The sequence below is a fragment of the Telopea speciosissima genome, chromosome 11, assembly GCF_018873765.1.
Source record: "Telopea speciosissima isolate NSW1024214 ecotype Mountain lineage chromosome 11, Tspe_v1, whole genome shotgun sequence".
Lineage (NCBI taxonomy): Eukaryota > Viridiplantae > Streptophyta > Magnoliopsida > Proteales > Proteaceae > Telopea > Telopea speciosissima.
In genome coordinates, this window is record NC_057926.1 from 38,194,413 (window position 1) to 38,258,127 (window position 63,715).

General features: G+C 39.2%; 2 protein-coding genes and 1 long non-coding RNA gene across 4 annotated transcripts; 2 read left to right on the forward strand and 1 right to left on the reverse strand.

The window, feature by feature from the left end:
* The first annotated feature begins 29,925 nt into the window (after positions 1-29,925).
* Positions 29,926-55,975, forward strand: LOC122645841 (syntaxin-61-like). Of its 2 annotated transcripts, none has more exons than XM_043839231.1 (8): positions 29,926-30,195; positions 35,043-35,117; positions 36,775-36,888; positions 47,416-47,529; positions 47,783-47,982; positions 55,100-55,190; positions 55,519-55,584; positions 55,724-55,975. In XM_043839231.1, the coding sequence occupies exons 2-8, from the start codon at positions 35,064-35,066 to the stop codon at positions 55,832-55,834; spliced, it is 750 nt and encodes a 249-aa protein (XP_043695166.1). In that variant the 5' UTR covers positions 29,926-30,195; positions 35,043-35,063; the 3' UTR covers positions 55,835-55,975. The 2 variants fall into 2 exon arrangements, with proteins under 2 accessions (XP_043695166.1, XP_043695168.1); XM_043839233.1 differs by having other exon boundaries at positions 29,926-30,062.
* On the reverse strand, positions 35,788-54,917 carry LOC122645842. Its single transcript, XR_006330523.1, has 3 exons — positions 54,906-54,917; positions 51,387-51,390; positions 35,788-35,923 (listed from the first exon to the last, which is right to left on the reverse strand). It is a non-coding gene; the product is annotated as an uncharacterized LOC122645842 (long non-coding RNA).
* Positions 55,976-61,573: 5,598 nt separating the features above from the next.
* Positions 61,574-62,017, forward strand: LOC122645063 (polyneuridine-aldehyde esterase-like). The gene has a single exon (XM_043838409.1). It carries the CDS (start codon positions 61,613-61,615, stop codon positions 62,015-62,017), a length of 405 nt encoding a protein of 134 aa, XP_043694344.1. The 5' UTR covers positions 61,574-61,612.
* The last annotated feature ends 1,698 nt before the right edge of the window (positions 62,018-63,715 follow it).

Here is a 63,715-nt window from a genome sequence, read left to right on the forward strand (position 1 = left end):
ATAGGTGTGGTCATAACAAAATCTCGATTAGGAAATTGCAGGGTGTAGACTCTTAAATTTTGCCATCACCCTTGGCGATGATGACAACGGGACACGGATGGAAGGTATTGCACCTATGACCCTTGAAAACCCCAAAAAAACCCTTAAAAACCCATGAAAAGCCAAAACTGAAGTGTCGAGGAAATGACTTAAGCACGGCATCGCAGAAAGGCTTACATAGCACCACATAAAATAAACATGGCGCTATGTACACGGCGTCACAGAAAGGCTCTACGGTACCGCGTACACGGCGCCACGTAAAATAAACATGGCGCCATGTACACGATGCCGCGTAAAATAAACGTGGCGCCTTAGAAAGGCTTCCACGATGTCTTCCACGGTGCCATGTTTGACCTACATGGCGCAGTGCTTTATGGGTGCCCCCCATAAATAGGAGGGTCCCCCTCCCCCAAATAGAAGGAAAAGGAGAGTGAGGGAGAAAGTCCCAGCCTGTTTTTTGGTCTTTTTGCCTCCATTCAAGCCCCTTTTTAGTAATTTTTTGTGAAGGTTCTCTCAAGTCGTGGGTAGATCCTTCGATTACCTTATTTGAAGAGAGAGTGCTCCCATCTCAAGTTAAGTCGTTACTCCGTCTGCATACGAGTAACAAAAATCTTCCTTTTATACCCGTTACTCCGTCCATATATGGGTAACAAAAACCTCCTTTACAGCCATTATTCTGTTCATGTACGTGTAGTAAAAGGTCCTTCCTACAAGCCGTCATTCTGTCCAAAGAGCCAGTGACGATCCATCCATCCGTCTCTACTTGAGCCTGGGGACTACCGACAATCAAGAAATCTTCATATAGAGGTATAATCATTGTATTTTATATCGACACCATGTAGTCTTTTTTGATTTTTCGTGTTAGTGTAAATAGTATGCATATTGATAGAATGCATGTCATGTTGTCATCTTGTGAATACATCATAAGGAGAGAATAGTCGACATCTAGCATCTATGATAGAAAGAGCGGTTTAACTAGGTAAGGTGGGGTGCTAATATCTTTTCACACTTGTAACCTGACCCCTTACCCATTCTCTGACCAAACCATATGGACTCACGTAGCCCATTTTCGCTCATAGCGGATAGGGCTACACCCATTGGGTCTTAGGCCCTAATCCTAGGTGGCGACTCCATTTTTTTTTTTATAAAGTATGATCCCAATCCCCATGATGATGTATCAAAATGATATGCCGTTATTCATCAAAGACAATTCTGTCGCCATAAGGCCGAGAAACCCCCCATCCAAGGATCGCGGTACATACACAAGGATATGCTTATTACAAATCAGACACAATAATTGACAATAAAACATCGATCAAGAAATTATAGAAACACCAGCATACTCATCATAGTATCTAAATCAGGCATAAGAACTTAAATTAATAAATAAATAAAAAAAACATTGGATCATCATTTATAGAAAAAAAGAAAGGAGGTGGAAGATCTTACCTGAATGTGACCGGAATTGCAGAGTCAGAATCGATTCCAGATGGTCTCTCTTCTTGACCTCCAATGCAGTAGTGTGAGACTAGTTCAGACGAGTGGGGGGTTGGGGATTTATATTACACACCAAAATTTTAAGATCAAATTACAAACAGATAAAACTAAAGAAGACAGTAGTGCCAGATCTGAGGGAGAAATGACGATCTTCTAGAGTTTTAATTGCGCAACAGCATTCTTAGGTCCAGAGGCTCCAATCGTCGATGGCCTTTGAGCATGGTAGATGATCATCCAAATAAAAAACCAATCCTTGAAGGAATCAACAAGAATACCTGAATCTTCGAGGATCAGAACTAAAAAACCTATAACCTTCTCATTCTTTTTCCTTGAAATTGTTTTAAACCCTAACTCTCCAAGAACGAAACCCTGATTTCCCTCCTTTCCTTTTCTTTTTTGTCTCTTCGTTTTTTTTTTTTTTTTTTCTTTCCTAAAACGATCTATCTTTTCCCTCAGAAAAAATGGAGTCTCCTTTTTTAATTCCTCGTAAAGGGTCTTATATACTCCTTAGAGAAAAAGACTTAAAAGTCTTTATCCCTTTTTCTCCTTTCTTCGTTTCTTTCCCCTTTAAAAGATTATTTATAATGAAATCTTAAAAAATAGAAAGATTAGACTACCCTCCCTTTCTTTTCTAAAAGATATGATTAAATTGAATTCACGATTGGTTTGGTGGACCGACTGGTTCAAAAATAATTGATGGGTTTGATTCGGTCTAGGGTAAGGGTTGGTTTAAGTGACCAAATTGGTTTGGTCTGGGATTTGATTAGGGGTGTCTGACTAGGTTCAAAAGATGATCTGATGAATGATCAAAATGCCCCTGGTATTCTATGATTTTTTGGAAATCTCTGTGAGAAAAATTGGGGTGTCTATAGATAATATACGGTGCTACACATTTCAACCCATTTGATTTTATTCCTGAGATCCATTTTAAGACCGAAAACAAATCATTTCATGTGAAGGTTGACTGTAACTTATATGGACATTTCATGACCTAAGCACAACCGATGTGAGATTAAATTTTGTGGCACAACATCCATGCTTCCACTGTGTAATCATACCAATAACATTCCTCCACACCCTAGCTCTGATACTAATGAAGTGTCACAATCCTCGATGAGCCCCATATATTATGATACTGTCTACTTTGGCTAAGATTCATCGTATGATTTTAAAACGTTTCTTGCGTGTATCAGAGTACGCAACCACGATATTGTCTAATGCAGTCACATTTCAGCCTACTCGATTTTATTCCTGAGGACCATTTCTAGATCGAGAACGCGTTATTTCATGTACAAGTTGGCCGCCACTTATATGGACATTCCATGGCCTAAGCACAACCAATGTGAGACTAAATTGTGTGGCGCAACATCCACATTTCCATTATAAAATCATACCAACAACATTCCCCCCCCACTGGCTCTGATACCAATGAAGTGCCACAGTCCATGTTGGGCCCCACATGTCACGATATTGTCGTCTTTGGCTAAGGTTTGTCATATGACTTTAAAACGCATCATAAGTGTATCAAAGTATACTATTACATTTCAGCCTATCCGATTTTATTCCTGAGGCTCATTTCTAGATCCAAAATGCGTCATTTCATGTGAAGGTTGTCCGCCACTATGGACATTCTATGGCCTAAGCACAATCTGTTATACCCGCACCCTGGATCATAATTAATTATTATTTCTTCCCCGTGACGTGTGGTTATCATCGCCACGCTTGGTGAGTCGTTCTCACCGGTGGTCAAACCCAGTTACAAATTATTGACCATGATACGGGCTTACCATTGACACACCATGGCAATGAAGAAGTAAGTTTTAGCCCTTGGCTTATTTATTTATCTTTTTCTCGATGCCCTCAAGTGCAGTGTCAAGATTTAGACCGCAGGGCTATTTTAGTTGAGTTGGGAATATTCTATTTGTGGGTCCCCCTTATTTAAGGGAGCGTGTGATGGGCTTATAATCCCATGGTGGATGGACCCATCCCCAAGTGGGTTCTTTTCTATTTGAAACCTCGTGGGGCCCATTTAGTTAAGAGGCCCATTCAACTTGAGGGCCCATTTGACTCTATTTGACCCAAAGATGGGTTAACCCATTCCTGTACCTAAATAAGACCATGGGTCAACCCATTAAGCCCTCTTGACCCATTTAACTTAAACTACCCATTTGGCCTAATGACCCATTTATCTTGGATCCACCCATTTAACTATTTGACCCATTTAACTTAAAGGACCCAAGCCCATTTTCTATAAATAAGACAAAGGGGGGGGGAGAAGCATTCATTTTCATTTCTTCTCCCATCTAACCTAAATCGTGGAGGAGAGAAAGAGGAGAGAAAGGAGAAAGAAGAAAGAAGAAAGAAGAAAGAAGGAAAGAAGAAAGAAGGAAGGAGAAAAGGAGAAGGAGGAATGGAAAAGCTTGGTTGAAGGCTTGGAATCTCACCTTGTGGAGCCCTCTACGTGGAGCTTTTCTACATTGGGGAAGGTAAGCCATTGAAACCCACATCTCTTCATCTATTTTGAGTTTTGAGGTTTGGGAAATGGGAGAGATTCGACCTAGGGTTCTCTTGGAACCCAAGGAATCGATGGAACCTCTAAACCTAGACTATGGTGGAGTTATTTCACTCCATTACAAGCCCTAAGCCTAAGTAATCTCTTTCCATTTAAGAAATTTAAGGTTTCTACCCTATTATGTCTTAATTTAGGTTCTCTTTGTTTTCCCTCTTAAATCCATGGGATTACATGGACCTAATGAGGTCTTAGAACCCTAATGTACCTAGGAGGAAGCTTTCTTGAAGCCTCCCTACCTTTAAACCCCTTGGAAAATGAATCCCTAGCAAGAAACCCTTCAATTTTCGATTCTGCAGGTATGTGGTTTTTACATGTGGTTTCGCACCGAGAAACCACACCGCAACCACCCCTGGCAGAGACCTTCCTAAGCCCCTGGTTAGCTAGGACTTACATGTGGTTTTAGACCCTGTAAGAAACCACCCCTGAAATTACCTTCCCGAGAAGGCCCCTGTGAAGCTTCGGATTTACACTCGGTTTTTTCCAAACCACATCTGCAACCGACCTTGACTAAAACCGTCCCGAACCCCGATTTCCTAGGATTTACACTTGGTTTCAGAAACCACATCCGCAACCGACCTTGACTAACTCGTCCCGAACCCCGGTTTCCTAGGATTTACACTCGGTTTCAGTTTGAAACCACATCTCGCAACCGACCTTGACTAAAACTCACGAACCCCTGGTTTCCTAGGATTTATATGTGGTTGCAGAATTTGGGCATGAAACCACTCCTACAACCACTTTGTTTCTGAAATCTTATACTTAAGTGATTATGGGAGACCTTTTGGGGATCGTTTCCCTTCGCTCGCTTAACCTTATTTCGCTCTTTGTTTAGGTTAATATATTCATCTTGTGGCTTATTGCTTGATCGAGGCGACAAGCGATAATCTTGGTGCTTGGCGATACGTTGTGAGTGGGTTTGGTTGGTTGGGCTTGTTATTATTATTGCATTATATATTATGTAATCATTATAATTAATAAGCATGTTTGCGCATATTGCATACTTTTATATATAATTGTTATAATGTTGATTGGTAATGTTGTACTGACGGGTCTCGTTTGCGGTGGGTACGGTGTTTGGAACTCCTAACACTATATACATTTATGAAGAAATTATGTTGAATGTCATGTTGAATCAGTATGCGCCGTTTGTCCGGTAACCGGCACTAAACCGGATGAAAAGTTGATGCGTCCGGATTACCTCTCGGGACGATAGGACTTGCATGTAGCCGAGGCTAGGATTTTACACCCTTATCCTACGACCCTTACCAACAGGGGTTTAGGTGTTGGGTAATCGACATCGGATTCTATGGAGTTGGGAGAGGTCATGGTAGTATTGGTTATCGGGGTCCGCCCGAGTGGTCTTGGAGGCTTCGACGGCGTAGGTCCCACGTGACAATTGAGGTTTTATTGTGGCGATAAGTTAAGTGACCCACAGTGTCCCGAGTTGTCACAGAGCATACACCTCCGACTTAGTTGTGATGTTAGGTGGAAAATTTACTTAACATATGCATGCATCATTGGACTATGTGAATTGTGTGTTTGTGCATCCCCATCCCCTCACCGGCTCGGTGGAGAGCTAACCCCTCGTGTACACAATTTTTAGATTATGATGCGGATACGGAGGAGCCTAAGCGTGTTAGAGGAACATGGCAACGGGTGTCCTTGTGACGATTCGCCCTACGGGCCGTGAGAATTCTTGGGACTTGTTTCCTTTTTTTTATTTTAGGCGTAGGCCCATGTAAAAACATTTTGTTATACCCTTCTTAATCATTATTAGATGGTAATGAAAAATGGATTAACTACGATATTTATCATATAGGCTTTGATCATCTTGTAACTATTGATTTTATACGCTCGCAAAACTATCGATCATTTGGAATGTAATATTTTCCTTTCCGCACTCGATATTATATTGTTTTAATATTAGTTATGACGATGCGTTGGGACACCGTGTCGCTGATCCTGGCACTTAGAAGGATGACAAGCGTTGTCCTAGTCACCCTTATAATGTATTTTATCCTTGTTGGGATGGGGGCGTGCAGTGGTATCGAGCAATGATGCTCTACACCGACCACGCCTCGCGGACTCTTGATTTACTCTCCACAATTAGGTTCTAAACTAAAAATCTTCAAGAACATAAATGATTGTGTGCGGACATAGGAGAAAGCTGATTGTGGTGAAACAAGAACTTAGAAGATAATAGGTAACATGGAACTTAGGACTTGAACCATAGGCTGTTAAGCTACAACTATATAATTGCTTGGTTGAGCCTTAAGTAGGTCATAAATGAGTAACTATATGTTAAAATTCATAAACAATAATGAACCAATTATAACCAAGCATGATTATCAACAATGATTTAAACAAGAGAGAATTAAGCAAATACATAGAGATACATATAAGATTAATTACAAATATTCAATCGTTCCAAATCTTCTTGGGAGGCGATCATATCCTTCCCATTTCAACATTCATGATTTCATCTATTCCAACAAAGACATATGATTCTATCCTGCTCAATCAAAAGATACTAATCTAAACACCATGATTGTTCCAGATTCTCTACTTCGGCATAACTGTGCCTTTCCCAACTCAAAATGCAAGATCTCATCTGTTCCAACTCAAAACATTTGATTCTGTTCATCTCAAATTAAATATACAAGTCTACCATTTCAAAAAGTTCTCAGTTGTGCACCCTAAGACAAAAACTAGAAGAACTGATCCGAGATAACTTCAATTTGTTGAGAGAAAGCTGGGCTAGTCATTTGCACCACCGCCACCATCGCGACCAAGAAAGCTGTCGATGTCATCTACCCCTCTCTCGATACCCTCTAGGCGCCAAGTCTGATTGGAGAGTTGCTTCGTGACCTCATCGAAGCCATCCACCACTCACAGTTCGGCCGCTTGATGGCCGTCAGAATGTCAATACCTCCCACTTGATTAAGGTATAAGGATTCCTTCTAAGTGAACAATAGGTCCTTGCTCCTCCAATGGACACGTTGATAACGCCGCCAATGTGCTGCAATGAAGGCTATAGGAACCCCTTGACACATGAAACAACCCGATAGTTTTGTGTGCCAGGTTCTCGGTATCGATTTGCATAGAAATGGCGAATGAGTTTTGGTAGTATGGTTCGGAAGGTTGAGAATGTTGGTCCACCCCAATGCCTCGAATCTCTGCCTCACCATGTAAGCTTTGAGATCATCCAACACTACATCCCGCCCTTCCACTATATTTTTGAAGCGGCAGTAGTCTTGGTAAAGCTCTTGGTCCTCTATCTTTTGAAACCATAATGGATCTAGGACAGTTGGTGCAACTTGTTTAACGCATGCACGCTGTGTTCTTGGAGCCATTGATTATTTTAACCTGCAGCTAAAAGCCAAGATTGATAGCAAATTTGTACCTTGAATGCTAAGGCCTAAGTAGATGATCAATGTAAGGTTGTGAAGTTCAAAACCTAGCCCTTGATTTTCCTTTTCAAAGCGAATTAAATTATAGCAGGATTCTTAGGCTAGAAAATTCTGATTTTATCCAATTGTGATCTAAGAAGTTGGGAAAAAGGGAAGGCATGGCCATTATATGAATGACATGATAAATAATGAAGATTCATAGTCATATTATGCCTAGGACATGATATTTTATACAAAGTAGTAAGTTCAAACAAGAAGTAGACTTGTTCGATCATGGAGCATGCCTTGGGCTTCAAAAAAAAAAAAAAAAAAAAAAATTTCAGATTTTGTGATTGGAAGTTTGAATCTTGAGAAACAAGTAAAGTTGGCTTGTGACCACTCAAAGGATGTAAACTAAGCCCTATCTAGTAAGACCGATTCATACATGGCAAAAGAGAAGAGGAAAATTCGAGTAGGTTTTGGTTTTTCCAAAATCCAACCTAAATCCTTGAGTTAGATGCCAAGATTGTATGCAAGCCCTTGTATAGGTTGCTTATGGTGAGAAAATGGTTAAGATTAGGCTGTGAGTAGCCTACCGAGCAAAAAGGAAATAAAAACCCCAAGTTTTATAAACCTGAAATCGAGTTTGGGGTTTCTCCTTGAGAGAAATCGATGGGAGAGAGAGAGATCTTACCTGAATGCGATTGGATGTAGTTAAGGAGTAAATTGGAGCACTAAAATCCACCGAGGAGGGAAGAGAGAACAAGAACGATCACGGCTTTTGGTTCTTCAAATGTATTAGAGTTGTGTTTTGAAGGAGGGAAATAAACCCCTAAGTTGCGGGTTTTAAAATTTTAATTTTTGGGCCATGCGGTTTCACCCGTGGATTCAATTTTGTGAAATCGACCGAGAATCCATGAATTTCGAGAACAAAATTTGATTCTCGAAAAGCTCGGATTTACCCGTGGTTGCAACTTCGAAACCACACCTAAAACCGCCAAGCCGAGAAAGGATTTTCTTGTCTGTCTTGATGAACCAACCTATGTTAGGCTTTTATTACCTCTATTTGATGTTTCCCTCGCCCCTCTTGTGGCATATCTTACCCCGGTAACTTAAGCTTTATGCTTGACAAATAAAAGTATAGAAGTGAAATGTATACAAGATGTGGAAATGGTATTGTGACAAGAGCATATAAGGAAAATAAGACATGATAACCATAGGAAGATGTTTGGAGTGAAGAGAAATGAATAAGATCAATGCACATGTAAAATCCATGTGAGATTCCTAATGCGTGGATGTGAATAATGAGATCAATGTGAACAACATATACTTTTGGCGACTTTACATCCCAACCAATATCAAACAAGCAAGTTATTGGATGAAAATACCCCAACAAGAGACAAGAATTATTTATTTGAGGAAAAGAGGAAAGATTCTAAGGATTTTTATCAACAATCATGTATACAAGAGAATATGCTTGAAGATCAGACAATGTGATAATTTTCTATGAGATTTTACGGCATGTAAAAGAATTAGATTTGAACTTGGAGAGTTTTCCCAAAATATTGTGAATTGAGGACCTTACCACAACCAAAACCTGGGCATAATCCAAGTAAAATTCAACTAGACATGACAGCATAGTGATAATCTCTAAAATGCTTGCAAAGACTTGAAAGTTTATAAAAGATGCAATAATCAAACAAGGATCCAACAACTTAGTGCCATCGATCAAATAGGACTTGATTACACCCAAAAACCCTAGTTTCGGCCAATCAATTTTGGTATGGATTTGGTGTACATGGCTATGGGATTACAAGCAAAATCAAGACATGATCACAACTTGAGATGATTCATCCCAAATCTAAGAAAAGAGAAAGTAGAAATGGGAAGAAAACCATATCTTGAACATGTGAGAGTTAAACTTTGAGGCTTAAGATTACAAGAAAACCACCCAAGGGAAGCTTGAACGGAAGTCCCTGTAGAGCTTTTTCTCCCTGCGGTTATGTTCCTTTCTTTGGAGCCAAAAGTGAGTTTTAGAACTCACGGTTCTGTTATGTTAAATTTTTTGCAAATGAACGAACGAGCGAATCCACTTATCGTGAATCCGCTCTGCATAAAACTTGAAATTATCATTATAAATCTGTGCGGATCAACGAACGGATCCACACTCATGCATCCGTCCGTAAATCCGTTTGACTTAAACCCTCTCGGCCATTGAGACTTTTGAAATCGGACAAACGAACGGATTCGCATTCCACATCCGCCCATTAGTCTGCTCTACCTATTTTTCAGAGGAGCCACGAACAGACCCGGAGTGCTGACGTCGCTCATGAGTCCACCCGATTTCTTTAAGGATTTTTAGCTTGTTTTGGAGACCTTTGACTACACTTATATGTGATGATTATGTGCCTATACCCTAGATCGGACACCCTGTTGTGTGACCAATTTGTGGGAACCACCTAAGTCTAGTCAATACCTTGAATTGAAAGAGGTTAGGACTTGTATCCGATTGGCCACTAATAAAAAGTAGCAGGCATTGGTAAACGCTGTGACTCCTCTCTTACATAAAGGAAGAAGAGTTACCTTTGAGGATAAAGACCTTCGATCCTATGAATTTAAAGACCCGAACCTTATGGATAGAGAAACCTAAACCTATACGGTAGAGACCCTCAATGGGGTGCGTAGGAAAGGAAAGTAATGGACTGGTTTATTTGAGTAAGCCATGAAGGTCACGTGTATTTGGAAGTCATTCATAACACCTCAAGCTAGTGATGACTCTATTTGAACTTTACTTGGTCCATCCAAACCTTGTTTAGACTCATAGAGAAAGTCCTACACCGTGATTTGACTTTCCAAAAAAAAAAGACTTAGTGAACCGTACCTGAGAACTTCTTGTTCTTGTGGATTGACCTAGATGACGATATGTCCATAGGGATTTGAATGTAATTATTGAATCTATGCCTACATATTGGTGTGATAAATATATATAGATATCCCTTAGAACCATGGACTTGTGTGACTAGAGTGATTCTCTGGTACTACAAGTATGACTTACCTCGACCTTCTTTGTGAAACTAGTGGAGCCCCGACCTTGGTTGACCAAACCTTAGGGTAATGAAGAATGAATTTAATGACCGGATAGGTTAAATTATGGAGCTGCTTGAAGAGTTGACTTGGACAAAAGCTAGTAAAGGTTGTTGGTTCTCGAAAGAGGACCGATGTGGACTCTTCCCTGTGGGATAAGCGTGTTATAGGTTTAAAGGTTGTGAAAGTGAGATTGAAGGATGTAACAAGACCTTCTCCAACGACGAGATATGAATGGGGTAATGGATCACCAAATGCGTTCCCTCCGTCTTGGGAGTGAACAATAGGAGATTCCATCAATATTCCAAATCATTCTAAAGTTGGGTTAGGTAATGAGACAACCAGATGTGAAAGCCTTGAATGTGAACCCTATGTTGGGACATGGACAAGTTAAATCCTGCAACCCAAGAATGACCGAGTAGTGAATGCTAGAATGGTATCACCCGATCTGGAAGATTTAGGGAACTCGTTCCTTGAGACTTAACTTAGTAGTTGGAACCCTGTTTTCTAGGGTTATTGTGAACCACACCCCTGTGGTAATGCGACCTGTAAGGAAAAGAGAATTGTGGAACCTCACTTGTTGTGCCACGTAGGCACCGCCTCATCTTGACCCAACCTTTGACTTAGTTCAAGATGTGGGTGACTTGGGATGTTGTTATCCAACAACCCTTCTCACTTGAGACCCTAGTGCCTCAAATTTCGGGGACGAAATTTCTTGTAAGGTGGGGAGGATGTTATACCCGCACCGGATCATAATTAATTATTATTTCTTCCCGTGACGTGTGGTTATCACGCCACGTCTTTGGTGAGCTGTTCTCACCGGTGGTCAAACCGATTACAAATTATTGACCATGATACGGGCTTACCATTGACACACCATGGCAATGGAGAAGTAAGTTTTAGCCCTTGGCTTATTTATTTATTTTTTCCTCGATGCCCTCGAAGTGCGGGTCAAGATTTAGACCGGGCTATTTTAGTTGAGTTGGGAATATTCTATTTGTGGGTCCCCCTTATTTAAGGGAGCGTGTGATGGGCTTATAATCCCATGGTGGATGGACCCATCCCCAAGTGGGTTCTTTTCTATTTGAAACTGTGGGCGGCCCATTTAGTTAAGAGGCCCATTCAACTTGAGGGCCCATTTGACTCTATTTGACCCAAAGATGGGTTAACCCATTCCTGTACCCTAAATAAGACCATGGGTCAACCCATTAAGCCCTCTTGACCCATTTAACTTAAACTACCCATTTGGCCTAATGACCCATTTATCTTGGATCCACCCATTTAACTATTTGACCCATTTAACTTAAAGGACCCAAGCCCATTTTCTATAAATAAGACAAAGGGGGGGGGGAGAAGCATTCATTTTCATTTCTTCTCCCATCTAACCTAAATCGTGGAGGAGAGAAAGAGGAGAGAAAGGAGAAAGAAGAAAGAAGAAAGAAGGAAAGAAGAAAGAAGGAAGGAGAAAAGGAGAAGGAGGAATGGAAAAGCTTGGTTGAAGGCTTGGAATCTCACCTTGTGGAGCCCTCTACGTGGAGCTTTTCTACATTGGGGAAGGTAAGCCATTGAAACCCACATCTCTTCATCTATTTTGAGTTTTGAGGTTTGGGAAATGGGAGAGATTCGACCTAGGGTTCTCTTGGAACCCAAGGAATCGATGGAACCTCTAAACCTAGACTATGGTGGAGTTATTTCACTCCATTACAAGCCCTAAGCCTAAGTAATCTCTTTCCATTTACGAAATTTAAGGTTTCTACCCTATTATGTCTTAATTTAGGTTCTCTTTGTTTTTCCTCTTAAATCCATGGGATTACATAGACCTAATGAGGTCTTAGAACCCTAATGTACCTAGGAGGAAGCTTTCTTGAAGCCTCCCTACCTTTAAACCCCTTGGAAAATGAATCCCTAGCAAGAAACCCTTCAATTTTCGATTCGCGGTATGTGGTTTTACAAGTGGTTTGCACTGAGAAACCACACCGCAACCACCCTTGGCAGAGACCTTCCTAAGCCCCTGGTTAGCTAGGACTTACATGTGGTTTTAGACCGCAAGAAACCACCCCAAATTACCTTCCCGAGAAGGCCCCTGTGAAGCTTCGGATTTACACTCGGTTTCAGGCCAAACCACATCCGCAACCGACCTTGACTAAAACCGTCCCGAACCCCTGGTTTCCTAGGATTTACACTCGGTTTCAGTTTTGAAACCACATCCGCAACCGACCTTGACTAAAACTGTCCCGAACCCCTGGTTTCCTAGGATTTACACTCGGTTTCGGTTTTCGAAACCACATCCGCAACCGACCTTGACTAAAACTCGTCCCGACCCCCTGGTTTCCTAGGATTTATATGTGGTTGCAGAATTTGGGCATGAAACCACTCCTGCAACCACTTTGTTTCTGAAACCTTATACTTAAGGGATTATGGGAGACCTTTTGGGGATCCTTTCCCTTCGCTCGTTTAACCTTATTTCGCTCTTTGTTTAGGTTAATATATTCATCTTGTGGCTTATTGCTTGATCGAGGCGACAACTGATAATCTTGGTGCTTGGCGTATACGTTGTGAGTGGGTTTGGTTGGTTGGGCTTGTTATTATTATTGCAATATATATTATGTAATCATTATAATTAATAAGCATGTTTGCGCATATTGCATACTTTTATATATAATTGTTATAATGTTGATTGGTAATGTTGTACCTCGATGGGTCTCGGTTGCGGTGGTACTGGTGAACCCGAACACTATATACATTTATGAAGAAATTATGTTGAATGTCATGTTGAATGATGAGCCGTGCCGTCAACCGGTAGCACCAAACCGGATGAAAAGTTGATGCGTCCGGATTACCTCTCGGGACGATAGGACTTGCATGTAGCGAGGCTAGGATTTTACACCCTTATGCTACCCTTACCAACAGGGGTTTAGGTGTTGGGTAATCGTACATCGGATTCGTGGAGGTGGGAGAGGCCGTCATGGTAGTATTGGTTATCGGGTCCGCCACCGAGTGGTCTTGGAGGCTTCGATCGGCGTAGGTCCCACGTGACAATTGAGGTTTCATTGTGGCGATAAGTTAAGTGACCCACAGTGTCTCCCGAGTTGTCACGATAGCATACACCTCGACTTAGTTGTGATGTTAGGTGGAAAATTTACTTAACATATGCATGCATCATTGGACTATGTGAATTGTGTGTTTGTGCATCCCCATCCCCTCACGCTCGGTGGAGAGCTAACCCCTCGTGTACACAATTTTTAGATTATGATGCAGATACTGAGGAGCCGGAAGCGTGTTAGAGGAACATGGCAACGGTGTCCTTGTGACGATTGCGCCTACGGCCGTGAGAATTCTTGGGACTTGTTTCCCTTTTTTTTATTTTAGGCGTAGGCCCATGTAAAAACATTTTGTTATACCCTTCTTAATCATTATTAGATGGTAATGAAAAATGGATTAACTACAGTATTTATCATATAGGCTTTGATCATCTTGTAACTATTGATTTTATACGCTTCCGCAAAACTACTGATCATTTGGAATGTAATATTTCCCTTTCCGCACTCTGATATTATATTGTTTTAATATTAGTTATGACTGTGCGTTGGGACACTGTGTCAGTGATCCTGGCAGCTTAGTAGGATGACAAGCATTGTCCTAGTCACCCCTTATAATGTATTTTATCCCTTGTTGGGATGGGGGCGTGACACAATCGATATGGGACTAAATTCAATGACATAACAGACTCGAATAACATATCATATGTTTATAAATCCATTTGTCCTGATTACCACAAATTAAGAAAAATTGATCTAACTAAATCTATCAATTTGGTCACAAATGTCTTACACTTAGCATTTGCAAGTTAAGAGCCCGTTTGGTAACACTTCTGTTTCTTTTTTTGGTGTTTTTCTGTGCTACTGACACAGAAAAATAGACTCTATCGTTTGGATGCACCGGTCTATTTTTCTATGCTAGTGAAACAAATCAGCCAAAAAAAACATAAAAAACAGGAAATGTCGGAACATGTAAAACCTTGTTTCTTCACTTCTGAAACACTTCAAATGAAACAAATTTAGGAAAAGTGGTAGACTTGTGCCCGATCTTTTTGAAGACAAGAGAGCTCCATCGTCTTCTCTTCTCAAGCCCTCTCAAGCTCTCTGAACTCTCAAGCTCGTCAATAGTTGACTCCCTCCTCCATCTCCTCAGGTAGAGGCGGTCGGTGAGGTCCCTCACAGGTAAGTATACCCCCTACTTCACCCACTACCTTCACCCCACAGATCCTCTTGGCTCTCTCACTTATCTCTCCTACCCCAAACCTATCATTGGATCTCCTTGTCTGAATCGAGTACTTCCCAAACTCATCGTCGGATTCTTCATGTACGCCTACCAATTCTCTCTCTCTCTCTGTAAGGCCTCTTCGTCGAACTCAACCCAGTGATTTCTTTTACCCATCGATTTCTTTTACCCTTCGATTGTCTCTCTTACCCCACCGCATGAACTCAAACTCAGCATCAAACACCAATACGAATCCCTGATCTCTCCTCCCCAAATCCACCAATTTTAATTCATTTTATTTTATTTTTTCTATTGTCTCCCTTTCTGATTTATCTGCACCCAACTCCTCCAGATTTTTTCTCTGCTACCCTAGCTTTCCCTCACCATCGATTCTCTCTCTCTTTTTCCTCTGATCCCACTTAGATCGAACCGCCTGCACTTATTGTCGGCTTCCTACTCCTCTAACCTGATTGATTTGTTTTAACATTAGCTCATGCTTTGACATGGATCCCTTTCTCTTTTCTCTATCTTATCTAATAGGTTTTTGGATTTTGTCCTGTTTCTTCATGTTTCTATCAACTATTTCTGATGTGCTTTGAAGATTCTATTGTTATTAATGCCCACATTAGGCCCTAAAGTTAATATAAATCTCAGCTCACATGGAGATTTATCACATATAAATGCCCTAAGTCCTTCATTTATGTGTACATGGTTGTATTAGGACAGAATGGCCAACTATCTGGTTCTAATGGTAGTTCTAATATATTAGTACAGTTATTAGTCCTCCATTTATGTGTGTACATGGTTGTATTAGGACAGAATGGTCTCTGATTATCAATTTTTTTATTCATAACCCTTCTTCTCAGCTCAGTGATACATGACTTTTAAATAGTTGGAGACTTGGTCATCTGTATTGTATATTGTGTATTGCGGTGGTGGATTTTTAAATTCTCAATCATTTGACATTTAGTGGAAGAAAGTTTCTTTTGACACCAGATGCTCTCTGCAATTAATAATGATAGAGAAACAAGTGAATCTAAGAAATGTAGTTGTTATTTTTTGAAGTATTTTGACCCATTTAAGTGCTGCTACATGACAAAATTTATGCATTTTTTAGGTCTTTATATTTGCCTAGTTCATAGTTCACTTGTGTATTAGGATAGAATGGTCTCCAGTTATCAAATTTCTGAAGTGTTTTGACCCTCTCTCTATGGTGGCAGCTTCTGTTTCGGAGGGACCTGGGGCTTCAATGATCCTGTTCTTAATGCAATAAAATTATTGTTAGTCGCATAGAAATGCCCTGCACCACAAGTGTCATTTTTTTTAATGAGTAGTGTGTGTGATTGGAGGATTAGAAGAAGAAGAAGAAGAAGAAAGGTGAAGTCCAGAACAGTCCAAGATCATTACTACAGTATCTTTATATTGATATTATGATGCATCACAGTTCAATTTGAACCACTACATTTCTGGTGGAGACCACTTGCTTGTTCTTGCTTATATTCATATGTAGCTGTCCAGCCAAAGTGCTTATTTGAATTCATTATTGCAATTGCTTCTTTATGTCATTTACTGTACTTATCAAGTTTATTTTTTATTTTCAAAAGCAGCCTTATGTCCTAATTTGCATATTTCTTTTATTACATCACCAGCCTTAGCATTCACTTCAGTATTCTTTTTTTGGTATCTTTGATGAAAGCACCAATGTTACTTCCCTGCCTGGTATACCTCATTTTGTCACAATTGAGAAGCACATTGGTACCCCTTGCTGCCCATACACACACTCACACACCCGAGCACTCACCCCTACCCCTTGTTGCCCATACACACACTCACACACCCGAGCACAACATGCAGAGATGTTCATTTATGATCTTAAAGAAAGTCATGGTCTCCTTAAGATGAGTTGTAGAAGTAAATTGAATGCAATGAATAACAAGAATTGGATTACTTGTAAACTTCAAATTCTATTTGTTGGGTCTTTAGCTCAAATTGATAGAGCACTTGGAACATGAGTATGTCTCAAACATGTTCTAAGGTGATGGTGGTTCGAATCCACCAAGATCATTTTTGGTTAGTCATACATGATCATGGTGGATGTATTCATCTTAATTTTAAGTAAGTTTAATTAAGTAATGACATTTCTGTAATAATTCATTAATATGGTATAAGGTGTTTCAAAACATGTTTTACCAAACGGAATTGTGTTTTTTTTTTCCCTAAAAATGTTTATGGAACAAGTTTACCAAACACCATTTTAGAGCCCAGAAACATGTTTTCAACACAGAAACAAAAAAAAAAATGATAAAGATAAAAAAACACTTATTCTGGAACAGAAGCGTTACTGTAGAGGCAATATTTTGTCACCCCCAGCGATGATGACAACAGGACACAGACAGACATCGGTATCTCTCTCAAGAAGGACTGTTGTCCCTACATCTGAACTAAATCACCCTAACATCCCTAAAATGACTTATCAAATCCTTTTACTAAACGCTGAAGGAGGTACTGCTCACCCTCCCACACCACAGCGGTCCCGCTAGTCGGTTAGTGGGCTGTGGGGGTCTAGGGGGGCAGAAAATTTTTTGAAGAGTCAGAAGGGAGACAAAAACCCAAAAAGACCAAACCCATGGACCCAGACAGAACCCCATTAGAGCCCATTTCAGGCCCAAAAACAAAGGGAAAAAGACACTGCGCTCCCATGGCGCCATGGGGCTCCTTCCCACCGCATCGTGGAGACATGTACCTGATTTCCACGACGCCATGAGGGGATGTGACATCAGCTTGCTGACGTCACCCACGGCGCCGTGGAGGATTTATCTGGCCAAGAGAGAGAAGGGGACCCTCCCTCATTTCCCAAGAGTTTTTCGGGCAAGGAGACCCTCTAGGGCTTGTTTTGCCCCCTTTTCACCCTCTTTTCCCCCATCTTTCCCTCATGAGTTTGTGAGTGAGTGGAGTTCTTCGACGTGGGTAGATCCTTCGGTTATCCATCAAAGCATAGAGCGATTCTGCTCTTAGGTATTGTTATCCCATCAGTGTACGAATAACGAAAAACCCCCTTCACAGCTGTTATTCTGTCTATATACAGATAACGAGATTCTCTTATATAGTTGTTACTCTATCCGAAGTCTGAGTAACAAAATCCATCTCATATAATCCTTACTCTGTCCGATAAGAGAGAGACAAGCTAATCATTCGTCTCCACCTGAGCCGTGGGACATCACATATTTTGCACTTGGTGTACTTTCATTTATTTCGTGTATTTCTTGACAGGTAGCTGTCTCTTTCCTTCTTATTATTTTTGGCATAATGTAGACAATCAAAGTAACTCGTTTTAGTGTGCATAGTAAATGATCTTTCCTTCTTTGTCATGATTAGTACATCATAACTTAGCCTTATAAGTTAATATATGATATATTATTAAGGAAGAATATTCAAAAACCAAGATCTAGTAGAAAGACAGATTTATCCGGGCGAGGTGGGTGTCTAACACCTTCCCACCCCCGTAACTTGACTACTTACCCTGAATCTCTGACCAGACCATATGGAATCACGTAGCCATTTTTGATAACCCCGGATGGGGCTACACCCATTGGGTCCTAGGCCTTAATCCTAGGTGGCGACTCTATTTCTTTATAAAGCATGATCCCAACCCCCATGATGATATATCGGAATGATACGCCGTTATTCATCAAAGCCAATCCTTGTCGCGAAGAGACTGAGGAACCCTCGTCCTGAGGACCACGGTACTTACAGTTACCAAACGGGCTCTAAGTATACTTACTGTGATGTCTTGATCTCATTACTATTATTTATTTGTATTTACGTGGTATTGGTAAATATTTTGTGTTTCTGGGGAAGGTTAAGTTGATCTGGTGTATTTTTATATACTTGAGATATTGTGTAATTGATGGTTTTTATAGCATGTTATTTATGTTTATTATTATTTTATTAGATATAAATTTGTTTTAAGAATATTGTGTATTTTAAGTATTTTATACATATTATAAGGTTTTTGTTATTTATGGATTAAGTGATTTATTTTGTTTAAGTCATGTAAGTCATTGAGTTCTTGTAGAAAAGAAGGTTTAACCAAGGGTTGGTTCATCTTGGGTTGTTTTGGTTCATTTCCAGTGGCACAGTTAGTTTTACAATTAGAGGATTTGACCAAGGGTAAGATTGAAAACGTAAAAGCTTAGCAGCCATGTAAATAATTTTATTGATCAAAATGGAATAATGGGAAGATCATTGATGAGTTAAGATATTTACAAAATTGTCATTATGGCATATAAGAGCATTAGGTTGTAGAGAAAAGATTCTTTACGCCAGTAGGAGAAGAGAAAGGCTTGGAGAAGAAAGAGAGCTTGAAGAACATTCTACTTGCAAAAATTCTTAATCTTTGAGAGGGGTTTAATGATTCTTAGTTTAAGAAGTTCATAAGAACTTAAGAGGAAGAGGCAAATCTAGTTCACTTAAGGATGAGCTTGGGTTTGAGGTATAATATTTGAATTCGTTTGGTTTTGGCTTGGTTTTGTATAATGATGTTAGAATAGTTTGTTAAGACTTGGAATGTATTAACCATGATAGATTTTAAGTGATTTAAGAAAAGGGGATCCTTAGATTTCAAGAGATTGGAAGAGAATCATTATTTTTTGGAAAAATAAGGTAAAAGAGATGAAAATGAATTAATTTTGAATCTAAGCTTTTATTTGTGTCTTGGATGGTTTATTCATGTTAATTATGATGTATCCTCCTAGGTCTTAACTTGAATTGAAGAGTTAAAACGATTTGATTGAGAAATCAAAGAGAAATTCTAGTTCTTGAAGAACAAAGAGAGCATTCAAGGTAATTTCCTTTTTGATTTTGTGGATTCTTAATGTCTGTTTAATTTAAACATGCTAGTGTATTTAGGATACTTATTTTGATGAGATTATATATTTAATTTTGTGCATAGAGGTTTAGGTGTTGAAACCCCCCTTGATTACCCCATTTCTTGTTAAATTTTAATTCTGGGCAGATTGACCTCTGTGTACTCAGGGTGGCATAACTCATTCATTTGAAATGCAAACAAGGTATTTAAGGAGGAATTGAAAATTAGACTCAAAGGGTTTCATTATCGATGTTTTTAGTTTACCCAAAATATGGATATAAGTGGGTCAAAAAAACACCCTGGAAGTTCGAGGTAGAGCATGAAAATTTTGTTGTATTTTGCCCAATTATCCTATAATACTCATTTCTTTTAAGTGCTTTCTTTAGGATTTGTTCAAGGACTAGAAAGAGACTTTTTGGTGATTGAAATACTCTTGAATGAGTATTTTCTACTATAGGACATCCACCTTAGACAATGGATTGAGGATTCTAAAGATTGATTGAAGTTTTGTATCGAAACAATTAAGTATTGAACTATTGTGAGTAGCCTAACTCAACTGATAGTTATATGAACTGTAAAGTATAAATCATTTGTGTTATGGATTAGTAAAAGATTATAATATAGTATGACTGATTTTATGAAAAAATACTGCTTTTGTTTCTGATGAGTGTTCTGGATTATTATTGATCATAGTACAAAGTGAGTAATCTAACTCAACTAATGGTTAAAAATGAAATGTAATGTGTGAATAATCTGTGCTACGAATTAGTAAATGATTATATTACAATATAACTTATTTTATGAAAAAAGTAATGCTTATGTTCATGATGAGTGTTATGAATTATTATTGGTCATAGTACAAAGTAAGTAATCTAACTCAATTGATGGTTAATTATTACTTGTAACACATGAATGATGTGTGTTATGGAAAAATAGTAATCCTAGTACAATGTAAATGATTCTCCAATAAGTAATATGTGTATGCCAATGTTTATTTTGAAGGATTATACTATATGAAATGATTTGCTTATTGTTTAATCGATTATTAAAAAGAATGTAAAGATTTTTATTAAGAGTATGGTCATAAAAATATGAATTATTGTATAAATGTAATGTGAAGAGGACATAAGAGGACCGATAAAAAGGAATGATAAAGAGAAAGCGTAAATGATAAAAGGAGAAATGCCCATCATGTGACCATGTGGAGTATATAAAGAGAAGTCTAGGCCATAGGCTTGAGCCTGAGACGGATCTGGTATAAGAGAAGTCCAAACTCATGAGATTTTTTACTAAGGAATGTTTTTGGTATAGAGAAGTCCAGACTCTTAAGGTGTTCACTAAGGATGGTTTCTGACAAGGGTGTTTACATCCATAGAGAAGGTATTCCTACCACGGAGATGTGTACACATCCAAATTGGGAATTAAGGTCAACCAAAGAGAAAAGAATGTATAAATGCTTATAGAGAAGATAATGAATAAAAAGAAATAATATTTATAGAGAAGAGAATGTATAAAGAGAGAGAATGCATCAGAGAACTGAAGAAATGAATGAATGAGATTATTGATAGAACCTTAAAGATAAATGAAAGCCATATATCGTTATGAGATTGATTTCATATTGATATATGGTATCTTATTTAATTGATTGATGATTGTAAGATGATTGTGTTACATTGCTCATTGGGCTCTTTGAAGCTCGTCCCTTTATGTTTACCATGTACAAATGATGGAAGATTAAGAAAAATAAAGGGTATTGCCATAACTAACTAGGCGTAAAGGATGTGTGATCCTTTACTTGGATGTTGTATTTTATTCAACATTGTAAATATGTTTTGTATATGCTGGGTCTTGTTACCCTATGAAGTTTTAAGAGATGTCAGGTTTCAGGTTTTGAGACAATGATGTATATTTTGGTGTGCTATCAGTGGATAGCCATGTTGACAATGATGTAATATTTTAGAGTAGAATGACCATCATAAATTGTTTCTTATTTTAGTTATTCTTATTTCACTTTAATACTTGTTTCTGTTGTTTTCTTTTATGATTGGTAAAATAGAGTTTTTCCTTGTGTGCTCCCAGCTAGATTTAGATGACTCGGGCCTCACCTGGTCATTTGTTTTGGGGTCGCTACACTTACACATGTGAAATTTGGATTAGTAGACAAGGAATGAATCGATGCCTTGGTTAATAAAACTTATCTCCATTGAATGAATCGATGTATTGGTTGATAAAACTTATCTCTATTGAATGAATCGATAGCTTGCAAATGTTTAATTTTGATACGGTTGATAACATGTTATTCTAACTCTCCAACCAACTGAATTGACTATCCAGTAGGTTAAATATTTTGAATTGCTACATATAGTTGTTGTATAAAGGATCATGGCCTTGATCATCATAGGAAGCTCAAAAAAATATCAAAATCTTTGTTTCGAAAAATTGTTTGGCTAGTAATTCTCCACTCGATTTCATGAATATCTCATTGTCTATGATCTGTAAAGATAGTTAATTTTAGAATACCTTGAATAAGATTTATATCCTTGGTTTTCACTATCAGCATTTGTTTGATCATGTTTTGATGATTTTTTATCTTCTTTTGAATTTTTACAAAGATCTTTTTTGGAAATAATGTCTTTGCTTTCTCAAATGCACAAATTCTCTTTATTCTCAAATCTGAAGTATTCAAAATTGTTTGCTAAGAAGTCAGATAATTACATGATTAATGAGGATTTTTCATTAGATGAGTTTTCGTCTCAATTCGTATGTCTAATGAGATTGAAATTGTGATTTTTCAAAAACTAATGGGTTTGAGTTTCTGAAAACAACCTCTCCGCGAAGCAAGGGTAAAGTTGTGTGCATTATGATTTTCCTCATACCCCCGCAGTGGCGGGAGCCTCGTGCACTGGATACACTCTTTTTTTTTTAAAGTTTGCTCCTGATAGAAGTGTTCTTTTTTCTCCACATGATCATTTGCATATTGAGGCTTTTATCAATGTGGATTGGGTCGGTTCTCCTAATGATAGGAATTCTACCTCTTGATATTATACTATTGTTGACGACAATCTTGTCACTTGGCAAAACAAGAAATAGGTTGTGGTTACTAGGTCAAGCACATAGGCTGAATTTAGGGCCATGACCCATGGTATTTGTGGACTCCTTTGGCTCTAAGGTCTTCTTCAGGATCTTGGTGTTCTGATTCTCCTTCCAATGCAACTATACTGTGATAACAAATCAGTAGTCACCATTGCTCACAATTTGGTCCAATATGATTGAACAAAGCATGTGGAGATCGATTGTCACTTCATCAAAAAGAAACTGAAACAAGGAATCATTTGTATTCCATTTGTTAAATTTGGGGAGCAATTAGTTGATGTATTTACTAAGTGTCTTAGTAGTAAGCTTATTCATCCTATTGTTAGCAAGTTTGGTATGTTTGACATCTATGCACCAACTTGTGGGGGAGTGTTGTAATATGGGTATTAGGGTATTCTTGTACTTGTACATATTCTAGAACATTTTCTGAGTTATTATAAATAGAGAGACTGATGTCATATTGACATAAGCCTTATTCCCCAAATTCAATCACTTTCTTTTTAGGAGCTAAAGCTATAACACTTAGAGTAGATACTTTCTCCAAATTATGAAACCAGGCCAACATTTCCTCTCTCCACCACTTAACAAACGGCCACATGTGCAAGTTTCCTATAATATATATGTATACATATAAAATAATAATAGAACAAAAAACAAATTTTATAATTTTTTGGTAAATTTACACATACCACCCCTGAGGTTTGACAAAAGGATATTTTCACCCTCCAGTTTTGAAAAATTCTGCGTACCCCTGAGGTTTGCAAACGGTAACAAATAAGTCCATTCTGTCAGTTCATGACTAACACTGTTAAAAATTAGACTTAAACTGACGAAATTGCCCTTCTAAGCTTCTAAGAAGAAACCAAAAAAAAAAAAAAAAACCAAAACCTGCAACTCATCTTCCCCAAATCGATTGGGGAAGATGAGTTGCAAGTCTCAAACCTCTTTTAGCTCATGCCTTTTAATTTGACCACAGGGGGAAATTTTACTTAAATATCTATGGTGCCTAGATATGTCATACTTGTAAATCTTAATAGAGAAGTATTACAATAGACATGAGAAGGGATGTAGATATGAGGTTTGAGTTGGGTGGCGGTGGGCATGTTCTAGATCTGGAAACCGGAGTCAAAGATGGGGTTTTGGGTGGTGGAGGTGCGGTTTGTGGATGTGGTGGTGGTGAGAAATTGGATCTGAAGAAGATGATTCAAGAGCTGGATTTGTCCGATGTCCCTCGGGTCTTCATCTGCCCCATTCTCTTGAACCCAAAGTTGAAACCCATTTTCTGATAACACCCTACAACAGAGGCATTTGAAGAAACGAAGAAGATCCTCTCCATCTCCCATTTCTCTTATTTTTTTAATTGTACACCTCCGCCCCTGTCTCTCTTTCTCTAATTTTTTAAGATATGGATGTCGGCGGCTTGTGGTGATGCTTGGTATGCCAGTGCATGGATGGTGGCGTGATTGTGTATGCGGTTGCAACAACAGTGGCCATCTGTTGGGTGCGAGATGTGGCGGAGAAGACTGGAGAGGATGGTGGCAGGGCTATAGGGGAGCGAAAGAAGGAGGATTTGAGGTGGTGGTGGCGGTGGCAGCGGCAGCGGCGGCGAGGGAAAAATAGCAGAAGGAGAGGAAAAAGTAGGAGGAAAGAAAAAGGAATGGGTTGCTCTACACTTGGTGCTTCAATCTTGAAAATCTGTAAAACCACTTGGTGCTTCGTTTGGGGAAGATGAGGGGAAATCGAATTGCAGCCTCTGGAACCGTCTCAAACAGCTTGAAATCTACAGATTTGGTGTCGCCTAGGTCTGCTGGAACGATCCAAAACACCACAACTCTAGAAATCAAGTGGTCTTTGGACTATAGATATCTGAAATTGAAATCAGCGGTAATCACTTTAGGTCTGCCCCAAGTGCAAATGGGTTCAATCGAAGGGGTTTGTCCTTATGGTTTTGAAACCTGCAACTCATCTTCCCCAATTCGATTGGGGAAGATGAGTTGCAGGTTTTTTTTTCATTTTTTCCTTTGTAAGGGTAATTTTGTCCATTCACCTCTTTTTTTTTTTGGGTTCTTCTTAGAGAAGAGCAATTCCGTCAATTCAAATCTAATTTTTAACAGTGTTAGTCATGAACTGACGGAATAGGCTTATTTGTTACCGTTTGCAAACCTCAGGGGGGTACGCAGAATTTTTCAAAACTGGGGGGGTGAAAATATCCTTTCGTCAAACCTTAGGGGTGGTATGTGTAAATTTCCCTAATTTTTTTTAGGGTTGTTATTCATGTAACAAGGGTAGGTTACGTTTGGAAAAATAACAAAATGGTGAAAAGACCAAATATGCAATAACCAATGGGACATTGAACGATTAATTATTGGGGTAATTTTGGCATTTCATTTTCTTTTATTAAAATCAAAGATTGTATTTAAAATTAGTATAAAAAATGGCGTTTCTGTCATTTCATCGTACTCCTGTCTGGATTTTCATCCAACGGTCCATTTTAAAGTTCCCCTAAAGCGCAATCATTCACTTCTCTCTTTAAGTTTCCCGCATTTACCCCTCCTCTCTCCACTCCTCCTCCTCTGAGAAAGAAAGAACCACTTTGTCGGAGATGGGCGGTTGGAGATCTGCAACCAGAGCCGGATCCATCGATCTGCTGTTGTTCCCATCTGTGAAAAAAACCGAGATGTCACGTGAACTCCTCTCTCTCTATCTCTCTGCTGTTCCCATCATTTTCTAATGATGGGGAGAGAATTATAGGAAAATCAGGGTAATAAAGTCAGCAAAAATTCTCTGGTCATATCTCTCCCGCAATGTGCCAACGAAACTTTAATTTTTCTGGGGCCTGAGGTTGATCAGATTATTCATTTGAGAGAAACTGAGAGTTTTTTTAAGCCATTACAGTTCTAAGAGTGAATGCACAAATAAGCACTTGGGTATTGGCAATAGTGATCAAGATGTGGTAGAACATGGTGCTGGCTTGTTAGGTTGGAATAAAAAATCCTTCGCTACCACAATCACCTCATTCAAAGCTCTAAATCCACGATTCTAAATTAAAAATCCTAACTCATGATTTCAGAATCTAATCATAAAATAGAGAGCGAAGGTCGGAGGAAGAGATGGCGAGTTAGCCATGGAGCATACCTGGAGTGATTGAAGTTGCAGGAAGGTCCATTAGTAGAATGATTGAGTTGTAGAAGGAGATTCCTTTCTCTACCGTCTGGTTTGGTCGTCATGAGAGAGGAAGAGATTTGTTCGGTTTAGGGCTTTTAGGGTAGAAGCCACCAATGGAAGCAGCGGCTTTGACGGATTCCTTTCTCTACTGTCGCGTGAGGGTGTGCCGGCATGAGGGTGTCTCACCATCGTCGGAGAGAAGCTTGGAGAGGAGACAACAGATTTTGGATTAGTCGTCGATTGTCGCGTCGTGAGAGAGGAGAGACGAAGGAGGAGCAACTCTAATAGGTGGGGTGATTTTTTGGGCAATCAAAATTAACTGTTGGATTGTAGTGCATAATTACGTTTTAACCCTTTTAAAAAAATTAAGTTAAATTTTGTGGGTTTTCCCTATTTTCAAGCAATGAATGTGATTTTACTCAATTATCCTTATAAAATTATTTCCAACTGTGTCCTAAACTGTAGTTTGAATAGGGTAATAGGTGTCTTGTTATGTTTGGATAAATAACAGACCCTTGTTACATTAATAATTCCCCTTTTTTTTATTAGTTGAATTGGTCTTAATAGTCAATTTTGGTTTTTGTGTCAATTTCCAAAACCCAAATTTGAACCAACTGGTAAGTGTTTGTTTTAGATTTGGATCGATTTTTGGGGTCAGTTTCAGTCAGTCCAATCGTATTGGGTTGGATTTGGACAACCCTAACCACAATGCCAGGGTGTGGGGATTATATATAAAATATGGGAGATGATTCCCATGGCACCAATGTAGGGGTGAATCTGCACACCCCACCAATGGTGGTATTGATAACAGTATCAACCATATGGGACCCACATGATCAAAGCATGAGAGAAAATAATAAAAACACTACATGAGTGGAGAATAATACTTTGGTGTCGTGGGAAATTTTCTCTCATCCTATAATATGAGAAAGAAGGGCATGACAGTGGAGTGCAGATTCCAACGTATGCCCTCTCATGTAATGAGGTGTGCAACCCACACTGACAGACTATCTCCTATTCTTATCCATGTGGGTCCCCTGTGGATGATACCATTCTTTCGATTGTTGTTGGTGGGGCGTGTAGATTCCTTGCTACAATGGAATCCTGAGGAGCCCTATCCTCTATAATATATATTCTTCTTGAGAGAGGTTTCCCTACAATTCCAGTGTGGGGAGAAATCTGCATGCCACGCCACTGGTTGTTTTAAAAAAAAATATCATCCACATAGGACCCACATATTCAGAAAGAGAAAATAATAACAAACTTATGAGAGAGGGAAATTGCTTTATGGCATCATGGGAAAGTTTTTCCTAAGGATGCTAGTTTGGCCCCACCAACTTGGTAGGACATGGTCTAGGCATTTTTAGCCTACAAGCTGGACAGGGAGGGCTTGGGCTGAAATATCTCAGCCCGACCTCAGGCCAAGTTGGGCTTATGGTGAGCCTTGAGGACATTGGTTGGGGATGGGTTTTGAAAAACCTGAAGCCATTGCACCCTTAGTTTTTTCCTGATGTGGTATGACTTCTATTTAGTTTTGGATTGATTTTCTTGAGGATTGATTTTCATGAAATAGTCAACAAAAGATTTTTGGTGAAGAAATTGAACTTGTTTAGTTCCATCAATCTAAAATATTTCAAGAAGAAAAAAATCCATTTGTAGTTCAATTTCTAAGAATATATTCTCTATATTTCTTTGGAAGAGGTTGGTGGTAGTGGTGATGATTGACCATCAGGAGAAGAAGAAGGGCAATGTCAATATGAAATTATTACTTTGCCCATCAAATTATCTGTGCACATTTGTTTCTTTTGACTCATATGTATCCGATAACTTTTTTTAATCAATATATATTTTTTGGAGAATTATTAACGTAACAAGGGATTGTTATTTATCCAAACATAACAAGACACCTACTACCCTCTTAAAACTACAATTAAAGACACAGTTGAAAATAAATTTATAAGGATAATTGGGTGAAATCAAATTCATTGCTAAAAAGTCAAAAAAGCCCTAGAATTTTAACTAAGTTTTGTTAACAAGGGTTAAAATGTAATTGTGCACCACACATCTTTCCCAAAATCATCTGCACAACATCTATCGTCTCCTCCGACCATGAACCAACCCAACCTCTTTCTCTCTTGTTTCCGGCGGAAAAAAACCAAAAACTCAAACAAGATTTAGTAACCTTTCCCCAAAATAATCTACCAGCATCTCTCGTATCTGCCGGTTGTAGAAACTACTGAAGGTAACGACGCCAAATTTCTGATTTACCAGATCGATGTCATATCTCTCGAAACCAAATATTTGATATGGTGACTATCTCATTGAAGGAATAAAGAGTGCACAAGGAATTAATGGTGGAGAAGGTGGTCCAAAATTGAATTCGTTTCTAAGAAGATTGGTTCGAGTCCCCCTGTACTAACAACGCTGATGCTTCTATCGATGACATTGCAAGTTGATCAATCTCAGGCTCAACGCTGCTGCTGCTGCTACTTCGAAGGGCTGGTCATGCTGCCGTCGACATCTGAGTTGGACATGTTCCTTCAAGCCTTTTAACCTCCCTCTCCCACTCTAGCAGCACCCCAAAATGAAGGGCTAATCATCACCACTGATCTTCCATTGTCGTGGAGTATTGGTCACCATCCTCTCTCTCTGTTGAAACTCTCGGAGACGGGAACCAGCACTACGGCGACCCAACCCTCCTCTCTCTCTCTCTCTCTGTGCTGCAACTCTCCTCCCTCTCTTTCTTAATTTGTAAACAAAAATTAAAATACAGATCTGAGCTGCCCGATTCGCAGAGAATCAACAAATTTGCAAGAAAAAAATTGAGAATCAGCAAACTTAGAACGAAAAATTGATCTTGTGAACTGGATATTCTCTCTTACAGTCTTACTTGCTTAGTACTATGATAGGTCAGACCTTTCCTAAGAAAAGATTAAAAGAACCAGCAATAACAGAGCCCAATAGAAAGAAATCAGAAAACCCAGTAAAGCTTAAAGGATTCCAACCCTTTTACAGATCAATGGAAGAAATCCTACATTAGGTGAAATACCTTGCCTCATATATACATCTAAAATATGTAAGTGAATAAGACCCTTCACAGTGGAACAACCAAAGCACAATGGGGTTGAGAGGAAACCAACGTAAGTTCAAAAAAAATTGAAAAATGTTACCTGAAATGATGGTTATAGATGATAATAACTACTCACTCTGCTGGGTTTTATTGGAAGAATTCATCCGAGGACTGTCGACGGAGACCCCTCTAGCAGGAATGGTTGTTGAATCAAGTGCTTTGCGAATTGGGCTCCGTACAACTCTCACCGGTCGGACCTAAGCTAACTACTAACCATATGATTAAGCTAACTACTAAACATATGATTAATTAAAGGCGGGAAGAGGAAAGAGGGTCGGTTGTCTTCGTCGAGGAGGCTGTAGATGGTTGCAGCGATGATTTGGACGGAAAGAGAAAGAGAGCAGTAAGGTAGGGAGAATGTTTTGAAATGTCAAAAATGCCATTTTAAATATCAAATAACAATATAATCATGAAATTCTAATAACATAAAATGAAATGTCTAGTTTATCCCCACCCAATTGATACTTTTATGTCCCATTACTCATTTCTTATTGGTCTTTTCACTATTTTGTTATTTTTCCAAATGTAACCCACCCTTGTTACATGAATAACAATCTATATTTTTTTTTATCATAAAAGGAGAGAATACAATTTCAATTTTATTTCGTACAAATAAGGTGCAAAAATCAAACCAAACAATTTTCGAAATATAAAACACCGAAAAAATTGAATAGAAATCATACCAAATATTTGTCTTCGTAACATTTTGGTTTGGTCTCACACTCTCACTCATTCCCAGCCGAACCGACCCTTTGACATCCCGGCCTGTAGGCTGAAAGCGATATTTCATCGTCCCAGGGTAAAACCTGATGCAAATGACAGATCGTGAAACGAAACTCGAGCAATTCCTCCTTTTTCTTTTTTTTTTTCTCCTTAGCAGTGAAGTCAGAAGATATACTCGTTTAGCCGAGCAGATGCTGAGGATTTCGACAACGGTTGGCTTTCACTTATGAATTGAGGAATCTCGTTGGAACTTGGAAGTCCGATCTCTTTGAATTTTCATCTTATTTTGTTTCCCCCTTTTGTTCTCCAACTTCTTACTGAAACGAACCAGAGTTGGATGAAACATCCAGTGGAACTCGTTTTGGTATTTTGTTAGGTAAGCATTTGATTGAGTTCATTAAAGTCCCATTCACTGACGTTATTAGCGTAATCCTTTTTTATCCCAATCTATATGAACACCATTTCAGAGTGCTCCAAGCTTTGGGTAATTTGAATTGCAATTTTTTTTTAAATAGTTTTTATCATATTCTTGCTGCTATTGGATCACCAAAAATATTTAAGGGCTATTTGAATATTCAATTTTCGTTGCTTATGTATTTTCTGGTGCTACTGCTGCTATTGCATCATTGTGAATACTTGATCTGTCTTTTGAAATTTTGTTGGCCCATGTTATTGAATTATGGACTGGCTTGTTGGCTACTTGTATGATGACTTACAACTTGAGTAGGTGCATTACATTCTGAGTTGCATGAGTTAACTTTTTTGTGAAGGATTCCAAGCTGTTAGAAATGAAGTAAAGTGTCTTTTTCCAGATTCACTTGTTATGGTGGTTGATGTAGCTGCACATTAATTTTTTTTTTTTCAGGATACAAAGCTAGGTTTAAAGATTTGAGTTTGAGCATGTCTCGGAAGTTTGAAGGAGAAAGTCTGACTCTTTTTGGAAGGTCAAGACTCAAGAAGTCTAGTTGGTCATTCCCACAGAATTTTTTGTTTTCTGTTTTTTTTTTTTTTTTGGCGGGGGGGGGGGGATTGGGTAATGTAAGACTAGATTAGGTTAACCTAGCCCCAAATACCCACAACACAAAATTTGAAACAAAATCAGAATTAGAAGGTTTAAGAATTTAGACCAAACCAGCCATGGAAATGCAACCAAATTTGGATCGATTGAAGCTTGTATGGAGGGAAAACATTGCTGAAAATTTCACTCAATTCTGATGGTGGAGTTGGGAGATATGGAAGCAACACCAAATTAGAAGGTTAAGATCTATAGGCCAAACCAACCATCAGTTTGGGCTCAAGTCTGGATCGAGTGGAGGTCTTGTTGAGAGGAAATTCTGCAGCAAATTTGATGTAATTCTGATGGTCAGAAGTGGGGTTATGAGATGGGAATGAAAATAGAAGGTTGGTGTTATAGAACAATCCAGCCAGCAGACTGGGCTGGTACTAGGATCGAGTGGGTTCCTTGTGATTGTGATTCAATCCTCCAAATCTCTGCTGGAACAGAGTTCAGACTTCAGACTTCAGAGAAAAGGAAAAGTTGGTTCGAAAGTTGCAGACAGCAGGGCAGAAACAGATCTGCAGAGGTGAGCCTCGATTCTTCTTCTTCTGATGATTTTGGAGTCTCACAGAAGTAGCAGTAGCAATAGGTTGCAGTCTCACAGCAATAACAGTAGCAAAGGATCGATTGGAGAAGAAGATAAAGGGATAAGGAGATTCGGCTCTCTCAGCCCTAGGGCTTTTGGCTCTCACCAGCCAGTCCTCTCAGCCCTTCAAATCACTCACATGGACAAGAGAAAACTTGCTCAAAGCAATAATAATCAACTTCATTAAATCATGGGGAGGCTTCTAAAGCCTTTACAATATATAGAGGGCCATATTTGCACCTCAAGTAACAAAGAAATAGAAACTTCACATAAAAATAAAAACTAAACTGAGCTAAGGGTGCTTAAGAGACAACCACAAAATATGTAAGAGAATAATTCTAAAAATAAAAACTAAATTAAACTCCTAATTCCCCACACATAGACAAAATTGTCCATTCTAAAAAGTCTTCACATGATCTGGTCTTGGGCCCCACAGGATCTTCTAATAATATTCCATCAAGGCAAAATAAGGGGCTGTGACATTTTTCACGTGAACAGTGTTTTGGCATCCTTTTCTTCATATTTTGATCTACATCATTGGGATTTTTGCTTGGGTGACTTCAGTTAGGAGTTTAAAGGGAGCAAGATTTAGGGTGGGAACACTCATACAAGATAGATGGATGGGCACCGACTTTTGCCATGTGGCTGTTCGGATGGTGCTGAAATTTTATTGGCTGGTAGACCTCGAGTTACCTTGTCCACATGTCAAGTTTCAGTGAATGAAGTTGGCCATCTGGTAAAAAAGCCATTAAAAAAATCAAGGATTGTGAAATTTGACAATCATACATGAGAGAGTAAATGATTCAATTTTGTAATGACCCAGCCCCTCTATTGGCATGATATTGTCCTCTCTGGCCCAATGGGCCTCAAGGCTTTAAAACACTTCATGCCATGTAGTGGAGGCTACTTTTTATCAATAGCTCAAGATCTCCATCTCTAGCCGATGTGGGACTAAGTTTGCACCCCTCACCGATCTCCCTAACCCCCTGGTACTCAGCAGTGTCTTGATGGGGACACCTCAACGATCTCCCAGGCAGGCCGGTACTGAGACATATTCTTGGGGCGTTACAAATTTGAGGCTGAAATTTGACACGTAGCTGATCCAGACCATTCATATTAGTGGTTGGAGTTGCCACATCAGCCTTCAATGTGGCACAAATAGGTATGACTGCCCATACATACGGTGTGTGTGCCATAGATAAAAACCTTCTGTGGAGTTTGAATTATCCTCTATCGAGTTGATATTAATCATAATTGGTGAGTACTAATAGGAGTAAGATTTAAGTAAAGTCTATGTAAAGGGGTCATGGAGTAAAGCTGACAAAACCTTATTTGTGAGGCTTGAAATGACGTAATCCATGAATAGATTTTTTCTCTTACAAGTTACAAGTCACCAAGAATCTTAGTTGAATTGGATGAAATGACTGCCCTGGCTTAGTTTTGAATAGAATACTTTGAACTTCTATGATTACAAAGGGAAAAAAAGGCTATCAAACCAGTGAATGGGTTTGGCCACTTGATTATAGATGCAGAAATGTGTTAGTCCATTGGTTCTATCCATCCATTGCTAAGATGGTTACATCATGTTATTCTTGCTTTAGGTAAAATATTTACTTAATTCTTAACTAAATCAGTAAGATGGGAAAAAATTGAGGAATTGATCTCTAGTTTTAAACTGCAAGCAGTAGTTGAATACTGCAATTTGAGGACATATTTGAAAAAGAAAAAGGTTTTAGAATAAAATGGAAGGAAAATATGTATTCTAAACAGACAGATATAAGCGAAGAGAAGATGAAGATTAAAAATTTGAAATATCTAAATGTGATATTAATGTTAGGCTGAATACAGATATCATCGACCCCAGTTATAAGATAAACCCCAACAATTAACAATAATAAATCCTCCAAACAATCGCAGCAACTTAAGATTAGATTACTGTTCACAGAACTAAAGAATTAGGATGGGATTAAGAAAATATGTAACTCACAAAACCTGGATCCAAAAGGCTGTTCTTCTGATCGAAGGTAGCTTAAATTAAGTCTAATCAAGCCTCCAAACCATAGTTATCAAGGCGGGAAAGCGACCATGGCGTTTTAGAGGGGCAAAATTCAAGGCGACACCGCTGCAAGGCACCCAAGGCATCCAAGGCGACCAAGGAGCATGGACGCCATGGCGACGCCTTGATAACTATGCTCCAAACAGCATTTTTTTCAGACCAGAGGTTGCAGAGATATGACCCCTAGAATTTGGCAACATTAGGGCTGAATTGGGAGAAATTGAATAACTCCAAGCACAGGCCTTCAATGGCCCTGATCTCCTGGTCAAATGTCCCTTTTGGGGGGTCCAACAAAACCCCAAAAGCTTGGCTGGAACTAGTCACCGGTGGGGAAGATCTTGGTGATCAATCCCTGCCCAGAATTCCCTCCCAGACTCAATTCTATGGGTCTGTTTGGTGTCTCCTAGTCTTCGGTCGGCAACTCAGTTGGATGATCAATATAATAACTCCAGGGGCCTCAGATGGCAGCAATCACACAAAGAAAATCAGAGAAATAGAGAAAAACGGAAGTAAGTAGAAGAGAACTGGATGTGTGGGTGGGGGTAGGCTCTCTCAGCCTTGGGCCTCTCACCCTCAGCTATATCCCAGCTGTTGAACAATCTTTCTGAGATTTAGAGGTTGCAAGCAAACTTCAAATTTCATTGATTAACTGTGTAGAACATTACTACTGATGGCCTCTATATATAGCTTGGCCAGACTTCTCAAATAGAAAGTTTAAAATTAGAAATTTACAACCAAAAGGAAAGAACACAGAATTAGAAAGTACTCAGGATAGGAAACTACTTGTATAACAAGGACTTACTAATCTAACTTGCTTGCTAAGAAAATAGCATAGGAAATAAAAATATTAACAAATTAGTCTTCTAGAAGCTGTAACCGATCTCCCCTCCTTGCTACTGATTTAGTTTCTTAATAAGATAAAATAGGAGACAGATTTGGTCTTCTTGAAGGGCTGGGCTGGACCAATCTAAACCAGGTTCGATTGGACCAGCTGCTGGTCCTGGTGCCCCTTCTTCCTTCCTTCTGCAGTATTGTAGCCCAGTGAAGGGGTCTACATCAGATATAGGCAATTGGGGGAGGGTTTATTGATCATTCAGCTAGTATAGACACATGATATGAATAAGTAAAAGATCAGAATTCAATTTTGAAATCCAGCTAGAATGTGACATTTACAGTTTTGCATAGAGTAAACTTTGTTAATTTCTTTCTTGTCTTCATGCTGATTAACCAACAACAACAACAAACTCAGCCTTATCCCAACTAAATGGGGTCGGCTACATGGATAAAAAAAACAGAAGAACTGCATGCTGATTAACCATTTTATAATTTTCAAGAGGATGTGTCATTACAGACTGGATAACATGTGACTAGCCAATCTTGCATTGCTCTAAATAAATCCTTTTCCTTGATAATTGGTAATGTGCCTTGTTTCATAGTGTATACATTTTGTTGCGATATTTGTTTTTATTTGTTCATTCTGTCAATTTGTGCATTATTAAATTATTTTTTTTTGATCTTCTCTAGGGGAAAGAAACAAGGTACAATATGACTGCGGCTCAAGACCCATTTTACACTGTTAAAGAGGAGATTCAGGAATCTGTAAGTCTCGACTGCTTTCCATTTTGTACACTGATCCGGGAAGAAGTGATTTTACCTGGGGTTTGATTGATTAGCTCCAAACACTGTATTTTTGTTTTGAAAAAAAAATAAAAAAATAGTAGTTGATACTTAGTAATTGGAAAGCACAACTCATTAAAAAGTTCTTTATCATTTAGATTGTTTGGGATATCTGAGTCAGATATCACTTCTCCATTCCTTTCCAATTCAAATTTCTTTAATCATATCAGTGCTGGTTCATTTATTTGACTTTTATTCACTGTTTGAGTTTGGTTAGTGACATGAGAATTACATTTGATTGATGCAAAAGTGGTACCTTGAATGATGGCGGGTGGGCTGCCTATGCTTGATAGTGATGCAACAGCTAGGTACAAGCTACTGTAGCAGAGAAGGAAGAAGGCAAGGCCAGATTCCTAGTCTCTTTAGGAATTGTATTCCTATTCTTTCTAAGAATCCTATTTCTAGTCAGAATCCTATTCCTAGTCTGACTTGGAGTTCTATCTCTTTTCTTGTTTTGACTGTTCATTTGGCCTAGTTCAGGTTGGATTAGGATTCTTGAAGTCCAGTCCTTTTTGATTATTTTTTTTTATTAAGTTCTTGAATTATTAGGAATTTGAATCTGTAGTACATTCTAAGTGTATGTTCTGTTTTTAGAGTCCTAGTTTGAGTAGGAGTGTCAAATACAAGTCTTTTTTGACTATTCCAAGTAGTAGTTTGAATTCCAAGTTAGTTTAGAACTGTTAGAGAGTCAGTTTATGAATTCTATATATAAATGTAGTGGCCTGTGGCTGCAGACACGACTTTATAAATTATTACCTGGACACAAAGTTCTAAAACTAAGGTTTTGACCAGCCAGAAACCAAGATATGGTCGAAACTGGTTGAAAGCTGGTCGAAACCTGTGATTTTTTTCCTAGCCAACTCGAGTTGGTGGTTTCGAGGCCCAAAAATGTTTTTTTTGATCTGATTTTTTGTATACATCCTATTTTGGACATTCTAAACACAATGCATGAACTATTTTCACAAATCAAGGTACTTGTGGTTTTTGACCCAAGTTTGATAGTGTATTGTTCTTGGACAGTGGCTGGAAACCAGGGTAGACACTTATTTATGCCAAATATCATTTAAGTAAATGAATCATTTACTTAAGATATTATTCATAAATAAGCAAATACCCCCTATTTGAATCCAATCAAAATAGTTAAAAAATTGAATTCTGAAAAGATAAAAAGTCAACCCCCCAGTTCAAGAACAAAAACTTGATTTTCGGCGGTAGGTGAAATTTTCAACTTTTGATGCTGGGTTTTTTTCTCAAATCTAAAAATTTCATAAATCTTAATATGGTAAAACATTGCTAAAAACCAAAAGTGTGGTAAAATATTCATTTGTCTTGATGTCTTTAAAATATTTTCATTCAGTGCGATTTTAAACAACATTCACGCACACCAAATTAGGTTTAACCAGAACATAACTCCTACCAACCACATAACTTTCCGTGGATGAAATTGCATTTTTTTTTTTATCCACATGTTATAGTCGTATCCTTCATGTTAGGAGATTCAAGGTTTGATCTTGACAATCATGACTTATGTTCAGGTTTCTTTGAATGTGTCCAACTTTTCTGCATTTTTCTTGTTCAGATTGATAAACTACAATCTATATTTCATCAATGGGAACATGTACGTTTGAATAAAGGAGAGCACATCCATCTCATGAAGGAGTTGTTTGTTGGATGTGAAAGCATTGAATGGCAGGTATTACAGCCGAAGGTGAAAAATCACCTGTTTTTTGAATTTCTACCTAATTCCTTATTTTGGTTCGAACTGTCGTAGACTGCCACTTAAAATTGGATGTACAAAGGTGGTAAGAGAAGGCATAAATTGGCTATGATGCACCCATTGTTCTGTGAATAACCCTCATTTTTACCTATCTATGCCAGATCAATTTCAACTTGCAGATGACTACTTGATTATCTAGTCAAGTTGCTCTAGCAAAGTTATACAGACTACTTGGGACTGATATGCTTAGCAGCATCTATGGTCATCAGAAAGGCTAGACATGTTTATTTATTTATTTATGATATAATAATGAGTATTTATTTATTTATAAATTATATGGAGAAAAGTTCTCTGTGGGGGACACAGGGGCCACACCCAGACACAGTTGGGCGAAGTGACCACCCCGCCCTCCACGAAAGGCGGAAATGCTGCCCCCGGAGATGCCAGAGCGCATGTGGCCCCTGCGGTTCCCCACAGAGGATGCTCCCCCAATTTATATATTAAAAAAAATGGAATGTCAATAAAGAAACCACTACTGAAAAATAGGGTATTTAACTGCCATAGGGCAAAAATGATAACTACAGTAGGAAGCTGACCTGCTGCTGAAACAAGATCTTGCCACTCACTGTTTGTGGTACATCCACTAAATGGATTTCAGAAGAAAGGCCGCACTGCAGGTGGAGTCTGGATCTTTTTTTTTTGAGGCCATGGATGTATGAGAATTTAGAAATGCTAGTGAAAAACTGATGAAACTGTTATGTCCTTTTGAGTTGGGAACATTAAAATTAGGGGTGTCAATCATCCGGTTTCGGTCGGGTTGAATCGGTTTGGGTCTGGTACTAGGCCAAGCCGAAGCCGAACTGGTGAGGTAGAGTTTGGTTTTGGTCTGATTGGATTCCAATTTTGTTTCGATTTCCCTAACGGGTTTGTATCAGTCCAGTTTGGTTTTCCATATATAATAATAATAATAATAATGATTTATTTATTTATTGGTTTGGTTTTCGGATTTTGATTGGCCTGGTCGGTTTCTAAAACCCAAAATGAAGTCGAACCGCTAAGTATTTTGTTTGCTTTGGGCTGGGGCTGAACCGGTTGGTTTCAGTTGGTCCGACTGGTTCCGGCTGGAATTTGACACCCATACTTAAAAGTATTAAATTAAATATCTCAAGATAAATGGATGAAATCTACCAATGTGGGTGGGACTTGCCTAACATATCGACATTGTGTGGAGTGTAGACTGGACAGAGGATCCTAAACGTATATTCTTCTGGGAATGCTAGCCTTCATGTCTGTGAGGATTGAGGAGGCTTGGCCTTCCTGCTGCCATACACTGGATCACACTCCAATGCGGTACGGATCTTAGGGTATTAGAGTAAAGCCAAGAGGTCCAGTGTATAAATTGTACACCCCATGCTTCTTAAAGGATTGTGGGGCTAAATTCTTTTATTCTTCCGTATTCATTTCAATTAAACAAAACTTATTAAAGTTCTTAAGTGCTCCAAAAACAAATACAGCAACAACATAATTTTTCATTGCAAATAAGATAGCTTTGATAAGGATGAGGGTTGGTTGAACAACTAGTTTTGCAAATCTGGTGGAATAGGAGGCCACATCTGCCAGGTGGCACCTTACCTGGCAACCAATTTTTTTCCATAGTGGGCCCTACCATCTTTAATTCATTTTAAGTTTAGCCGAAACAGACCGATATGTTGCAAAATAAAGCATTAAAAAGAAACATTATTAATGTTTGGAAAAACTGTTGGATGACAAAAAAGACAAGGAATTTCAATACATGGTCGGCTATACATTGAGATAGCTTGTATAATTTTACTTGTGACAAATCCAAAGGGTACCTCATTTATCCAAGGGTTCAGATTGGCCAGGTCAGCATTAAACATGTTTTAAACGAGGTTCCCTTTCCAATATTGTAATAAAGAAGAAGAAGAAGAAGAACAATGGAAATCGTGTAACACTTGGGAGGTTTCCACTTAGTAGTAGAGCTCCCACTTCATTTCATATATATAGAGACTTAAGATACATAAGAGACACAATAGGAAATAACATAACCGAAAATACCTAAACTACCCCTGAATATATCCGAAACTTAAAACAGTCTCTACTAACACTCCCCCTCAAGCTGGAGCATAGATATTAATCATGCCCAGCTTGTTACAAATGTAATCCACTCTAGCACTCCCCAAGGACTTTGTGAACACATCTACAAGTTGCTCTCCTATACGAACATAAGTAGGAGAAATGAGCCCTTGTTGCAGCTTCTCATGAACAAAATGACAGTCTATTTCGATGTGTTTTGTTCTCTCATGAAACACAGGGTTCGAAGCAATATGAACAGCAACTTGATTATCACACCATAGTTGCATAGGTGAGTTGTTTGTAAATTCAAGCTCAGTCAACAACTGTTTCATCCACATTAACTCACATGTAACATGTGCCATGGCTCGATACTCTGACTCTGCATTGGATCGAGCCACAACAGTTTGTTTCTTGCTTTTCCATGAAACGAGATTCCCTCCAACAAATTGTGCAGTAGCTTGTAGTTGACCTTCTGTCAACAGGAGATCCAGCCCAATCAGCATCTGAAAAGCCCTCAATCCTTCCATGTCCATGATCAGAGTAAAGTAGACCCCGTCCAGGAGCCTTCTTGAGATACCTCAAGATACTAATACCAGCATTCCAATGAGATGTCCAAGGAGCAGACAAGAACTGACTTACAACACTGACAGGGAAGGCAATGTCAGGTCGAGTCACAGTTAAATAATTTAGTTTTCCAACAAGTCTTCGATACTTCTCAGGATCACTAAGAACATCACCAGCATCAGCTGTAAGCTTCAAATTAGGATCCATAGGAGTATCTAGAGGTTTAGATCCTAACAACCCTGTCTCTGAAAGAAGATCAATGACATACTTTCGTTGTGAAAGTGTAACCCCTTTCCTTGATTGAGCCACTTCCACACCCAAGAAATATTTCAATCTTCCCAAATCTTTAATCTGGAACTTCTGCTGTAAGTGCACCTTCAGCTTCTCAATCCCTAAAGAGTCATCTCCTGTAATGACAATATCATCCACATATACAATAAGAAATATTCTCCCTGCTTCAGAATGCCGGAGAAATACAGAATGATCACTACTACAACGTGTCAGTCTAAACTCCAAAATGACTTCAGTGAACCGACGAAACCAAGCTCGAGGCGACTGTTTTAGTCCATACAAAGATTTCTTGAGCTTGCACACCATACCACACTCCCCCTGAGCAACAAACCTAGGAGGTTGCTCCATATAAACCTCCTCATGGAGTTCCCCATGCAAGAAAGCATTCTTAACATCCAACTGAAATAAGGGTCAATGATGAGTAGCTGCAAGAGAGATCAAGATACGGACAAAAGTAAGCTTGACCACAGGAGAAAAGGTGTCCAAGTAATCAACCCCATACACTTGGGCATAACCCTTGGCCACAAGGCGAGCCTTCAAACGAGCTAAAGAACCATCAGGATTCACCTTTGCCACAAAGACCCACCGACAACCAATAACAGATTTACCTGAGGGTAGGGGAACCAGATCCCATGTCTGATTGACCTCTAAGGCCAACAATTCCTCAGTCATAGCAACCCGCCAGCCAGGACTAGATAATGCCTCTGCAACAAACTTAGGGACAGGATGTTGCTCAATAGTGGTCAAGCAAGTATGAAAAGTAGAGGATAAACCAGAGTAAGACACAAAGTTAGACGAAGGATGTTGAGTACAACTCCAAACATCTTTGCGTTGAGCAATAGGTATATCAAGGTCAGAGAAAACAGCAGGAGAAGTAGGATCAGGGGAAGAAATATCAGGAGAAGAAGAGGTACCTGGGGAAGGATCCACCGACGAAGAAGAGGATGGTGAAGGAGGAGCAGCGGGGGCCCAAGTCTTCCAATTATGGCGATGGAAAACAGTAGGCTGTGGCACCTGTGGAGCTGGCGGCAATGATGGTGGGGATTCCTGTGGAACAGAAGACAAAACAGTATACACAGGAAGATCATCATCTAAGTCAGAAGAAACCATCGGAGAGTTCGTATAAAGAGTAGACTCAAAGAAATAAACATCAGCAGTGACAAAATATTTCTGGAACTCAAAGGAATAACAACAATAGCCCTTTTGAGTTCGAGAATATCCAACAAAGATGCATTTAAGAGCTCTTGGATCCAACTTAGAGATTCCTGGGTGATGATTACGAATGAAACAAACACTGCCAAAGACACGAGGGGGTAAGGCAAATAAAGGAATAGAAGGAAATAAAAGGGAATGAGGTATCCCACCATGTAAAACTGAGGAAGGCATGCGGTTAATGAGATGGCACACAGTCAAGACAACATCAGCCTAAAAAGATTTGGCAACCTTCATTTCAAACAAAAGGGACCGAGTGACCTCCAACAAATGTCTATTCTTTCTCTCAGCCACACCATTCTGTTGTGGGGTGTCGGCACAAGAAGACTGATGGATAATGCCATGTTGTGTCATAAAAGTAGAAAAAGGGGCAGAAAAGTATTCCTTAGCATTATCACTACGAAGAATACGTAAAGGAGTGCTAAATTGAGTCTTAACTTCATTCACAAAGGCACAAAAGATAGAGAACAATTCAGAACGATTCTTCATTAAATAAAGCCAAGTAACTCTGGAATAGTCATCAACAAAAGTAACAAAATAACGAAATCCCAACTTGGAGGCAACCGGACAAGGGCCCCATACATCTGAATGAAATAAAGCAAAAGACTGACTAGACCTTTGATTGACTCTAGGGGGATAGCTCACACGATGAAGCTTCCCAAACTGACAGGACTCACAAGGTAAACTAGAAAGAGACTGAAAACGAGGATCCAAAATGCGTAGACTTTGCAATGATGGATGGCCCAAACAACAATGGACTGGTGAGGAGATGCCAGGCTCGAACATGCCACAGATAAAGTGTCTTCAAGTAGGTGTAGCCCCCCTGACTCACGACCTCTACCAATCATCCTCTATGTCGTAAGATCCTGAAAGATGCATGAATCAGAGAAAAAGGTTACAGAATAGTTATAAGTTTGAGTAAACTTGGTAACAGATAGAAGGTTAAAAGGAAACTTAGGTAAATAAAGAACAGAAGATAAGGATAAAGAAGGAGCGGCCTGAACAGTGCCTGAACCAGTTACTTTAGCTAAAGAACCGTCAGCTAAGGTAACACTAGAAGAGGATACACAAAAGGAAGAAAATATACCTGAGACCCCAGTCATGTGATCAGAGGCCCCTGAATCAATGATCCAGGGGCGGGAAGCAGTCGAAAGACATGCTGTTGCATTACCTGTCTGTCCGAAAGTAGCAGTGGAAGGCTGGGAGGACTGAGAGATCTGGAACTAGGTAAAACGAGCACAATCCTCATCAGACGGCATCACAGTAGTCCTACCCTTAGAAGAGGATGAGGAAGGTGTAGTCTCAGTAGTGGCAGCAGAATTGGCAAACTGTTGCTGTGGTGGTTTGCCATGAAGTTTCCAACAAAAGCGTTGGATATGCCCTGTAAGTCCACAGTGGTGACATGTCCTCACCATACCAGAAGATTCGGATCCTGAAATGGGTGCTTTCCCAAGCAAAGGGGACATAGGAGCTTTCCTAGAACTACCTCCACGCCCACCACCACCACCAGCCCCTGGTCCAGTGGAGAGACCACGGTTGGGTGGGAAAGAAGCTAAGGCTGAACTGTCAATGTGCATAGAATCATGAGTGCTTTCTCGTGACACTTGGAGAACACGAGAGAAAGCCTCAGAGAGTGTGGCTTCCTTGTCACCACCAAGTATCTGGGAACGTACAGACTCATATTCCTTCCTAATAGCACCTAAAAATCCCATAACTGCAAGCTGCTCTCGCTGGTTCTGCATCTGCTGTACATCAGAAGTAATAGGAAGCAGAGAGTTCAACTCCTCATACATCCTCTTGTACTCAGCAAAGAACTGGACTATGGGACGGCCCTTCGGTCAGACCGATAGAAATCCTGAGATAACTTGTAAATACGATTAGGTTGTTTTGTCCAGAATATAGAACATCCAAATATTCCCACAAGTCCTTCACTGTGTCAATGTGAGTAACAAGATCAACAATCTGGTGGTCCATGGAGTTCAAAAGCTGTCCCAAAATACGTGCATCAACTGTGTCCCAAGTAGTATCATCCTTAGGCTTGGTTTTGGTTAGATGACCCTGCTGATCCCTACCAATCGGTACCAACCTAACAATCTTCTTCCATTGTTGGAAGTTGTTGATCCCCTCTAGCTTTGTCTCAGTAATTTGGCTAGATGAGGAAAAAACAACTTCACCAACAGCAGCCTTCGATGGTTCACCCATTTCAACAAACACAAGGTGAACAATAAATCAACAACACAAAGATAGTAACAAAACAACTTCACCAACAGCAGCCTTCGATGGTTCACCCATTTCAACAAACACAAGGTGAACAATAAATCAACAACACAAAGATAGTAACAAAAACCTGAAAAGTCGATCTCAAAACCCTGAAAAGGGTGCCCCAACCTTCAAACTTCAAAGAGAGATTGATCTCCAACCTTCAACACACCAAGAAATAGTCTCCAAACAAGGAAAGGGGAGATCGATCTCCAAAAAAGTAGGCTGGAATCAGCTCCAATGCAAAAAGTCGATCTCTACTTTTTCTCCAAAAATCGATCAAACAACATGATCCAAAGTGCTTTCTAAGGCCTCGAATGTCTTCTCGATGCCATAAACTAAAACTCACCAACAAAAGATCCCTAGTTCCCAATCTCCATTCGAGAACTAGTCTCTAAACAACCCAAAAATGCAGCATAGGGTGCTGCTACCCTCTAAAACACAAACAGAAAGGATTCTCAAAACAGAAACTGAGATGCATCAATCACAACTGATTGAAACCCTCGAAGGAGGAAGAGACAAGACACTAGGAAGGTGTAACAGTGCCTAGAGATCTTGCTCTGATACCATGCAATAAAGAAGAAGAAGAAGAAGAAGAACAATGGAAATCGTGTAACACTTGGGAGTTTTCCACTTAGTAGTAGAGCTCCCACTTCATTTCATATATATAGAGACTTAAGATACATAAGAGACACAATAGGAAAAAACATAACCGAAAATACCTAAACTACCCCTGAATATATCTGAAACTTAAAACAGTCTCTACTAACAAATATAATGCACACAAATTTTATTTTGTAATATTTTGTATTAACTATAGAGATAAATTTTTTTTTTTAAAAAAGGCCAAGTGTATATATATATAAATAGAGATGAGGAACTAAAAGAGCCAGGGGCAGACCTAAAATGACCTCAGGAGAAGTGGTGAGGAAAGACATGCATAGCTTAGGCCTTGTATCAAATATGACCTCGAATAGAACTGATTGGGAGGCAAGGATCCATGTAGCCGACCCCATTTAATGTAGCTCTAGGTAGGAGAAGGATCCTACTAGAGGCCAAGCAATAGGATCTAAAAGGGGCTGCTGGTTCGAATGGGCACCATTAGGGAATTAGGGCAGAATTAGGATTAGGTTTATGAGAATGGAGTTATGTTACATGGTTTTAATAGGCAGGTCTAGGAGAAGCTAATAATATAGGTTTGAATGAGGTTTAAACAAAAAATTAAAATTCAAAAATTTAGGCTTAGGGTTTCGGGTTTTGGGTTTTAGAATTTAGGTTGAAATTAGAGTTTAAACATGGAATTAGGGCAAGGGGCTAAGGTCGAGTGCTAAGGGCAATGGGAGGGATGTTCGGCTGTAATATGGTGCAATTCTGATGGCTGGTTAGGTCTACACAGGAATTTGGGGCTTTCGGGGTTTTACAAAGACAATGTAGATTAGGGTTTGAGTGGGGGAATGGGGCAGAGCTTACAGTTGAGTGTGGGGTGAGGAGAGGGGACTGTGATCTAAGTATGGGTTGAATCTGACGAAGGATGAAGGCTGGCTGAGATTAAGAACATCTAGGGTTTTGATCAAATAAAAATAAAGGGGATCGATTGGGGTAGGCTGTAGAGGATTAGGAGAAGAGGGGAATGACTGAAAATATTAATCAACTTACCGGATTTAGCAGGTCTTCAATGGCAGCTTGAACATTGAGAAGGATGGAACCACCTTCAAACTTAGGGATCCTCCTGGCTGTCACGGCGCAAGGAGTCGTAGGAAATCCACCTACCCTTCTTCCTTGATAGAACCACAAGGCAAACACTCACAAGGAACAGCAGCAGCAACAATCGGCAGCAGCACAATTCTGTTTTTTTAAATTAATCAACTGTGGGGGAGCCTCCCGTGAAATTAGTTTTTATAATAAAAGGCCATAGGCCAAATCCTAATCTAAACAAAACACTCCCTCGGTAAATCGTGGAGGGGTGGGAACCTAATAAAACAACTTAAAACTTAAAAGATAAAAAGACCTAATTGTCCCTAACAACTTAAAATAAAAGACTTAATCAAATCACTCAAATTAAACCAATTGGATGCAATCAATTTGAACCGGTTCAATTAAAAAACATAAAAATAAACTAAGTATTGGGGTAATCCCGTATGCAACCTATGTTCCCCTAGTTTAGGCCCATTAAAGTGGCCTATTACTTAGAAAACCCTTGGGATCAAAAGCCCAACATATATATATCCCAACTCTAGACTTATTTCTAAAAAAATAAGCCCATTTCGATGATGAATCTGCATCACCATTTAGTTGGGATAAGGCTGAGTTGTTGTTGTATATATATAAATGGAGTGAGTATTGTGTGTGTGCGCGCACTTACATATATGTGTATTTATTTACAGTGAGAGAGGGAGGGGGCCATATGTACATGGATGCAGAACACTTTAGGTATATATGGAAAATTTCAGCTTGTTGGTCCCCATCCTTTGTCATGTGGCAAAAGAAAGTGATTTGTTCTGGGAATTTTGAAGTGAAATTTGAAATTTAATGGTTAATGTTGCTGGGGATAGAGCAATGAACAATGAGTTAACTCATGGTATCAAGTATCATATCGGTCTGATATGCCTTCCATGCTTCAGAATGGATATGATATAATGCGATATGGGACAAGAGGAAAAAGAAGACTGTATCAGTGTGTATCGACCCATCTCAGTCGATACTACCCGAGACAGGTCATTACACCTTGAGACAGCTCAATACAACCTGCAAAAAAACCAGAACACAGAGACATTAGAAACCAGAGACTGAAACTGTGAAAAATCAGAGTTGGAGCTCAGATCTGCTAAGATTTGAGCTTGGGAAGCATTCTAGACTCAAAAACAACCCGAAAGGATTCAGAGACCTTTATCGCGCAACCTATCCATCCACCCCTATGTGGACCTATGAGTTGCCGCTGCAAGCCTTCCGTCCACCCTACCATTGGTGTCAAGTGAAACCAATAGCAGGAAAGAAGAAACCCTAATTGTTTTTGGTGTATTGCCAATTTTACCATCCTGTTCATTTTTATTCCTTTGTGCCCTATTCCTAGGGTGTGTTGTTTCATCGATAGACCTTTTTCAAAAGCCAATCATTTGGAATCTTCAATGATGGTTATTATTTACTATGTTTTTAGGGCAATTGATCCATTTCTGGCCTTGATTCTTTAGGTTAATTTGGAATATGCCATTTTCATATATTCATCTCTAAAGAAATCAAATAAAAAAAGACAATAATTGGAAAGTTATTTTATATGGGCGCATGGATCCTGCAAGGCCCGTCAAGGAAACCCCATCTCTGTTACTCCCTCCCCCCTTTCCTCTTTATACTCAGGTAAAGTTTATTTTTGTTGGTCCACACATGGAAGCTTCCATGTACTAACCACCTAATGTTTCACAGAAAAAATCAATCATTTGACACCGCTGTTTTGGCATCTTGCCCTAGTGTTTTTAGCCATCCATTTGTTTTCAACATGTAATGAATCTTCAAAGCTTTATATTTCCACATGGCCAACTCTGGTTGAGTTCTTAATTGACAAGTAATCAAGGAATGGGGCATACATGTCCACAAAAATTGGGCCCTAATTGATCTACCACGTGGTAGATATTGGTCTTAACACATAACTTCCTATGGTTGGACCTAATTACTGCATGTTTATGGTATTATGATTTAAAACAATATTTTGCATGTCAGAAGCATATCCATGTGTTTCTAAAGTGTTTCTATGTGTATCTTCAGCGTATTGTCGGCGTATTGTGTTTATTTGATAGGTCTCTTATAACCACCTTCCCAGTACATTGACTAATATTGATACTTGGCACCTTTGATGTGGACTGGAGCACAAAAAACTTGGCAAATCCAGATGCCCTTTTTAAATAAGAGGTCTGGATCTACCACATCAGCCCCCAAGTGGTCGAGAGAAAGTTGCTTATTGAGTGAAGAGATCTAGATGACATAACTATGAGAACTTTTTCTAATGTTAGTGATTGTGCATTGTGTTTAAAGTATTGTTCATTTATGAAATTCCTTGCACTGCTGCTGAACACCTATTTTCTTGATAGCAAGGTGGATGAATTAGACAAGGCAATAGCAGTTGCAGCCAGAGATCCAACTAGGTATGGCATTGATGAAGCAGAGCTTGAAAAACGGAGGAGTTGGACTAGCACCACTCGTACACAGGTGTAGTCCCTAATTATCTACATTTTGTCCACATTTAATATTGTATTTAGTAGGCTTGGTCTATGCTTCCTGTCGAAAAGATATGGACATAGGTGAAAGAGGTGCTTAACATCAGTTCTTACTAAAGATAATATATAGGTGTTGGTGAAAAATTCTGGGCCATATTACATTTTGTGCTCCATGCTTTGTTAGTTAACTGCATTTGTTATTTAAACAATGGCTTTGGTCTTATAAAATTATAGTATTTTATTAGGTGCGCAATGTGAAGAAAACTGTAGAAGCTGGGAAGGAACAGAATAGTAGAGCCACTGGTACTTTGAATGGGAATCGACAAGAGCTAATGAGGCTTCCAGATGATTATTCTTATAAGAAAGCCGGATCCAACCAGTATACAGTCCAAGGAGATGATGATTTCATATCATCAGAATCAGAAATGCAGCAGCTTCTTATAAGGTACTTCTCCCTCCCCTCTTTTCTTGTGTTCTTTTATTTTCTAGTTATATTGTTTCCTTCTTTTTTCCTTTCTTTGTTTCACTTCTTCCACCAATTATTTATGGTGGATCATTGGAGAGAAAAATGGTTGTTAAATTATGTACACCAGAATACCATGGGGGTATTCTGGTCTTTTGGTGTTTTATTTATTTTTTATTTATGTATTTATGAGCAAGGGTAGAAATGTAATTAGGGCTGTGACATTGTTCACGTGAACAGATTCATGAACAGTGTCGTGAATAGCGTTTCCCCTTGTAATCTCTTTTATTATTATTATAAATAGAGAGCTTGACTGATCTCATTGATCATTCAAGCATTATTCCACAAACCTGTTTTGTTAACATGGCATCAGAGCCAAAATTTCTCTGATCTAAGTTTTCAAAACCCACCCCCTTCCTATTGTTTTTTCTTTCCTCCCCTTCTCTCGATTTCTTTTCTCTCATTTTTTCCCTTTGCTTCTCCTCCCTTCCTAAGGGCAGCACTACAGAGGTGATCCTATGATCTAGTTGCTGCCCTATTCCCACCTCTGTTTTTCTCCTTTATGAGATAATTTATTTGGTTTGATTGCTGCTGGTTCTTGTTTGCGATTTTTGGAGTTTCCAGAATTTTGAAGCCCTAGCCACTACCATTGATCAAGGCTGGTTTTTTGCATATTGGACACTCATCTGCGATCTGGACCAGCTGCCCTCAAGCCTCTTTTGGTTGTTGAAGACCCCTTCTCCCAATCGATTCCTCTTTTTTAGGGTTTTCTAAAACCCTGATCATTATCGATTTTTGGGAATTGGGCTGTTTGTTGCTGTTTTTTTATTGGAGCTTCTTCTCTTCATCAAGGACATCCTCTACAGGTTCTTGGACAGATTCGATCAAGCTTCTTCGTTAATTTTTTTTGGATCCCCATCACCATATCGATCTCCAATTTTGGGTTCTCTTCCAAAACCCTGACATTGTCGATCTCTGTGGAAGGGATCTCTCTGCTGCTGCTGATTTTTTGGGAGCTGTTTTGCCCTTCATATTGGCCCACTCGACCTTAATTTCAGCTCTTGGTTTGGTGTAATTGCTGGTTTTTCATTCTCCACAGCCTTGTTGCAACTATGGGTGACTCTGCTGATTCCACTGCAACTTCTAATCAACCTGGACATGAAAAATCAGATTATCATACTTTTCAGCCCAATCCCATCAAACTTGATGGCAGCAACTACCTATTGCGGTCTCGATCAGCCTCTTTTGCTATTGCTAGCCGTGGTCTTACTGGCCACATTGATAGCACTGTTCCCATGCCTGCTGCCCCAGGTGCTGCCCTGACTCACTGGCTTGCCAATAATGGTGTTCTCATGTCTTATTTGATTGGTTCTATGACTTTGGACATTGCACATGGGTTCCTCCTTTGTGATACAGCTTCTCAGGTTTGGTCAGCCTATAAGGAAACGTACGGACAGCTTGGTAATGATGCACAGGTCTATGAACTCAGGAAGAAGGTTCTTCATACTACTCAGGGGGACTTAACAGTCTCTAAATATTATGCTACTTTGCGCAACCTGTGGCAACAGTTGGACCACTTCTCTGATTACCAACCTGATAATGCTACTTATCTGGCTGCCTATAAGAAACATGTGGATAAAATCAGGGTCTATGACTTCTTGGCTGGGTTGAATGTTGAGTATGACCCAATTTGTGTGTAAGTGTTGGGCCATTCCCCTTTTCCCACACTTGAGCAGTCTTATGCCTTGGTCTCCTTTGAAGAAATCGCCGAGCTGCTATGTTGCACCCTGCTGTCCCTGACAGATCAGCCCTCCAGACTATTGTACCGGCTCCTTCTACACCAGTTGACATTCTCTCTGTGGGTGGTACTACTATCGGCACCATTACTTGTGAGCATTGTCATAAGCCTTATCACACCAAGGACAAATGTTGGAAACTTCATGGGAAGCCCGCTGACTTTGAGGCTAAACGGGCTACCAAGCGAAAACCAAAACCAAGGCCAATCACTCGAGTCATCACACGCAGCCCCTACTACCGACACTGGCCTATTTCGGGAGGATTTACAGGCATTCCTACGTGTGCTAAAGTCTTCCATCCATCGCCTCTACTACACCAAATGCACGCCACTTCGTCTACTCCTGTTCACACTTTGCTCGGTCAGGTATTTCGTTTGGTGGTCATTGTGCCTCTGTAGCTTCCCATCCTTGGATCATTGATTCTGGAGCTACAGATCACATGACCGGGTCCTCTAGCCTCTTCCATCGTTATTCTCCTACCTCTGGGAAAGACAAAGTCAAGGTGGCTGATGGTTCCCTTTCCTCCATTTCTGGAAAAGAAATCATTAACTGCACTCCTTCCCTTCCTTTGTCCAATGTTTTACATATTCCAAATTTTACTACTAACCTTCTTTTTATTAGTAGTATAACTCGTGATCTTAACTGCAAAGTAACATTTTTTCCTTCCCATTATGTTTTTCAGGATCTGGACTCTGGGAAGACGATTGGATTGGGTAAAGTGCATGGTGGCCTGTACCTGCTTAACAATGGACGTTTCACTCCACCTCCATTACTACCACTACATCAGAATTCCTTAGTATCTTTTGAAATTTATCAGGGACACTCTAGATTAGGTCACCCCCCTTTAGGCATCTTAGCATCTTTATTTCCTACTTTGGTCAAACATTGTGATAAGACCGATTTCTTTTGTGAGGCTTGTGTTCTGGCCAAACAGACACGTTCAACTTATTCTATTTCTAATAAAAAGAGTTCTTCACTTTTTCACGTAGTACATTCTGATGTTTGGGGCCCCAGTCATAAGACTTCGGTTTCTGGTCACCGTTGGTTTGTCTCTTTTATTGATTGTCATTCTAGACACACATGGGTTTATCTTTTACACACCAAAAGTCAAGTTTTTTCTTGTTCTCAGCATTTCCATAACATGGTCAAAACTCAGTTCAATGCTACTCTCGAAGTCTTGAGAAGTGATAATGGGACTGAGTATATAGACTCAATTTCAGAAATACCTTGCTGATAAAGACAAGTTGTGTTGATACCCCAGCCCAAAATGGTGTGGCTGAAAGGAAGAACCGACACTTGTTGGAAGTGGCCAAGGCGTTGATGTTTTCGCGCCATGTTCCCTCCCAATATTGGGGGGATGCTATTCTTATTGCAACCTATCTTATTAATCGGTTGCCTTCCCGTGTTCTTGACTCCCGCAATCCGGCCGATATTTTACATGGGAATTCCACCTTTGTGGTTCCTCCCAAAGTTTTCGGTTGTGTGTGTTATGCCAGAGACACTAAACCTCATGGCAAATTTGATCCTCGTGGGTTAAGGTGTATTTTTTTGGGTTATTCTTTAACCCAGAAAGGTTATAAGTGTTACCACCCTCCTTCTTGTCGTACTTTGGTCAGTATGGATGTGGTCTTTCATGAAAGTCCTGCCTATTATCAGTCTACACATCTTCAGGGGGAGAATTCTGGTTCCAGTGAAGATGTGCTTGTGTTTCCTCCCCTTGAAATTCCTCCTACCGCTGCTGTCCAGCCTCCTTTGGCTGCTGTCCCTTCATCTGTAGGGACTCCTTTACAGGGGGAGCATGTAGGAAATAATGGTAGTAATGATCATTGTCAGGGGGAGTAATGTAGTCCTAGATAGGTAGGAGACCTACTAGGAGCCAAACAACAGGATCAAATAACAAAAGGGGCTGCTGGTTCGAATGGACAACACTAGGATTTAGGTCAATTCCTAGGGTTTGGGTTGGATATTGGGAAAGGGGTTTATAGGGTATTAATGGGCAGGTCTAGGGGGTCAATATGGTATAAAAAGGTTAGGATTTGGATGAGTTTTGAAATTATGTAATTTTGGGCAGAATTGAGTTTTAGGGTTTTGGGTTTGGGTTTTAATGGAGCAAGGAGATGAAGTGGTTAGAGTGGGTGTTTGGGGCTGAAATTTGAATCGAGTCTCTCTTAGGGTTTGAGGAAGACTTGATCAAATTTTTAGCGAGTTCTAATGGTTAGATTTGGTCAGGCAGAATTCTCACGAAAATCACCTTGTATGTGACCTTCTAGAAAGAAGAAGAATAGTTGCAGAATTTCTTACTTGTTACAGGTCTTCAATGGCAGCAACTTTGAAGATGAATAATGGGGTCTCCGATCTTCACAATGCAAGGAGATAAGTAGCAGCCCTCCCGATCTTCACGATGCAAGGAGTCGATTGGAGATCCACCAATCCCTTCCACCTTGAGATCCACAAGGATATACACTCACAAGAACAAGAAGAATGGCAAGAAGCATAAAGCTAATTTTTATTAATCAAATTCGTATTCAATACATGGCTCCCTTAGAACCTTATATAAATGACTCAAAATTAGACTTAGACACTAAAAAGGAATGGCCTAACCCAATCCTTAACCTATTAGCTAACTTAAACTCGACTAGGAAGTTGAAATAGACTCAAAATAGAGTCCTAATGACTTAAAAACAACTTAACTACTTAAAATAAAAGAAGATTCCCTACTAGCCAATAGGATATAAGAACCTCTTAGCCAATAGGATCACTTCACTTAAATTAGACCAATTGAACCAATTGGATGCAACCAATTTAAACCGGTTCAATTAAAAACACTAAATAAAAACTAAGTATTGGACTAATCCCGTATGCAACCTATGTACCCCTATTTTAGGCCCAGAAAAGTGGCCTATTACATTAGAAACCCATGGGATCAAAGGCCCAACATGTATGTAACCCAACCCTAGACTTATTCCCAGTGAAACAAGCCCTATTTGGTGATGAATCTGCATCAGGGAGTTAACTCCAGTCCAGAGAACCATCAGTGAATTTCAGAAGAGAATTGACAACTCTAATATCATCAACTACAAGAGACACTCCAACAGAGGGCAACATCAATCCACTGTGGCACCAATACCTATCCAATTGCCGACCCAGGAGTCAAATCCTCCTCCTCCTTGTGGTGAGACCTCTCCTTCCGATCTACCTATTGCTCATCGAAAAGGTACTAGGACTTGCACCCTGCATCCCATTTCTCGCTTTGTTTCTTATAGTTCTCTTTCTCCATCTTTTCGTGTATTTGTGTCCTCTCTTTCTTCTGTTCCTATTCCTAAAAACTGGCAGGAAGCATATATAGATGGAAAGTGGAAGGCAGCTATGTTGGAAGAAATGAGAGCTTTAGAAAAAAACAACACTTGGGATCTTGTAACCCACCCTCTAGGAAAAAAACCAGTGGGATGTAAGTGGGTGTTTGTGGTCAAACAAAAGATTGATGGGTCTATAGATTAGTATAAGGCACGTTTGGTTGCAAAGGGCTTCACCCAAACATATGGGATTGACTATCAGGAGACTTTTGCCCCCGTTGCAAAATTGAATATAGTTTGGGTTATACTATTGTGTGCAGTTAATCTTGGATGGGATCTCCAACAGTTGAATGTGAAGAATGCCTTCCTAAATGGGGAACTTTGTGAGGAGGTATACATGGATATTCCACCAGGTTTTTCTTTCGACAATAATGAAGGCAAGGTGTACAAATTGAAGCGAGCATTGTATGGGCTGAAGCAGTCACCTCGAGCATAGTTTGGTCGGTTCCACAAGGCAATGACATCTGTTGGCTACAAGCAAAGTAATGCTGATCATACTCTCTTTGTAAAGAGGGCTGGTGAGAAGCTCACTGTTCTTATAGTGTATGTGGACGACATTGTGGTTACAGGCAATGATGGGGATGAGATCAGCCGGTTGAAGAGGTTTCTTGGGCAGGAATTCGAGATTAAAGATGTAGGGCCGCTACGGTACTTTCTTGGGATTGATGTTGCCAGATCTTCTAAAGTCATCTTTCTCTCCCAAAGGAAGTATGTTCTAGACTTGTTGGCTGAAACTGGTCTGTTAGGATGTCACCCTTCAGATACTCCTACGGAGGCTACCGTTCGTCTCAAAGAAAAGGAGGGTGAACCTGTTGATAAAGGCCGGTACCAACGCCTAGTGGGAAAGCTGATTTATCTCTCACACACTCCTCCAGATATTGCTGTTGCTATGAGTACTGTGAGTCAGTTCATGCATGATCCCTATTCTTCTCCCATGGAGGCTGTTCTTCGGATTCTCCACTACTTGAAGTCAGCTCCTGGAAAAGGCATTCTTCTGTCTCGTAATGGTAACCTACGGGTAGAGGCGTACACCGATGCTGACTGGGCTGGTTCTGCAGATTGGAAGTCTATCTCTGGGTACTGTTCTTTTGTAGGTGGCAATTTGGTCACTTGGCGTAGCAAGAAGCAGAATGTGGTGGCTCGTTCTAGTGCTGAAGCCGAGTTTCAGGCTATGGCATACGGCATTTGTGAGTTACTTTGGTTGAAAGGCTTGCTACAAGATCTTGGTGTTCCTGTTCATCTTCCAATGATGTTGTACTGTGATAACAAAGCTGCAATCAGCATTGCACACAACCCGGTACAGCATGATCGCACTAAACATGTTGAAGTGGACAGACATTTCATCAAGGAAAAGATGGAAGAAGGGTTGATTTGTGTTCCCTTTGTGAAGTCTGCTGATCAGGTTGCTGATATCTTCACTAAGGGATTATCTAGGAAATTGTTCAATCCCATTCTAGTCAAGTTGGGCATGATTGATATATTTGCACCAACTTGAGGGGGTGTGTTAAATTATGTACACCAGAATACCATGGGGGTATTCTGGTCTTTTAGGTGTTTTATTTATTTTTTATTTATGTATTTATGAGCAAGGGTAGAAATGTAATTAGGGCTGTGATACTGTTCATGTGAACAGTGTTATGAACAGTATCGTGAATAGTATTTCCCCTTGTAATCTCTTTTATTATTATTATAAATAGAGAGCTTGACTGATCTCATTGATCATTCAAGCATTATTCCACAAACCTGTTTTGTTAACATATATGATTTTCCTCCCTGGGGGTTGTGGGGGTTCTTGCAGATATGAACATGATATTGTTTAAGTTGCAAATGGATTTTCTGATACCATGTGATTTGTTTTCATGAATAAGGATGCTTCTTTCAAATACATCTATCCAGTCATGGGAACAATTTAGTAGCACTGATTTTGTGTTTGTCAATTGATACTTGTAGGCAACAAGATGATGAACTGGATGAGCTTTCTGCAAGTGTGGAGAGAATTGGAGGAGTAGGGCTTACTATACATGAAGAACTTCTTGGACAGGTTATTATTCTTAAAATGTGATTCCTTGGTCCAAGCCAAAAAAAAAATTGTAATTCCTTAGTTGTGAACTAATTTTTTACGAATCAAGATACCATTTCTTCAGTTTGCAAAGCTATCCTATTGTTAGAAACATGCTGTTTACCTCCCTTCTTTTGGTGGTAACATCTGTAGAGTAGAGAAGTGGTTGTAAATACACGTTTTAAATGTTTTCCTCAAGCTCTTACTTCGGTTACATGTGTAAACAGTTGCTGTAGGATCTTAAGGTATTTCTTCTCGTATCCTAAATATAACATTCATTTCTTCTAATAGAATTTTCTGGATATCACAGGAAAAGATAATTGAGGAATTGAACTTGGAAATGGACACTACTTCTAATCGTCTTGATTTTGTTCAGGTACTACCTTTTGTTTTCTTAAATTTCCAACTGAAATACTTCACTTCTTTTACTAGCCTTAGTGCAAAATCAGGTTGAGACTAAACTTTTGATCAAGTCACTCAATTGACCGAAAAAATTGCATTTTTTTTTTTGGCAGAAGAAGGTAGCTACGGTTATAAAGAAGGCTGGTGCAAAGGGCCAGATTATGATGATAGTGTTTTTGGTGATTCTATTCTTCGTACTCTTTGTTTTGGTTTTCCTTACATAGGCTACAGAAATAATGAATCAGTTCACAAGGTTGGTTGTATGCAAGTAGAAGGGAGCTTGGTATGAGTATATTTCAAATCTTAAGATTGTTTGTAAAGTCTAAACGAATTATCGATAAATTGATTGACAATATAGTTTGGTTATTAACTTACCTGCCCATGAAGCATTACGTCCTATCTTTCTGGAGGGTGTCATCCATGTTTTTCTCTCAACTGAGATGGAATTGGTAAAGGGTTCTACTGTTCCTTTCATTGTTGATATATACAGCTTTTTGAAGATAAGAATACTGAAACTGTTACACTAAGAGATATCTTTGATGCTAACTCTCCTGAGATTTTGAGATATCTTTGATGGTAATCCTCCTGGGATTTTTCCTGACGTTTTCCATATTCCAAGTAATGGAGCATTCCAAACACTCAGCATGATCAGAACTGAAACAAGAAGAATGTGGGAAATGTTCCCAAATTGCACCTTCTTACTTCTTAAACTTGAATGATCAGATAGCTTTAACCAATACCCTTGGTTTCAATAAAAATTGGTTTTTATTTACCTTTGGTTTGTATCGTTGGACCGGTACAAGATTGGCCACGAATCAGTATAAGCAGATAGGTAATTTACACGTACCTATCCTGAGGTAAGGCCTAATTACAGATCCACTCGTGAGTGTGGGAATTTATGTGTATCTCCCCTGCTTCTCAAAATAATTTATAAGTAAACCTATTACAAAAACGTTAGAATTTAATATATATTGATCAAATTACGCTTCCTGCTAAAATAAACCTCTTCTATTATTTATAGGGATTTGAAAGAATAAACCAAAAGGACTTCTGTTACGCCTCTGGGTACACCGCTTAGACTTGTACTGCCGCTAAGATCTGAGTTGTTGAATCTGATTTCTGTTGCTGTTTAAGATTTCATAGGCGGGACAATTGGAATTCTCTTCTTCAAATCCATGCTTTTATGCTCAGAAATGCCCTTACAAAAGTAGATGATGATCTATTTCAATATCTCACCGGATCAGGTGTTGAAGATGGGTTTTGGTTCTGATTTGGTTGTATCAACTGGACTTGTCGATATATATGCTAAATTTGGAAATATGACATTGGCCAGAACCTTGTTCGATGAAATGCCTTACAAAAGTAGATGATGATCTATTTCAATAACTCACCTGTACAATAATCCAAAGAAATTGGAGATGGGTGTAGGAGGAAAGATGGTTGCTATGGTTCGGTTTTGGGTTAGATTTTAGAAGAATGTCATTCTTATCCTATCAAGGGTATATTGATCATAAAATGTTTAAAACACTCTTATCGTTCGCAACTAACGGAAACAATTAACGGAGTTGTTTACTTATGAATTACTTTGGAAAGTAGGGGAGATATGCATAAATTCCCAAAACTCAAGGGTGGATCTATAATTAGGCCTTACCTCAAGGGAGGTACATATAAATTTCCCTAAATTATTTTTCTACCAAAACTATTCATATTTTTAGATACTAAAATTTTTTAAAAATTCATTAAAATTTTCACATAATTCATTTTTTGCCATCCACCAAATTCAAAACTCGAAACATGAAAGTTGTAGATCTCAATCATATCTACAATATAGTGTGAGATCAGTCACAAATTCCATGTTTTTCTTTTAACATTTTAAATCATTCATTAAAAATCTCAGATAATACATTTGTAGTAGATTTTTTACCAAAAAAAATTAACAAAAATTCAAAACTCAAAACCCTAAACACTAAAGTTGCAAATCTCAATTAGGTCTACAACATAATGAGAGACCAATTGCAAACCCACATTTTTAAAAATTTTTATATTATTAATAAAATTAAAATATACTTAAAATTTGTGCAAAAAAATGCAATATGTGCGAAATTTTAATAATTTTGTATTGCTAAATTATTTTTAAATTAAAAAAATAATTAAAATTCTAACATAATGCATTTTTTGTGGATTTCTTTGCCAAAAACACCAAAAATCAAAACTCAAGACATTCCTGCAGCTCTATTTTAGAGATAGAGCAAATGAGAAGAACAGGGATTGGTCCCTCCTTTACTTTCCTGCAGCTCAAGCTTTAGCTTGGTTTGTATTGAACTTTTCAGCTTTTCATTCTGTGTAAATTCAACGCTCTGGGCCTTTCTTGCTGAGGATATGGTGATTTGCGTCCTTCATCCGCTATTTGGAGGAAGAGGAGGAGGTGGTGGGTCCCATATAATGTAATAAAAAAAATAAAAACATGAGAGAAGACGAAGTAATGTTGGGGTATTTTAGGAAATGCAGTTTTGTTTTGAAGGAGCAATAACTAACTTTGGGGATTCTGTAAATCTTTTTAAAATGGAAACTAATGGATGTAAAATAAATTTTGAACCTATTTATCTAGTAGATCTAAGAAATTTTCTTTTTTTTTTTTTTTTTTTTCAAATTTTTTTTGATAAACTCCGAACCTTAATTAATAGAACAAGAAAATACAAAACAACGATGGGATTCCTCAGATACATCAAAAGATAAAAATGAGATATGAAACAGGGAGGAGAGAAGTCCCAAATAACAAAATTATACTGATTACAACCGAAGGAGGCTAAAGCATTTGCTACAAAATTGCCTTCTCGATATATGTCAAAAAGTAAACTAATTGAAAGTGATCAAGAAGATCAAAACAGTCAGAAATTATATGAGAAACCCCTAAGGAGGACCAAGAAGAGCCCGATTAAGTAGATTAATCACCATCTGATTGTCGCTTTCCACCATGATCTTCGTATATTCTCTAGAAGCAGCAATAGCCAAGGCTTGACGTATGGCGAGAGCTTCAGCCACATATGCATAAGATAGACCAACAAAATTAGCAAAAGCTAAGATAAATCTTCCTTCGGAATGTCTAAAAATCCCTCCAATGCTTGCCAAACCAGGAGAACCATTGCAAGTTCCATCAACATTAATCTTTATACTTCGTCTTCCAAGTACAGAGCCTTTGATTGACCCTATCACTAAGGCCTTGACAATCAATTTTATTAAGACGTCTAACCACAAATGGAAGACCCAAATAGTGATCAAGATGAAGGGTAGGAACAATCTGGAAGATCTCATGGAGAAGCCTTTTGGTTGAAGAAGAAACATTTGGAATAAATTTGGCAAGGGTCTTAGAGATATTTAAGGTCTGTCATGAAAAAGAACAATAAGTATCAAGGATTGATTGGAATGTATGAGCTTCTTGAGATGTGGATCATCCGAAGAGAATAATGTCATCAGCAAAAGCCAAGTGGGAAATAGCTTCACACCCTCTTGCAAGAAGAATGCCATGAATTTTTCCTTGGTGGAGGGCTATATCAATATGGGAAGATAATAGTTCAGCACAGAGCACAAATAAGTAGGAGGATAAGGGGTCTCCTTGTCGAAGACCTCTTGATGGAGAGAAATATTGAAGGGGGGGATCCATTAAGAAGAATAGCCATCTTTGTTGACTCCACACAAAACATTAACTCTGTTAATCCAATCTTCATGAAACCCATATACAAAGAGTTCCTTACGAATGAAAGACCATTCCAGGCGATCATAGGCCTTACTCATATCGATCGTGACTACCATATAACCAAATTTGCCTTTTCTCTTTTTCAGAATATAAGAGAGCAGTTCATCGCTGATAAGAACATTGTTTTGAATGTGTCTGCCCTTGATGAATCCATTTTGGTTTAGGCTGATAAGTTTGTGAAGAATAGTACGTATGCAACTTATTCACGATGATTTTAGAAATTATTTAGTAACCAATGTTGCACAAATTTATCAGCCTAAATTCATTAACCGATGAGGGCGATGGCCCTTAGGGATCAAAACAATATAAGTACGATTGAGGCCGCAAGAGAAATTAAATAGCCATGTGTAAAGAAGGATCGAACAACATCAATAATATTTGAAGAAATAAGATCTGATACCTTATGAAAAAAACATCCCCGAGAAACCATCTGGACAAGGAGATTTGGATGGATTCATGGCCATAACCGATCGAGCACCGAAGACTCGATCGTCAGAGGCCGAGCACTGAGGACACAGTCGTCTGAGGCAGAGCCCTCCCCAGAAGCAACAATAACGGCTCATCGGGGATCACGGAGCCACTTTAGCATGCCCCGACAATCACGGGATAAGAATCGAGCTACGATCCCCACTGCGATATGGAGTTACACTCCAATAAGGACTCTTACCTTAGTGAGAGTCCAACCTCGAAAATAACTCTCCACTCCGCCCCGTGCAGAAGAGCCCTACCAACAGAGGATTCTTACTATACAAGGACTCCTCCAACCGCCTCACCTCATTCTATAAATACTCAGGCATGGAGCTCAAACGCTCATCTGACTTTCACTACGCAGTTACGCTATTGCATTGGAGACCTGACTTGAGCGTCGGAGAGTCCTAGGCTGGAGCCACACTGGCTCTCTTGCGTTCACTCGATTTTTGCAGACTCATCCGTGGGCGAACCGGGCATCGGAGGTTTTCATCCGCAACAATTTCATCAAACACATAAAATTAAGAGATCTCTACTTGGTCACATGGTCTCTACACAAGCTAGAATTTGGACCAATGGCTGAGCACGCCTGGGTATCTACCCAAGGAGCAAAAGCGTCATCTCACGGTGCCTTGTGACTTGTGAGCGGGCGTTGGAAACACCACCAAATAGAGATCTTTTTCCCAATTAAAATTTATAGCCAAAAGAGGCATAAAAAATGAAAAAAAAAAAAGAACCCTGAAAAAAAAGTAATTTAGGGAACCCGCCAGCAATGAGCTTAAATTTGAAAAATCCGACCAATTTAGATTAATGTTTTGTTATTGTTGTATGTGAAGATCAGGAGAATTACTTAGATCCACTAGATAAGAAAAAGTAGGTTTTACTTTGTTTTACTCTTATTATTATTATTATTATTTTGTAAAACTACTTGTTTTGTAATATTTTTTTGGGAAACAGTTTTCCAGGAGTGTGGCCTACGCCAGCACTCCCATGTGTCTATCTCTCATTCTCTCTCCTCCTTAAAATAAGGGGCAGAGGTGTCCTTTCACATGGGGAGGAGAGAGATAGACTCATGGGAGTGTTGGCGTAAGCCACACTCCGACAGAAATCATTTTCCTTTTTTTTTTATTGGGAAAAAGTTCTCTGTCCGGGAGTGTGGCCTACGCCAGCACTCCCATGAGTTTATCTCTCTCCTCCCCATGTGAAAAGACACTTCTGTCCCCTTATTTTAAGAAGGAGAGAAATAGACACAAGCGAGTGCTGACGTAGGCCACACTCTCGTGAAGAAAACTACTTCCCTTTTTTTTTTTTTATCCAAGTAGATCTAGGCAATTTTCCCAAGGGAACAAAAAAGAAAAACCTCAAAATCCATGCCTGCCAAACTGGGACCATAGAAAGAGAGATCCACAGTAGCTAAAGATGGTACAGTGAGTGTTAGAGATAATATCTCCCTATCATCGCAATCTTTGCTGATTTATAGGTGATTCCGATAATAGAGAGAGATATTATCTCTAACAGTGAGAAGCAGCTTTTCCAAGTAAAGCAAAATATCATTAAGAATGGTAATAAGAAACTTTAGAGGCTATTAAGCCACCGCATCACATTGTCCCCCTTTTTTGGTGAAAAGTTAAATCAAACTGGAATGACCTAATTTATTGTGGCTGATATTTTTTGTAATATTTTCTGCCTTTAGACTTTTGGCACCATCCATAAGAAATTAAAGCAACCCCAAAGCAGCCACAGCTCATATAAGTACAGAAAGCCAAAACAAGAAAAAGCAATGGAGAAGAACATTAATGAAGAGAAGAAGCATTTTGTTCTAGTTCATGGTGCTTGCCATGGAGCTTGGTGTTGGTTTAAGCTTGAAAGTTTGCTAACTTCAGTAGGTCACACTGTAACATCACTGGATCTTGCAGCTTCAGGGATCAACCCAAAGCAAGTGGAAGATCTCCAATCCATTGCTGATTATTTTGAACCCTTAATGGTTTTCATGGCTTCTCTCCCTCAAGATGAGAAGGTGATTCTAGTTGGGCACAGCTATAATGGGTTGAGCATTTCTGTTGCTATGGAGAGGTTCCCTGAGAAAATATCTGTAGCTGTTTTCATCTCTGCTACTAAGCCCAGTCCTACCATTACTGTAGTCGACATACAGAAAGAGGTATGTATGTATAGGATTTTGATTTAGATCAATTACATTCTGATATCTAAATTTGTGAGAGATCGCAAGGTTAGGATGTTAAGCTTATCTTAAATTTATTTATTAATATATGATCTGAGTTAAAATTTTAAGTTTCAATAAAAAACGAAATGTTGTTGTCAGATATGACATGGTTCTTTGTAGCTAGATGTACCTTAAGGGTATTTTCCTTTCTTGGTAAAAATGTACTTTAAGGGTATTGGGGCTAAGAAAAAGATATTTGAAAACTCCAGCTCGTAGAAGTATTTTATATGATATGAGTTTATTTAAGGGTGTAAGTTTGGTCCTCTCGGCTCGAGCCCGCCCTAAGCTTGGACTGGATTTTCAACCCTGAGAGCGGATTAGGGTTTAAATTTTCAGGCCTTGGGTGAGGGTCGGGTTGGACCAGGGTTGAGGCCTTGGCCTAAGCCCAACCCAGCCCGGCCCTATGTTAGGTTATGCTTTACAATTTATTGTTTATATTTCACGAATTTTTTGTTTAGTATCTAATTATCTATTGGTATACCCAAAAAAATAATAATTTCTTGGGGCCACCCGCCTGAGGCTCACTAGCGCCCAGAAGCTTTGGGTTCGTGCGTGGCGCGGGGGTCATGTACGAGCCCAGGGGGGATTTAGTCGGCCTAAAGTCGGATACCCCTCCTGTCTCCATAAAAAAAAAATAATAACAAATATCCATTGAACAAAAATATTTACAATTTTAAGATTGGGCTAAGTTTTTTTACCCAATGAAAAGTCTAATAGTCAATTGAGTATGAAACAAACCAATACCCAATCACATGAAGCAGGGCAAGTCAACCAGGCCCTAGCAAAAATCAGGGTCAATCAGGGCAGGGCTAGGCTGGGCTGGGTTGAGCTCGACAGGATTGGGCCTGCGCTGAGATATCTCAGCCCGATCTAGCCCAGGTTGGGCTTGGGTTAGGCTAAGAGGATAGAGGGTTAGGCTAGGTTTTAAAAAAACCCGGCCCAACCCAATCCTGTTTCACCCCTAAGTTTACTCAACTAGATAATTTGAGATTGTGTTTAAATCTAGGATAAGTGAATGTTGGATTATTTTCGGGGTTACTTGCCAAATTTAGACCAGCCCAAAGAAATCTAGCTTCTTCTTGACTTTCCCAGGGAGGGCAAGACGATAGTCCAATAGATGTAACTGTCTTGAAGGGCCAAATTGTTAAGTTGCAATCGCCCTGCAAAGGATAAAAATCGAGTCTTCCACTCTTCCAGCTTCTTTCTAACCACATCGAATAGAGGGGAACAATCTTCCACTCTTAATTTACTAGGAACACCGAGATATCTAATCGGAGGATGAGCTTCCTAAAATCCTGTCATGTCTAGAAGCTCTTGTCTAAAAGATGGAGAAACTCCTCCCACAACGATAGAAGACTTAGATTTGTTTAACCTAAGGTCGGAACATTGCGGAAAAAAAAAATTAAAAAATAAAAATCCAATGCCTCTAAAATTGGTCCAGTGGATGACCCCTAAAATGCTTACCAAAAAAAAAAAAACAAAAACGATGACCCCTAAAATGGATCCCCTTACAAGAGAAGTTGGGGAATGCAGAAAGAAAATGAGAAGTAAAAGAAAACTATACAATCAAAAACCAACCAGCGTTGGATATTTCCTGATCGAATACGAATACCTCTAAACGGATTGGAATGCGGATTGGATACGGATCAGGTGTGATTAGAG

Coding starts and splice junctions, on each gene's coding strand:
- LOC122645063 (XM_043838409.1), top strand. CDS start 61,613: ATGGAGAAGAACATTAATGAAGAGAAGAAGCATTTTGTTCTAGTTCAT.
- LOC122645841 (XM_043839231.1), top strand. CDS start 35,064: ATGACTGCGGCTCAAGACCCATTTTACACTGTTAAAGAGGAGATTCAG. Junction 35,118..36,774: donor AAGAGGAGATTCAGGAATCT/GTAAGTCTCGAC, acceptor TTTCTTGTTCAG/ATTGATAAACTACAATCTAT. Junction 36,889..47,415: donor GTGAAAGCATTGAATGGCAG/GTATTACAGCCG, acceptor CTTGATAGCAAG/GTGGATGAATTAGACAAGGC.